Consider the following 72089-nt stretch of genomic DNA (forward strand, 5'->3'; position numbering starts at 1 on the left):
GAAGGCCAGCTTCCAAGAACTATAACTTCCTCATTTTTTATGATATGAATATGATCCAAGTTTCATGATTAATTTCAAGATGTCTTCTTCAAATTTTATTCTTTTATAAATATCAACTTCTACTTTCAAAGTCATGTACCATGAGGAAACATTATAGGTCCATTTTGGTCCTCATCATTGAACAAACAAATTTCCTCAACTTCTAAAATCCATAACTCCATCATACAAACTCTAAATGGTACCAAGTTTGTGGTCAACTTTAATATAATTTAAAGGGATACAACATTGTATAAGAATACAAGTTCATTTGAAGCTCACATCAAAAGTTATTCAAGGTGGAAAGAGGGTTCATTTGGCTTATAACTTCGAAAAATTTCTAAGTATGTTTGATACCTCCATATTCAATGCAAAATTTCTCCATTTTCCAAGCTTCAAATTGAAAAAGTCACAACATCAAAGTTGTTCCTTATGATGATATCTTCCCGTAAAGTCCAAGATTACATCATTTGGATGAGAAATGAGGGACTTTCACATGAGTTTTATCCATGGCTTGTTTTGGCAAGTTTTGAACTCCAAACATTGAACAACTTTGCATGGCCTTATGTGATGACTTCAACAACATTCTTGCAAGATTTGGAGTGTATTTCAATCATAAATTGGGCTTGTACATGCACCCATGCACCAAGGATTACTCATTTTGATTCAAATTTGAAATGTGCACTTATCATTTCCTTGGCCTATAAATCAATGCACATTTGCTCAAAATTGAAAGAGAACACTGCCCAAGCTTTTCTAGCCTTTACCATAGCCTCACTCTATAGAATTCTTTGAAGATTTCTTTTGAAATTAAGTTTTTGTTCAACTCTAGATTGTGAAAAGAAACTCCAAAGGTCCATTCCCTTTTCCATTCCATTAAGGTTCTGCAAGCAAGAGGAAGAGAAAGCATGAAGCATTGCATCAAGAACCAAGCTCAGAAGCTGCTCACAAAAGGTGAATTTCTCAAAACTTACTCTCTTTGATTCTCCCTCTACACTCTAGATCTGAACTGAATTTTGTGTTGGCTGAAGTCCTACCAATGTAGGCAACATGACTGAGTTGTTTTGAGCTCGATTCGAAGTAACTCAGGTTGGACACATCGATTTTCATCTTCACTTTTCTGGTTATAAAGTGAGAGATGGAACAAATGGAGGGCAGATTCGTGATCCTTACAATTTTTCTTTTAAAATGATGTATAATCCATGAATTTTTAGTCAAGTTTGATCTTGACGGTTCAGTGACCCTCACCAGAGAAGATGACCTCTGGTGGTGGCGTGACATTGCTCCCACCTTTGGATCTATCTTTCATCTTCTAATCCTGACCTTTGGTTGTGATTACCACGCGTGTGTTTGTGTTGACTGAGGCTTATGTGGAACGCATGTTTGTGACCATCAGATATGCCACCTCAATTAATGAGGGAGATCTCATGGCTCTTGTTTATTTGTTTTATTTTATTTTTCTAAAATGATTTTTAAATAGCCTTTTCTACCAAAATTCACTATAAATTCATTTTTGATCCAAAAATTATGGGACCAACGCCAAAAATTCACAAATATTTTCTTCTTCCCATTTATGATTTAAAATTAATTTTTGAATTAAGTTTGATATTTTTGGTAAATTTTGTGATTTTTAACTTATTTTAATTAGTTTTTAATTAGTTTTTAATTACTTATGACTTTTGAAAAATGCCAAAAAAATAGTCAGTGGTCCTTTGACCTTACTTGACCAATGATAAATCCCTTGGCCATTTATTTGGTGTTTTGAAGGGGTTTTAGGTTTTTAACCTTTGAAAATTATTTTTTCTTCATTTAAAAAATGTTTTAAAATTGTTTAATTGATTTAATGCTTTGTTGAGCTTTTGTATTGACTTTATGTTGACCTTGCTTCTGTTTGGCCTTGGTCTTGGTTGAATTGGACCTTGACTTGGTCAATACCATTGGATTTAAGAGGTTGATGAAGTTTAAAACTTCATCCCTCAAGATGAATGAATGATATTTATCAAGTGAGGTTCATCCCTTGACGAATTTGGGATCCTCTTCATTTCATCTCTCCATTTTCATCTCATTTCTTCCCCAATCATTTCGTGGCCAATGACTTCTCATGGATCATTAGATAGTTAATTCATCAATGACCTTGTGTCATATGAATCAACATGAGCTTGATTGAGATAGGCCCATCCTCTCTTATTTTTGTGTGTGGTATGGTCTAGGAGTTTGGTCTTGGATACCTTGTCTCTAGCATGAACTAACACCAACATTATTATTGACCGGCCTCAGATAGGTATGGCTTCTACATAAGCCTACTTATGATTGCTTAACATAGCGCTAAATTTGCCTCAAGGCACAAACTAACATACTAACTTAACAACTAACATTTAATTTTCTTGTCATTTACTTTAATTCAATTTAAATTCTTACACTTTATCATTCCTTGTCATTTACATTCATGCAAATTGTTTATGCTTCAGTCATTTTCTATTTGCCCACTTGGGCCTATGTTTATGCTTCAGTTATTTTCATTTTGCTCACTTGAGTCGTTATATTTTGTGCTTGTGATATATTTGTGCTTGTATTTTGTTTGTGGTCTTAGGACCTTAAAGCACTTAATAAAAACAAAAACAAAAAAAAATACATTAGTGGACTGTTTGATCTTTGTCTATGACTTGATTTGGACCTATGGACTTAGAGTAGGCAATATCCCTGAGCTATGGAAGAAAACTTGGCCAATGCCATTAACTTGAGACCAAAATATAGCCAGTGTCATTCATCTGATACAAGCTTGAGAGACTCCCTTAGGTTTATCTGATACACTTTTCTCTTTGTTTGAATTGTTATTTTGATCTTATTGTTATTATTTGATGTTTTCTCTTTGAGTATGTTTCAAGGAATTTCTCATCTGATACACATAAGAGACATTGAAGATTGCTTGATTTGGAGTGCTAGCTTGGATGTTTGGTTATCTTTATTTGATACCACTGGATTTCTTATTAATTGCTTGGATGATTATGGCTTTGTTGTTTGCTTGACAATCCAAAGGAAATGGGTTTCTATCTGATACTATTGTCTTTTGGATGCTTCCCATGGGTTAGATCTTTTCAACTCAAAACTCTTAATCTTGTCTAGGATAGTCTCTTCATCTCCACCACTTTCTTCTTTAATTTCAAAATCTCCTTCTCATTTCCAAAACTTCTTTGCTTGTTTTTTTTTTCAACTTGGACTTATTTTAATAAGTAGAAACTTTGGCCTTATGCCATTGATTTTCAAACTGTTTTCTTAATCAAACTTGTAAAAAGACTTAATCATATTGACTTTATTTTCAAAAAGACCAAAAAGAACTAACAACTCCATCTAATCATTTTGGCCACTTAGTGCCTTTTTTCCTTTTAAACTTTTCAAAAAGAAAGCATTTAGATTTGAGGTATCCTTTATTGAGATATAATTCTCCCATTCCATGATATGTTGAGTATAAGACTTTCCATTTACTAGGGGTTAGTGGAATACTTGTTGATTTAATCCAAGTTGGAGCGCTCTCTCTTAAATATTGTAAAGCCCTCATTATCGGTGAATATTTGGTTGAGTATTCTCCCATTGATAATAAAAGATTTTTAAGCTTTTGTTAAAATTAATCCACCCATCTTTGAAATTTTTACCACGAACTACGAGGCTTTTATCCCTCATTTATATTAGTACGTAGGCATAAGACCAAAAGTCTTATCAAACAAAAAATGTAAATAATGAATTCTTTTCTCATCCCCTCATTCTATTTTTAAAACAAACATCTTTTTCAACCAAAACAAGTGCACACAAAAAGGGCTCCCTAGGAGTATCTAGGACACTTTGGGTGCTAATACCTTCCCTCTATGTAACCAACCCCCTTACCTGTAATCTCTGACATTTTATTAGTTTTGATTTAAAAACTTCTTATCTTGGTGTTTTTTCGTACTTTCTCCATTTTCCTTTGGAAATAATAAAAGCGCGATGGCAAATCTGGTTTTATTGACGTTGAGTTAACCAATAGCTCAATAGTCATGAATTTACCACTACAAAGGTATCACCAACGACAATCCTTCGAAACATATCAAATCATTTGAAACTACACAGCAGAAAAACATTTCATAGAAACTTCATAAATAAAGTAATAAACTTCAAAACGACGAAATCAACATCAACTCACAAAAACATAACAACTCATGTGCCCGGTGTTACACGATCAGAACACTAAAAACCACTAATTTATAATAAAGCGATAATAAATAAAATCAAGAGTATCTTCCATGCAAAACAATAATGCTCACTCCTAGTTATCTATAAGATGTCCATGATGGACAACATGAAGCAAATAGGTGAGGAACAATATTAAATATGAACAATGTTAAGAATGTGAAGGTAGATAATCATACAACATAACACATATTCAATACACAATCAACATCACTAATATCTCACACCCAATAACAAACGACATACACATATATATGATATGCGACTCACGACACAACATGACACTTATGCATGTGGTACCATTATGAACAACACAGGTCCATCTTGCTCCTGAATCCCCACCATAGGACCAAAAGACACCAAATTGCTACTATCACCATAAGTAAAATTTTAGCAATTCCCATCTAGAACTAGCTACTTGCTCCTGAATCCACAACATCGGATCAGAACACACCAAAACTGGACTGAAGCTTGAACACCATGATACATGACATACACTCATATAGTGAACATATGTCTACACATCAATCATCTCACCAAGCACTACCACAAGGTAGCTTTGCGCGTTATCTTTCCAACCCCTTCAAACGACACCTCATTTGGACTTACGGAACTAAAGTTATGACCAAAGTCGTCGGGCAATGCAACATAGTTCAAAATAGATTTTTTCAAAAATTGGCCTAAGTTAATCGTTTGACATGGGATGTAAGTCGATTGACATCAAAAACATTGACATTCTGACTTTTTCAAAAGTCATATTTAGAGGCCGCACAATTGATTAATTCATAATGACAATCGTTTGTCATAGTCATTTCTTTTTCAAAAATTTAATGTGTGCAATCGATTCGCATATAGTGTCAATAGATTGACACTGTCTTTTTTTCCAAAAAAATCTAGTTTTTTCACATGATCTTCATCCCTCTCCTTCACTAACCCTCATCCATCATTCCAACTTATATTTTCCAGATTTAATTAACCCAAAATATGAATTTAACAGTACACCATGTTATCACAACAACCAAACATCTCATAATACATTTATCAATCATGATTTATGGAAATTTGTCATTCAATTAAATCATGAATTTCACCAACATCCATACTCATGATCAAATCTTCATACATTCAACTTTGGAAGAAAATTACATATGCATAAACATGATGATTTATACATGAATTCAGTCACAACCAATCAAATAATCAACATAATTAATCGACAATTTCAGATTTGAACACAACAACAACACATCCAAAACAAAATTATACAAGCCTAATGAGTAAGAACGTCTCTTCTCTATCCTATAATGCAATAAATTCATAGTGAAAGTCTTTTCTCCCCTCTTACTTTAGGTTCCTTGCAAAAACTCATATTTTGGATCAATGTTTTTTCTCCTTCTTCAAGCCCTAGTCTTGTCTTCCCTATTTCTTCCAAAAAAATCTATTTTTATGTACTAATCCCAAAAACTCTCCACTACCTCCTCCTCTTTATTAGAAACTTAATTCTCCTTAATTAATGGAGTAGTTTGACAATTTGTCTCAAATATGAGTTATTTTGAAAAGAAAAAAAAAATTATTTTGGTAAAAAAATTGCCTTCTTCTCTATTACAATTTATATAAAATTTTGAATTTAAATTTGGGTCACTATATTTTTCTCCGCAAATGTTTAAATTATTATGTATTGGTCACATTCATCAATAATAAAAAATAAAAAATAAAAAACTTTTAATTTTGTTATTTTAATTAATTGATTTTTAAAAATATAAGTTAAATACCAACAGAGAAACTCCATTACAATAGGATAACGAAATAGTATATAATCTGAGCCTAAAAGATATCATAAAATAACTCACCACGATATCCTTAAAAACAAATCCTAGTTGAACGTATATACAAAGCAGGATAAGTTATAATCCCATAATAAATGAAAATAATATATATATATATATATATATATATATATATATATATATATATATATATATATATATATATATATATATATATATATATATTTTGAAAGGAGAAAAGAAGAGTGGGACTGTGGGAGGACCATGATTCACCGTCCAGCTGTTGGGAATTATTGACTTGACCCATTCATTGATGAGCACAAAAAGCTCAAACAAACAAAAGGACCAATGTCGTTTAGGGAAGGAATGTCATGTGACTGTGAGCCCCCAAAATATATATATTATTCCCTAATTTATAAAAAAGGTTTGTTTTTAAAATTTATTAAATAATTAATATATGTGATCTATAATCTTCACTATATATATATATATATATATATATATATATATATATATATATATATATATATATATATATATATATATATATATATAATTCGACGTAGGATTGGACAATTAATTATTTTGTATTAATTTTGTCTAAAATTTAAAATACGATGCGGTTTTATTCTAAAGATTTCATTTTGATTGATAAAATTTTAATTTTTTATGGATTCAATTAAGTCGGTTTGATTGATATATCGAATCGATTTAATATTTAGTGAGTTAAACTCATAAAAATGACTCATATTTTTTATACAGTTTACAAATACTCATTTTTTATTTATTTTTCAGTAATCAAAATTTAAAATAGCAGAAGAAACATTTTTTTGTCATTAAAAAAATATTATTAGTTAATAACATTGATAATATTATTTGACATTAATTTACTCATTATTATATTTTGAACCATAAATTAAATAAAATTCAAATTTTATATTGCATGTAGTATGCTTGTGAATATATACAATAACACTATTAAATTGTAAAAATAATAATAATTTAAGAATCTTATTTTTATAATGAGTTGGTTGATAATAATAAGTAAATCAAATAAATATTAATTGAATTTGATTTTTCTAAAATAATTCAATACTAAAATAAAAAAATTGTATCAACCTAGTGTCGAACTCAACACGACCTTTATCCGTATGTATTAAGTGGTGTGAAGATGGAAATAGACCCACACACACGTGCATAAGAAGGTGGAGTATTTGCTCCAAATACCCCAAATTTGAAAAAAAATTCCTGATATGCCCTGTTTTGAAAAAAAAATCCCAGATTGCCCCCTTTTTCTCTTGGGCCTCGTCACTTGAAGTGACGAGGGGGTGCTGAACGAAAATATGCCTCAAGGGCTCGGCATATGGATTGACGAGGGAGTGAACCAAAATTTATGGCCTCATGGGCTCGTCACTTGAAGTGACGAGCTGCTAAGGAAATTCTTTTTTTTTTGTTTTTAATTTTAAATAGTATATTAAATTGTAATTATAAGTAATATAATTGTTTTTTAAATATTAATTCTATATTTAATTAATATAATTGATTTAATTAAAAATAATAATAATTTATTTATAAAAAAATATTTAAAATAAATAATAAATAATTTATTTTTGAAATATTATTAATAAAAGTGAATAATTTTTAGAATATTAATAATAGAAATAGTTGGTGTTTTATATATTAATAATAAAATTGTTATTTTTCCCTCCATATTGTAAATCTTTTTTTGGGAATGATATTTTTCCCGCCAAAAAGTTTTTGTGTTTTTACTGTCTCGGCCAATGATTTGCCGAGTATTCACTTATTAATTTTTGTATAAGTAGCAGAACTGGTAGAAATGAAAGTCACACCACCAAATCCTTTCTTTAGTTCATAATGTCTGTTTGTGGTCTTGTATTTTATGGACACGGTGAAAAAATGAGTGTTTGCCTTGATCCGCAATGGAATTTCAGAACACTGATTTCTGCCATCCACACTGGCTTCCGACAGTTGGGCGGGCGTCGTATGAAGGTGAGGAAAGTAGAGTATCGTTGTCCATACATAACGTTGACTGATGCAAGCCCCGATGGTACGTACATGTATTACCTGGATCGTATAGAAAATGATGAAGATGTCCAATGTATGTTTTCGGCACATAGTGGTGAAGTTAATAGAGGAGTTGAAGGTCCACTTGTGTTGGTTGTTGTTGTTGATTAGTTTTTTAATTACCACTTGTGTTGATTGTTGTTGTTGTTTAGTTAATGTGGTCGTACTTTGTAACCAGAAGCCTTTGATTATCAAATGTATTTCATAAATGTTTGTTCCCAAAAGACATTAGAAATACAAAATGGTTTATATATATTATGTGCATAGTAGTTAATAAATAAATAAATAAACATAGTCATCTGAACGAATATTTAAAACAACAAGATAATCATCTGGAAGGTCGTTGGGATGATCCTGCAACATTAGGACATTTCCTACGCATATGTCCTATTTCGCGACAAATTCCACACCTTCTCTTCTCCTTCTCAACGTCGTCCATCTCGGTTCTAATCCTGGTGCTGTTTGGGCGCCCTTTCTTCCTCCTTCTCATAGAGTCGTTGTGGCAAAGAGTATATCCTTCATATTGTGGCCAATTCTCCTCATGGGGAAGTCCTAGGAAACTCTCCTGATAGACCTTGAAGACGTTACGAATTTTGAAGACGTCTGGAATGTGAATGGAATAGTCCTGGCGTATGCTCGAACATGCCGCGATTACATGAGAGCAAGGTAAGTGAAATGCCTGAAATTTCCCACAGTCACAGTGTTGTTTCCTTAGATCAACGCTGAACGTTCCGGTTGGTCGACCGTCGTTATGATTAATCTTCTCTTGGACCATGAAATAAAATCTCTCTCGGTCGAACTGCATGACGTTATGCGTGTTAGCTTTGATGACTTCCTCAGCCATCCCCTTGTTGCAGTTATCAGTGAAAACCTGCCCAGAGGCTAACATTTTTGTCCACTGATGGCCTCTTCTACCAAATAGTGATCCTAAACGATAGTACGTAGATTTGACCAACGCAGTGATTGGAAGGTTCCGGGTTTCTTTCAACACGGCGTTCATTGCTTCTGCTAGGTTAGTTGTCATGTGACCCCAGCGTTGCCCTCCGTCAAATGCCCTTGCCCACTTCTCGCGAGGGATGTTGTCTATCCATGATAAAGCGTTGTTGTTTGTTCTTCGGATTTCCCCCCGGTAGTAGTTAAATGTTGCCTCTGTTAATGCATAACCCATGTTAACAACCATTTTCCGCAGATCCTTGTCTTTAATCTCCCGCATGAAGTTTTGCGCGATATGTCTGATGCAATAGACGTGTGATGAAGGAGGAAACTGCCATCCATTTTCCGGGTTGTTGTACGCACTCTTTATGGATTCATGCCTGTCTGATATTAGGCATAGGTTTGCTTGGGGGGTAACATGCATTCTCAAATTCTTAAGAAAGAAACTCCAGGCTTCCTTTGTTTCACTTTCAACCAATGCGAACGCTATCGGAAATATGTTTCCGTTCCCATCCTGTGCCACAGCCATCAGCAGAGTCCCTCTGTACTTGTCATACAACCAAGTTCCATCTACCTGCACAATTGGTTTACAATACGCGAAGCCACGTATACATGGTCTAAACGCCCAAAACAGACGATGAAATATCCTTTGGTCACCCAAGTATGAACCATCATTTGAAATCACAGGTAGGGTTTGTAATTCTATAATGGTACCTGGAAGATATGTTTTCATTACCAGTATCCACTGCGGAAGATCGTTGTAAGATGTCTCCCAATTTCCATAGAGCGACTCAATCGCCTTACACTTTGCAATCCATGCCTTTTTGTATGATATGATATACCGGTATTTCTCAACAACATGAGCAATGATAACCTTCACCTTAAGAGAAGCGTCCCGATTTACAAGCTCCATTATGCTCTTGCTAATCATCTCTGAACTGAGTTTTGTATGGTCTTGTGACATGGAAGTTGTTGTGCACGTATGAGGCCCATTAGACTTACCAACTCTCCACCTTGAGTTGCCCTTGCGCAAAGAGACCCTGCATTTGAAATTGCATGTTGCATTTCTACATTTGATGACAAAACGTACACTGTCAGATTTAACCATAGAGAAATCTAGACTACGTTTTATATGCCATTGTCGCAACGCCAGAAGACACTCTTCCTTATCTTCATACTCTATGCCCTCCTCAATTTCGTCAGAGTTGTGAGTTGGTACGGAACTGCCGAAAACGGAGCTTGGTTCGGCATCATCCAAACTTATATTTTGCATGTGCGCAGGTGGATTGTACAAACTAATTGGTTGCACTCTTAGTGCAACAGCCGGTGTGTCTAATATTTCCTCATTGCCATCGTCATCGCTAACACCGAAAAGATCTTCAAATCGAACCTCCTCAAGATCATCCTCACTATTCTCGCCCACCTCTTCATTTGGTATGAAAGGTTCATTATTTTGAGTCGGCTCTTCGTCAATGGCTTGACTCATTCCATAGTCGTGTGACTGTACAGATTGCGTTGGATAGAAGTGAGACGGTTGTTCCTCAACATTGCCAATCGGTTGTTCTTCGGGAATATCAACTAGACGAACATATATGTCAATGCTGGGTAATTGAGATAATGTTACCTGACATTGAAACATCGACCTGACATCTTCGTCGGTCTTAATCGGTGTCATTATGTGAAAGACGGTATTACCATCTCCATTAAATAATGGTTGACGATAAATGATGTCTTCCACATGACGTTGCAACTTCTTTTCAATACGGTCTTTTAAATGGAAATAGTCGGAGTTGATGTGGATCTTGAACCTAGTTACATTCGTATTGCAAAATGAGAATCCCTCATTTGAACATGTGAAAAGTGATCCTTCGGAATGGATAGAAACAACTAAGTTTCTTTGAGCCATGGATGTGTAAATTTCTTTGATTTTGTGTAATTGTAAGTTGAGGATTTGAGTTGATGAATGTAAATGAGGTAGTAGTAGTATTTATAGGAAACCTCAATTTGATTTGGTATACATAATAAAACAAAAACCAACTCACATGCTGAGAGAGTGTATAGGCGTGGCTTTGAATTGCATGTGATACCTCGCCATTCCATGTGACGAGTCAATGAAGACCACTGCATGCACTCGCCATTCCATTTGGCGAGTTGATGAAGAAGTAGTCAGAACTCGTCAATCAAAGTGACGAGGACTAGGTACACAAATTTTTCAAAATTTTTTCCTTCTGCATGGGAATCTCATAGGGGAATCCGATTCCATTTTTTGCATGCATGCCATATATTTACATGCAAGGGTCTAATCCCTACTTTTACTACATTTTCTCCATTCAATAGTCTAATCATACATTTACTATATTTATTACTACATTTTTTTATTATTATTTAACCCATATAAATATCCAATACTTCTACATTTCTTACTCACCAATATCCAATACTACATTTTCTATTACACACATTTTCACCAATTTCTATTACTCTCTTCAATTACTACACTTCCTTTCAAGATGTCTTTCCTATGGATGGGCGAATCACACCGTGGAACGGCGGCAAACATTGCCGAATACGTAAGTCTCATTGAAATATTCATTTTTATTATCGTTTTTTACTATCGTTTTTTATTTTCGTTCTTTAATAGACCAAATATTCATTACTGTTATTTATTTTAATTTCAGCAAGATGGAAATTTTCGGGTTCATTCGCATTCACATATTCAACCAAGTGCGGTTATTATACCGTACTTGGAGCTAGCTGGTTTTGCGAATGTGGCAAAAATTACAAGTCTAAAAGTAGACTCTAAACTCATTGTGGCGTTGTTAGAGAGATGGAGACCGGAGACACATACATTTCATTTACCAACCGGTGAATGTACCATCACATTAGAGGATGTGAGCATGTTATTCGGTCTCCGAATCCATGGAAAAGCTGTCAATGGGCCAACAAACGTAACAAATGACGTTTACATGGAATATTTGGGAATCCAACCAACCGCCTCGGATAAAAATGGGGCTTCTATCAAAATTGTTTGGCTAGAAGCAGTATTAACGCAACTAAAAAATAACCCTAACCCGTCCGAGGCAGAAAATATTTTACATGCAAAAATTTATATTTTACTTTTAATTGCTACTTTTTTAATGCCAGATAAAAGTCACAATTTGTTGCATTCTTCTTGGATACCTTTAGTAGGAGACCTTGAAAAATGTAATTCATACAGTTGGGGTTCTGCTTGTTTGGCTACATTATATAGACATATGTGCAAGGCGGCCCATAGAGGAGTAAAGAGCATAGGAGGATGTGTGGTATTACTATCTGTATGGGCATTCACACGCATACCCTTGATAGCCCCAGTTAGTAACGTGGTTCCATCATTTCCTTATGCATTAAGGTAACGATTTACTTTTAAATCCAATTTAAATTTATTCAAATTATTTATACATCACTTTAACGTATTTTTGTATTTTTTTTTAATATGCAAGATGGTGCAAACGAGGTATGAATTATCGAACTAATCCTCGACATCATTTACAAGGGTACCGTGTTGCAATAGAACACATGGAAGAAAAAGATGTAAGAATGATTATTTATAATATTTAACTTATTTAAATTTATTATATACATTCTAATATTTATTATAATATTAAACTTATTTAAATTTATTGTATACATTCTATTATTAATTACAATATTAAAGTTATTTATTTTTTACATTCTAATAGTTATATTTCTTTTAACAGTTTATTTGGAGGCCGTACATACAATATCCAGTGCCTGATTATAATGACAGCCGAGTCTGGAGTGCAACAACATACATCGTATGTTTCTATACCGTTGAGATGCATCAGACGGATCGAGTCAAACTCCAATTTGGATTTGAACAACAAATACCGTCTCCGCCAAGATGTCTAAGTGAACACCATAACATGACTATGGTCAAAGCTTGGGACACGCATTGGCAAGAATTAAATAAAGAAGAGCTGAAAGAATGGAAAAGAAGAAGGCATTTGGTGTTACAAGGAAACTCGGTCAATGGTGAGTCTAAGCCGGATAGACAATACATGAATTGGTTTTTATCAATTCCTTTTATGCACGTTGCTCCGACACAATTTTTGGATGATCCCCGTCAACGTGTAGCTTCCGCAACCCAACACACAACCCAACACACAACATCACCCCCACAACAACATAACCAACCATCCTCCTCAGCTCAACCAACATACCAACAACATAACCAACCATCCTCCTCAGCTCAACCAACATACCAACACATCCAGACCACCCAACAACACACCTTTTATTCCACCTCAACCCAACACCATAATCCCCAAACTCCATTACCTCCAACACACTACTTTTACAACCAACAATATCAACAACAACCCAACCTACGCCCACCCATACAATACACTCCAATTCCTCAACCCAACTTCGAATACTCAAACCCTCATTCTCAACCCCAACCTTCTAACACCACATACGCACGTCCCACTCCCACATACAACCCTGATGATGTGTATTATCCTTCTATCCAACACACCCCACCCCAAACCTACACACAAACCACACATTCACTACCCAACTTTGAGCTCACCGATGACCATTTAATGAGTATGCCTTCTTTTGGCGTTCAAGAACTCGACGTTATGGATATGCCTCCTAACACATCACAACAACGTCAAAGTCAACAACAACAACAAAACGCCCTTGATGAATTGTCTTCCGACTCATCTCCGTCTCCTGCAAGACAAAGACAAGAAGACTTGGGCAAAGGAAAACGAAAAAAAGTTGGCACTAGATGTGGAACAGGCGGTCATTATAGATAAAATGTATTGCTTCCATTGTATCAATAAAATGTATTTCTTCCATTATATCAATAAAATGTATTTGCTTTCATTATATCAATTAATCATTTTTATTATTAATATTTCAAAATTAATAATATCACAATTTTTTAATTATCAATAAAAAACATAATTATTTTCAATTTATTTAAATCAATTAAAAATTATCACAATTAAATCAATATTAAAGAATTAAATAATAAACTATTTAATAAACTATTCAATATTAAAGAATTAAAGAATTAAAAAAATTATATTAATTATTATTATTCAATTAAAGAATTAAAGAATTAAAAAAAACTATTCAATTAAAAACCATTCAATATTAAACAATTAAAGAATTAAAAAAACTTATATTAATTATTATTAGTATTTAATAAACTATTTAAAATATTAAAGAATTAAAGAATTAAAAAAAATATTAATTATTATTTTTCAATTAAAGAATTAAAGAATTAAAGAATTAAAATAAACTATTAAATTAAAGAAATAAACTAAATAATTACAGAATTAAAAAAATTTGCTTTCTGCACATGCTCGTCACTTGAAGTGACGAGCCCATGAAACCAAACAAGTTTCGTTTACCCCCTCGTCATTCCATTTGGCGAGAGCATACTGCAGAAAAGCTTTTAGCACCCCCTCGTCACTTGGAGTGACGAGGCCAAACTTAAAAAGGGGGTACTCTGGGAATATTTTTTCAAAATGGGGTATAGTGGGAAAAAAAATGAAAATGGGAATATTTAAGAATCTTATTTTTATAATGAGTTGGTTGATAATAATAAGTAAATCAAATAAATATTAATTGAATTTGATTTTTCTAAAATAATTCAATACTAAAATAAAAAAATTGTATCAACCTAGTGTCGAACTCAACACGACCTTTATCCGTATGTATTAAGTGGTGTGAAGATGGAAATAAACCCACACACACGTGCATAAGAAGGTGGTCCATTCTAAAGGAATTTTGTATATGCATGGTAAAGGTCAACATCTTAATCATGGAGCCATTATTAATATTTGGTTGGAATGAATCATCCTCAACACCTTCACTGCTTAAATATATAATATTAACAATAATTATATAAAGTTTTCATCTTTTGCTTTTCGTGACACAAGAGAGAACGTGGCATAAAACAAATGTTTCACGATCCTACAACATAGAGATCCTTTTCTTTGACAAAATGCTTTTCTACCTTTTATATTAGCCATTCAATATTCTCGATCAATCCTTTCCCCTAAAACATGGATAGTCATACGACAAACATTTAGAAAAGGTGTTCACATTTAAACCGAACCGAAGTGAAATGTAAATTCATATAAACCATTTAAAATCACACTAAATTTAATATTACAAAATCAATTTCAATGTGATATTCAGAAACTATATATATATATATATATATATATATATATTAAAAGCAAATTTTGCAATCAATAGACCAAATTTATCTTTCTTTTAAGCTCTTTACCTAGAGGATTTTGGTCTAGTCTCATCTCACTTTTGTGTCCTTCTTTTCTTATTATATATGCATAATCTTATTTAAAATAAAATAAAAGTTATATATATATATATATATATATATATATATATATATATATATATATATATATATATATATATATATATATATATATATATATATATATATGAAATATGCCTTAAAATCTTATGTAATATAGAAAAAAATATTTTGAGATTGATAAAAAAATTTGAAATCAACTTGGAAGTCGATGAGGACGAAATAGCACAGAGTGAGGCTTGCAGTGGAGCTGGCGTTGTAGGAGGTTGGCGGTGGCACGATTGCGGATCTAGGTTTGTCGAGCGGTCTATTAGAGCTTGGGTCCATTTTTCTCGATTCACATGTATTGGACTTCGTTGTTTTATTTCGTGGATCAGTTCGCTAATGAGTTAAGTTTTTGGCTTGTTACGAATCTTTTGGGTTTCAGCCGTTATTAATATGTAACTCTTGCATGTTTACTATCACGGCCTACAGAACTTTAAAGTTGAAGATCGAGAGAATGGTTTGGAAATCTTCGTAGTAATCTTAGAGATACAAGCGTAAATTCCTAAGAGTGTGTTCTTGGAATTTGGGAAACCCTTGGAGATATTTAATGGGGATTAGGAAACACTTCTAAACACCTTGGACTTGTATTATTCATATATAGAAAGTTGGAGAGATTAGGAAGCACTTTGGTAGAAAATATTTTTTGTTCTTAGGAACTTGGGTGACTATTTTTTTTTGTAACTCATTTGTAATCTTTTGTAACAACTATTCTAAGTATAATTCATTGAAGAACAATTCTCTCTCTCTCTCTCTCTCTCTCTCTCTCTCTCTCTCTCTCTCTCTATCTATCTATCTCTCTATCTCTATCTCTATCTCTATCTCTATCTATCTATCTATCTATCTATCTCTATCTCTCTCTCTCTGAGTAGATCGTTTGATCGAACTGGGTAAATAAACTATTATGATTATTGTCTTTGCAACTCAAATGCAATCTTGCTAAAAACATATTTTTTTCCAATCTGAAACTCATGCTAACCCGCTTATATATCTGATATAATAAAAAAGGAAACAAAACTTGAAAGGACAAGATATACTTCAATATGTCTTGCTCTCCAAGCAACCAGTTCGAGACCAAATGTCTCACGGACTGTGGAACATTTGGCTTGACATCTGACCATGCAAAATAATTATGAATCTTACACAAATCATATAAAATCTTTTACTTGATAAAATCATAATTCCAACTTCTTAAGGAAAGGGTTCAGAATAAATCTCTTGATTCAATCAAATTCAATCTCGTTTCCTTTAAATCAAAGAGAACTTAATCAATCCAATCTTTAATTGGAAATAAAAGGAAACAAATCTCCTTTAAATAAAACATCTCCAAATCTTTTAATAGATGTAAATTTAAATCTCTTTTTTAAACCATATTCAATTAAGATATTCTTCAAATAAATATATGATTTCATCAAAACTTTTTTCAAACTGATTTGGATTAAAAAGCTTCTTTCTAAACATAATTTTAGAGACTTTTTGATGAATTAAAACTAACCAAATCTTGAATAAAATATGAAGTGAATCAAAACTAATATTTGTAGTACACGCGTCAAGATATCAGACAACATGTTCCAGACATTTTGCTCAACAAGTTACTTACAACCAAATATTTTTTTCAAGCAACTTCAACAAAAACTTGGACTGAATAACCCTGAACAAACTCTTGTAATGACCTTTGGAAACAAACACATAACCAAATGAGCCAATATGTGCTCAACAAATTTCGCGACATCTTGCTTTCCATTTTTCCTATAAAAATAAGTCAATCAAAATGTAATAACCCTTGGTCTTTTCTTGATTTTGATCTTTGTTTTGATCTTGGTATTCTTAGAGAGTTTTATCCAGAATACCCGCATAACCAAAAAAAATATGCATTGATAGATTTGGGGTTAGTTTCATCAAAGATAACATGGACTGACTCATCTAATGTGATAATTCGTTATTTAAAAATTCTAAATGTTTTATTAAAAATGGAATATCTTAAGAATAAATCTTCTTCCACTCTAGAATCGAATTTTAAAGTTTATCCTTCCCATTATTAAGGACAAAAAACTTACATCTAAAAACATGGAGGTGAGAAATATTTGACTTCTTTCCTTTATATATTTCATAGGGCTTTAATTTTAGAATTGACCTTATCAATATATGATTCCTTACATGGAAAGAAATGCTTACTGCATCAACCTAACAAGTATTTAGAAAGGTTGGTTTTGTTGAGTATCATCATTGCTAGCTCTTCAGAGACCTATTTTTCTGTTCCACTATCTCCATTTTGTTTGGAGTTCATGGAGTAGATAAAATATGTTCTATGTCATTCACAATACAAAAGTTCTCAAATTCTGCATTTTGAAATTCACTTTTGTGATCACTTCAGACAGATTTAATGCTTAAGCCTTTTTTTCATTTTGGATCATTTTGGATAATTTAATAAAAGGAAACAAATGTTTTTTTATGTGATAAGAAAAACGCCCAATTATAGCGAGAAAAATCATTGACTATAACAAGGGCATATTAATTCTTGCTAAAACTCATGGTTATGGATTAGACAAAAAGATCCATATGCAAGAGTTGTAAAGAATTATTTGTAGAAATAATATTTTTAGATTTAAAGGTTCCTTTTACTTGTTTACCCTTTTGACACTCATCACACAACCGATTCTTTTCAAAATGTAAGTTTGACAAAGTGATTTCTAATTCTTTGCGGACCAATTTTTTTAAATGGTCCATGTGCATGTCTTATTCACTTATGATATGGTCATGATTCATTCTCTTTACTTAAAAGACAAACATCATTTTAAGTTAATTTATTAAAATTAATAGTGTAAGTATTTCTACTTCTTAAACTGATAAAAAAAGTTTGATTATTTTTCAATTTTTACAATCCTGCATACAGGCGAATCAAATGTTACTTTGTTACCTTTGTCATGTAACTGACTAATACTTAACAAGTTATATTTTAAACCTTTAACCAAAATGACATCCTCAATCTTTGGATTAGGATACTTACAAACTATGATAGAACCTATAATATTTTCTTTTAAGTAGTAAAGATAGAAAATAATGTTCTATCTCCAATCATATGCTTTCGATAGCCACCATCAAAATACCATTTAACATTTGAGACTATAAAGCATAAATGCATTATGAACTTAATATTTTATTTCATGTATCCAAATTATTTTGGATCCTCTAACGTTAGTGTAAAGTGGATAAGTTATTGGAGTCCAATTTGAGTTATGATTATAAAACTAAGGAGAAGAAGAAATATTTTTCATGTTATTTTCATGGTTTTTCTTATAGAGATGAGATAAGAACAAGTATGTTTGATGTTAATCTTATGGTTACTTCTAAAAAAAACCATTATGACCATTTTTTTCCATAATATTTACATTTCATCATATTATATTAAGAGGTCTTATTGCAGGACCAATACTACTAAAAGACTTAGAATTGTTTTTAGGTTAATAACTTAGACCAAATTTATTATAGGTTTTTATTTGATTAGCTAGAATGAGATTCATGTTGTTTCCCCTTTTGTAAATTTATCAAATGTTATACGCAAATCATTGACTTTTTTTAAAAATATTTTGTTTTTCCCACTCGATTGATTTACCAAAGTTTTTCATAAGATGATGAATAGAGTTATGAATTAGAAGAGTTTGTTTTTCTCTAAGATAATTTAACTAACAAGTTTTTTATTCTCCTTTTCAAGAGGGGGTATAGTTTACTTAGAGGATAAATAGTTTATTTTAATTTTCTTGTCTAATCATCTTTTTGTTTTACAGACGAGGAAGATTTCGTAATTAAAAAAATGAAAAGTTAAAATATTTACCTTGTTGTCTTTGTGTTCTTTTTGTCAGAAGGTGGGTTCTGGATTCTTCCTCTTTTTATGATTTATGGGAGGAGTCCATATCATTATCATTCCATTCTATGTAAGTCTTATTCGTTTCTTTTTTAGGCCTTTTATATTTTTCAACTTATTTCAGGTTTTGAAGGCAATTTTCCTTTATGTGACATTTCTTTCTGTACTAGAAGCATGTTGGCACAAATAAATATCTTTCTTCATTTTTATATTGAAAATCTTCTGGTTTCTCTTTGTTCCTTATGAACATTTTAAACATGTGGACTAATGTATTCATGTCTTCATCATTTTCCGAAATTATAGTGACTTTAGTATTCTAATTGTAATTTAGACATCTAAGGACTTTGTTAATTAAATCTTCATTTTAAAAGTTTTATCCAGAGCTCTTAAGTGATTTATAATGTGAATGTACTATTTTTACAAATCCTTAATATTTTCTTAAAGTTTCATTATAAATAGCTCGTATTCATCCTAGCATTTTTTATACCTTTTTTGAACCTTTATGGCTAATTTGAAGATTGTACCACATTTCCTTTGCAGTATTAAAGTGAGAAATATAAAAAATCAATACGAAAATCAATAGTTATAATAGTTTTATCTTTCCAAGTGTACTACACCTTTTCTTTTTTCTATTCGGTCTAATTATTCTAGGTTTGTTTCCCACTACACTATTAACTTAATTTTTGGGAACATATGGGTCATTCTTAATAAGAGCTTGTTTATCATAATTCATCCCCTATATAAAGCTTTTCATATTCTCTTTCTTATAAGCATATCCCTCTCCGATAAAGTATTGGATTTTGTTTAGTAAATCATTGAAGTTATCCTACATTCTCGTCTGATTAGTTTTATAACAAGAGTTAAATTCTAATGCCACTTGTTGATCAATACTTCAAACACAAGAGGGAGATTGAATTGCGTTAAATGAGTTTTCTAAACTTTATACAAAAAGATTGATTTTAACTAGCTCAATTTTAAGAAGATAGATGAAGCGGAGATTTAAGTGGAGAAGATAAATTACAAGAAAGTAGTAGGAAAGAGTAAGAGTCATGCATATCAAAATTTATACTAGTGTGGCCTTAAATGATGTGGCATCTGATGTGCTTTCTGTGTGGTAGCTTATCCACGGGTGTATGGACTTTATCAAAGTAATATAAAAGATATCAAACTCACGTAGACTTTATAGTCAACTTAACCGCTATCTACTATTGCTATGTAAATTTAAGTCTAATCGAATTTATTTGTTTTGAGAAGGAAATTTAAAACAAGAAAATAAAAGTTGGCTAATAAGAATAATGATAAAAGTGAGACCGAAATGTAATTTGAGTCGCACCTCTAGGACTCAATAAATTCTTTGGCATTTATTTTGGTTCTTAAAATATTTTTCGAAAGAAAATACCAACTTAAAAATACTGTTCACTTTCGTACAGCCCGTGTTATGTTTCAAAACCTAAAATACTTTGTTGTCACTCACTCAATTTACAATTTGGAAACAATTTTTGAAAATCAATAAATCCTAATTAATCACTAAAGCGTTGTGGCTGTTTTTAGAAAATTAAATCCATTTTTTACGTCCGAGCATGGGTCTCACACTATCGCGTTGTTGACCAGTATCTATGTGTTTTTGCTTTCACGCAAAACCTTTTTTATTTTAAAACGAAAAATTGAAACCAGAAAAACAAATTATTTGTTATTGTGGATGAAACAAGTGGTAGAAGATTTGAAGATAGTGTGTGAAAGTCGTATGAAATTGATTGGCATTTTATTAAAGAAAAGTTTAATAGATTAATATCCTATATTCTTTCAAGGTATGAGCTGACATGTGTTAACAAAAATTTACCAACTAAATAATTCAACCAACTTAGTTCCAAATTTAGAATAATTGATATTTATTGACCCATTTAGAAAGGAGTGTTGTAAATTTTATAATACAAATAATAATCATTTATATAATTTATAATATTAGTCTGAAACTCATTCAACAAAATCTAATGAATTTGTTTTTCTTCCTATTTAAATAAAATTATTTCAACTTTTAATATATCAACATCTTATATATAATATATAGTATAGCTTGAGTTTCAAAATCTTGTCATAAAATATCGCATGACTTGCGCTTGGCCAGGACCTATTTACTTTGAATGCATGTGCCAGCCATGTGTATGACGTGTATAACTCCAAGACAGCAGCACATACGGTAGAATCATGGAAAAACACACAAGATAACATAATGTTTCTATGATGAAAAGAATCATGACTTATAAAAAATAAGGCAAAAGAGTGGTTGCAGCACTAGTGGCACCTTTATAGAAACAACTCCACACTACTGTTCCTGAATATGCATCTAACAGATTCTAAAAGACAATGAAACTGGACTGTTAAGAATCACTTCACTATTTCTAGAGAAAGAGGGGAGGGGTTTTAATTCCTTACTATTATTTCTATTACAAAATGTTAATATTCTATTGGTAAAAGGAACTAACAACAATGAATACAATAACTCATTCAGAAGGCTCAACATACGTCTAATCTACTATTGTGTTTGTGGAATTGGTCTATGATATCTAGATAAACTTCCTATGGCGTAATACAACAAGGGTACTTCCTCATGATTCGAAAAGATCCATATACAACAATGAACAGATATACATCCAGAAACAACAAAAAAGATAAGAAAAATAATGAATAGCCTCCGACGTCCTATTGCGCATTCCATCTTTTAACAGAACTTTTCGCCACTCTTGTTGGGTGGTTCATATTCAACTCTTCGATTCACATAAATCCTCTAACAGGCTGCTATTGTTAGTCTCTCCTGTCTCTGATGCATTGAAAAACACATGAAAATCCGTATGAACAATCTGAGAAGATTTCAAAATGAATCCATATTCTGAGAAACCCCCGAGGTAATAAAGGGAGTCACAGTTGTTTCGAAATTTGACCTTGGCGTTATATGAACAATCTTTGTCACTCTCAAAATGCATATGTACATGATAATTCATTAGTCACTTCCACTTCTATGTCTATCTGAAAGCAATAGATTAAGGGAGGGAATTAAATTATGGACTCGAATAACTCAAGGCATCAATGGATATAAATGAGGAAGAGTTTATCAAAAACCTGATGTACGTTTCCCTTCCATGGCTTCTTTCTTTTCTTGGCAACTTGAGCATAGGAAAGGTCCATCCCAGGGGCGCGGTTTGCCTTGGTTAGGCGCACCCTCATGTACTGAAATACCCTCCCCAGGTTTAATCTCTACTTGACATACTGCACACATGAATAACTTGAACATGTTGCAGAGTGGATATTTTGTTTCAAACCTGCAGTGACAAAGATGTTTCCATGTCAAGAGAGACAACTAGAGAGCCGGCTGCAAACATTAATGACACAAAAAACAAATCCAAACCTTTCTGAAAGCATGGCAGATCCTTCCTCGTATAGTTCCCGTACCATATCTGGCTCAATGTATTCTTTTTCAATATATGAAGATGGCTCAGAGGACTTTTTGCGAAAAATGGCCTTCAACATTCCTTTTACCGGTCTTTTTTGTGTTGGTGCCGAAGTATGTGGCTTCTCCTGGGGTAATATATCAACCACGATGCAGGTTGTGTCATCCCTAAGTCCCTTTGCTTGCAAAGATTCCTGCAGAAAGAAAAGGACATGAATAAACCGTAGAAATAAACTAACCCACAAAGTGACAAGGTGAAATTAGAACATTCAAAAACTATTCAAAAGATGTCTGTTGAGCATACTTTTACAATATGTGGTGCTGCAGCCTCCGCTGACATGCCACGACAACAATCAAGGACCGTTTCTGCAGATAGAGCATCCCAGACTCCATCACTGCAGATAATAAGTCTTCCCCCAGAAGTGGAAATCTGTATAAACCAAAACAAGAGGGGTACACAAGTGATTAGAACAATCAAGACAAAAAAAATGTCTTGCGAATCCCTTACGGGAAAATGGTTTAAAAGTATTTAGTACAGCTACTTTGTTTTCCATTAAAATACTTCCATTTTTATTTCATCAAATTACTGTTCAAGGGTATTCATTAAATTTTTGGAAAACAAAAGGACTTTCAGCAATAAAGCAAGAAAAATTATTTTGACTTCTAAAAGGAAGTAGTTAAATCTTATGAAAAACCAGTTGCTCTTCTTAAAAGGTTAGAAAAAACATGCTGTAAAGAAACTATATGTGCCTGTGATAGAGATTAAAACAATATAAAAATAAACTAGATAGAGTTATTATATACAATAAAGTAAAAATCAGAAACAACACATGCCCAACATTGCTGCATGTGCAAGGGATAGCATTGACCAACCTTTACTTGCTTTACATATGGTACAGGGACAATAAATTCACCAACATCCATATCACCAATGGATCGAGAAAGACACAGGCCACCAGGCCAACATCTCAACGGGCCAACCTATGCAAACCATTAACCTAGTCAGGCAAATAAATTTGACACAAATACAAACCACTGCTAAAAAATACTAATGAATCACAAAGGAGATAATCTAAATATTATCAAATACAGACAGTAGAATACAACAACATCAAAAGCATAAAACGTTTTCTTAACGTATAGTAAAATTTAATGACCAAGACCTATGTGATAGTACTTTTAAGTGAAAAGACACGATTCTATGACTAGCAGCATAGTAGCATCAATTATCTTGCCTAACCTAATTTCCTTCTGAATCACTTTTTTACGTAGTTTATATCTTTTAAAGCATCTTATGCAACAGAATAAGAAATACTATTTACAAAAGGCATCAAATCCAGATAATAATAGATCAAGTTTAATGGAAATGTACCTCTGCACCTCCACCTGTATTTAGCCGACCAACTTCACCCCCACTAGAAGTGATGCGTGCTCTCCTGATTAAAGAAAGGGAAAGGATGAGACTTCACTACAATGTAATGGAGCAATTCCAGACAGTTGTTCATAAAAACATTCCTGTAAAAACTTACTCCTCTTCATTGGTGTCTAGTCGATGATCTGCTGACAAGTAATGAATCCCACCTTCAGAAGGTTCAAGTATGCAACGGGAATCACCAACTGATGCAACTGTTATAACCCATCCTTCTATAATCACAAAGGTTACGGTTGTTCCTGATGTTTTTGCTGTACAATTGAAGATAATATATGCATGTCAACAAACACCTCAAGAAGAAAATAAGGATGAAAATTTTATAATTCAGAGGTACAAGAATTATCAATCATGGCTCAGTTGGTATGTTAAGCTCAAGCTGCAGAAAATGCAAATCTCTACTTTTTTTTACATGCGCAATTAGATTGATAAAAAAGAACACTTCGAATAGTAGTGTACCAACAGAGATTAGAAAATTATAATCAAGGTTAAAATACTTCCGTTCAGTATGCATCAGCTGTTTTTTGTCCCTTTATTCTTTTAACTTTTTGACTCTGAGAATTAGGAATAAATTACTTTGATAATATTATGTTATTCATATGAAGCCATTCTATTCAGTATTCAGTAGGCAAGAACAAACAACATGTAATTACTCATACCTTTATGTTGAAAATCTTTATCAGTTTTTACAAAGCCAGCAACCAAAGCCCTCGGCAATGCTGCTACCCACTCATCTCTGTTGAGATCTGGAGGAATGGCACTTAAGACGTTGTTCAGAAGATTCTCCTTGGCATAAATAGCAGCAGCAGATCCATTGTGTCCATCAAATAGCTGTAAATTTTCTGCATCAGAATATGCAAATGCAAAAAGGAAAACAAAAATCGAAACCAAGTAAAGAAAAATATGGTATCGCTGGGCTACCACTATTCTTGATATCCAACTAATAAAAATGAATTAGGATGAAAACAAAGTTCATTTGCTTTTCAAATACACCCAAACAGAAAGCATTCATAAAACAAAACTATAACATGAAAACCATTGCTTGAAGAGGGTTGTTAGGCACTGAGCAAATAAGTCAGCAATATGGTCCTCCATGTAGATAGAGGAATAATATTCAATTTGCTAAACTATTTCCTGCTTAAACATGCCATGAACTATAAGGCAAAGTTTGTTATGAATTGGCCCAACACAGGAATTGTTGGCACCCAGCAGGTTTCGAACCTGAGACCTTAAGAGAAGCACACTCTCAGGAACCCGAGCATTCACCAACAGGCCAACCCTTTGTTACTCAACAACAAGTTTGACCGATTCACACAGATTTTGACAAAAGAAAACTATGCTTTGGAGCGTCATCAAAATCATAGTGCCCGTGTGCCACCGTGATTTTACCAAACTCAGCCAATCCCAACATTCACAACATAGTTCAGCTGCTTTTTTTCACCCAAATCATTTACTTTTCTCAATCATCATGTCATGCAAAGATCATATGCAAAATAATACCAAAAAACACATTGACATTTGAAGCCTCTCAATAACATAAATATTCAATACAATACAATCCATCAAATTATAATTGAAAAAGCAAAAACATACCCCAAAAACAGAATAGGTAGAAACCCCATCTGCAACGACTCTTTGTCGTTCGGTCTTTATCAACGTGAAATCCTCTCCTTTCTTGTTCTCGCTAGCTTGGCTATACACAACAACCAAATCCGATTTCTCGATTTTCTCGTTCACCAATTCCCGCTTCAAGAGCACTGCAAGAGGAACGGTATGGTGCCCGTGTTGGTGATGGTGTTCTTTCCGACCAGACATTGTTCCCTCTAATCAACCTCAATTTCTTCAAATACACACAACCAATATCAAACACAACAACAATCTCTGCTTCAATTTTATAATCCTCCACTCTTGGTAGGTTACAACAAAAATCCTAAATTAGAAAAACAAATCAACCATCACAAACATTAATTAACTAGCATTATGTAAAAATAGATCGCAATGTAGAATGCAATCGAGAAAGATGATTAAGTAAATTAAAACACGGTTATGGCAATTAATTAATCGGTTAGTTAGTTAAATGAAATGAAAGAGAATTACTCGAAAATGGAAGAAAAAGTGAGTCCCAATCAGGCGCGAAAGTATTGGGATACGTTGAAATGCAGTTGTCGAAAAACGTGGATCCCGGCGTTCTGCAAAACTCGCATCGTAGAGAGAGAGAGAGAGAGAGGGAGAGAGAGAGATGAATGAATCAATGAACGAAAGAGAAAACCGTTCTTTTCTTCCTGCCCCAAAAAACGTAAATAAAGTAAGAGAATGAGTTGGCCAAAACGCAGCGTTTCGTAGCTCGGCGCAAGCTATTTTTTGAAGGCAGCAAGTTACCGTAGGGCCCGGTCAATATCAATGTTTTTATTATTATTTATACTAATTTTTTTTTAAACGTTAATTCATTTTGTGATGATCAAGTGTATGGAGAAATACTGAAACGAACATTAAACACTTTTTTAATAGACTATGTAAAAACTACAGTGGTGGTAACATCGGATATCTAAATTGGCCAACAATGAGAGAATCAATTGGTCCTACATTTTCCTTTTTGGTTTTTCCTTATCCATACAACGAGGTGATTGGCTCATCATCTAAGATACTAGTAAATTGTTAGAAAAAAGTGACTATGCACTTTTTTTTTTCAACTTTAAAAAAATAACTTTTCTTTTGTATTTTTGAAATAAAATTTATAAAATTGTTTTTTAAAATATTACAATTCTTTTAGTCAAAAAAAATTAAAATTCTTTTGTATTTGATTTTTTTAATTAAAAGACTAATTTTAAAATCGTATGAATTATTGATCTTAAAAGATAGTTGAAATCGTAATTTTCTTAAAAAATTATATTTTTAAAATATTTTTTATGAAAAATTATTTAAAATATTTTAAATTAAATAAATTTTTAAAAATTTTAATATCTAATAAATTTTAGTAAAAGAATAAAATATTTAAAATAATTATTCAAATTAAATTTTCGTTCAAAATTTTTTATATATTTTAATTTTCTTACACAAAATTATATTACATCATAAATAAACATTTAAAAAAAATCAAAGGGCCTATGTTAATGACAGTTTGGGTTGGATTAACTTTATTGGCAGTTTATTAGTAGTAATTTATTATTATTATTCCGACCAAAACCTAGTTGATTTGGAGTACCCGCCGCAATCATCGGTTATTGCCTAAGACAAACGAGTGCCGTGCCGCTTTCATATGGGCGCGTCCACACACAGCGGGGATAATCAGTCCCAGCGTGTAGAGATGTTTGTATGGCAAAATTATTATAAATGTTTTTGAACATTTAATGTTCTTTCCTTTATTCATTCCATTTATATTCATGAATACTTATCCACATAATAAATAGTATTTAATTTTAATTTGATATAAAATGTTAAGTGTTATCAAAAACAATTATACAAGTATAATATACTATATAGAATACATAAGAATTTTTGTCAAAATGCAAAGTTGGGACTAAATTTTTCTTGGATCGAGATGAACAAGCTTTGGCATTTGGTTCAAGATGAGTTTAAATCTTTTGTCATTTTTATAATAAACTGGACCCCTCATTGTCACTACAATTGAGAGAGATGTTGGACCAACTAATGACAATTAAGTGAATCCATAGTTTTAATTTTCAGACAAATTATCCTCCTTTGAGTGTATTTTTTTAATTCTAGGATATTGAGTGTATTTTAAGGTGTTTCAATCCTACAATTTGAAGGTGTTATGAACACATGAAACAAATAAATATTTGATTCAAGTCAAATTCAATAATATAATATATCAACAACAATTTATCAATATAAATTAAAAAAGGGTTAAATACACTTTACCCCCCTGTAATGTTAGCGAGTTTAGGGTTACCCCCCTGGTAAAGTTATTTTTTCAATACCTCCCTTATGTTATGTAGATTCCTTCATAGAACCCCCTTAATATCCAGGTGGCATGGAATCTTGGTTTTTTATTTCAGACGTGGCTTTTTAATTTTTTTATTTTCACATGTGAATATCCAGCCTGGCATAAATTAGAAATTAGGGTTCTATGAAGGAAATCCATCCCTATCCCAAATCCATCCCTCTCTTCATCTTCGTGAAATCCATCCCTCTCTTCATCTTCGTGACGAGAAAGAGAGGATACTGGAAAAATATAATCATCTTTTCATAGAGGAAGGACCAAGACCAACCAGGAAAGGTGGAAGGAAATCGAGTGCAAAAAAGAATAAAGAGCAGTCTAATGAATCTAAAAAGGACTCTGAGGAAAAGTAGTGGTAAGGTAGTATCATATACTTGATTAAACTGTTAAAGTTGTTTGGTCGGTTGGTTCTCAATCCTACCGGTTTCGTTACAAAATATTACATGACAAATTTCAGGGCTGAGCTGCAAGACAGAACTATGTTTCGTTATAGAAGAAAAATTCATTTCTGTTTCTGGATAGAGAATTGATTCCAATTTTTTGTTTTCACCTGCTGAATTTTATAAGATAGAGCCTGAGGCTGTTTATTTTTTTGACTGCAGGACGTGAATCCTTAAATCAAGCTTCCATGATTTTCAGCAGGATGTAGATTTAATTGTTATATTGGTTTTAACAGCATGAGCCAATTTTGGGCAGAGGATAATACAAACATTTGTTTCGTTTTTTCCCGAGCTTGTAATAGAAGCAAAACACCATGCACCCGATCCATATGTACGTATCAAGGACAGTATACTTGAAATTTGACTATTCATCAAGTGTTCAATGTGCAGAATGTTACTTGTCTTATGGGCAGAACAAGAACTTCATTAACTGATATTACAGATTAAGTGTATTCTTTGATACCTTAGGTTGTACTCTATGGTGATGTTATAGACCAAAGTTTCTTTGCTCAATTATTATGCAGGTTATGCATGTAGATTTACAATTCAATGTTCCAAACCAAATCTCAACAGCAAAGCTGTTCCAAGTTTGTTAGACAGTTTATAGCTCTTGAAAACAAGTATGTTAGCTATTGTGTGTGAACATTTACTCACTTAATATTCATTGCAAATAAACAGTTTCACATCCTAGGTATGTTTATCTTTAAAAAAAATCTTCTTGGGAAGGCACTAATCCATATTCCAATTATTATTGTAGAGAGAAACATTAAAAAGTAAAATAAAAATTGAACATATCATTATCACTTGTTCTTTAGTGGATAAATAATAATGGAAGGTATTTCAAACATATATAACTGCTTCCTTATTTTTAACTGTAAAATATTCTTCTTTGAAACCGGACTGTAAAACTGTTATTTGACCATTTAAGAATAATATTGAACTAGGAGCAGAGGACATGAATAGCTTGTGACTTGGTAAATCTCAAAACAATACAACATTAGATCACATAATTAGCAAATTAATGTTCAGCTTGTTGAACCAGGTCATCATCGTCCCACTCGTCACGATAAGTCTCAGGTCGCGTGAGCCTATTCTTAGATGTAGCGACATACATTTGCTTTCTCCATTCTTCCATAGCAGGAACACCACACTGATCTGCAATCCAGTTGTTGTAGTCCCACTGCAATATTACACATTCCCAAAGATATCAATTTTCCATTGAAGGATAACTAATTACATCTTCTTGCAATGTTTCATGCTTAGATGCATTTTAGAAACAAAGTCAAGGTTTAAAAAAACAGTGCATAAGAATTAGATACACTTATACCATACAAGAAGAAACAAACTAACAAAAAGTTTATAAAACAGCAAAGTAGTAAGGCACCTGAGCGAGTTAAGCTGAATGTATTCAATTTCCATTTGGTTGCAAAGTCAACCTAGTGTCTGTTCAATATTGTCAGTTAAAACTACATATCTCATATCCAAAGTCAACCTAGTTTCTCTTTATTTTTCTTTCTGTTCATTCTTTCCTTTCCATTTTCTGTAAAGCAACAAACCACTAGGGTGATGTTTAACCAAAGGCACTGATGTTCACTGCAAAATATCTTTGTCCATTACATCAATTAGTGTCATTCATTTATACTGCTTTGGTCTATCAGTATTGAAGTAAATATCATACTAATAGGATTTAGACAGACATTTCTAGCTCATAAATCATGTCATGAAGACATCCTGTAACGAAAAAAATTTCTCTCCTGTCATGAACATTTTGTTTATGTGAACTTAAACGATCGAACCGCCTGCAAATTTCAAGTGGAAGCTGAATGAATTTCATGAAAAAACAAATAGAATCCACTTCAATCAACTATGGTGCATAATTGCATAAACTAAATGCCAGAATGAATGTCTTTGACCATCAAAAACTTTGTTCTGTCAAATATGAAAAGAAGTTAACCTTCTGAATCTTGGAAGCATACTTGTCTGTTTCCTCATCTCCATACTGCATGTAGTCAACAAGATAAGAATCATTACTAATCAACATTTAGCTCTAGACTCAAACATCAAACACGAACATAGACACTGTAGTATATCCAACAGTACCTGTCCTGTTACTGTATACAGTTAGTCTTATTACATGCAATGTAATGCAGCAGTTTTAGATGAAATTTTAGCAGCCACACCAGGTGGTTTTTTCCAGCTTCTGTCTAAACCACTAACCTGTTATTATATATTCAACGAAATCGGTGGGAAAATTAAGAATCAGCTGAAATCGAAACAGAGAAAACCAGTAAACAATAGTTTTGAATACGATCAAGAAATGAAAACCAGAGTGTCAGCAAATTCTTCAACTTTGCCAAACGATTCCATCTTAGTGAAATCCGGTCCTACTCCCGTGATCACAACGCTCACTGAAGCAGCATATCGATAGTTAGTAACTAGTTTTATAACGCATACATTGCACGAAGAGAGAGAGGGATGGATAGGGATGGATTTCACGAAGATGAAGAGAGGGATGTATTTGGGATAGGGATGGATTTCATTCATAGAACCCTAATTTCTAATTTATGCCATGCTGGATATTCACATGTGAAAATAAAAAAATTAAAAAGCCACGTCTGAAATAAAAAACCAAGATTCCATGCCACCTGGATATTAAGGGGGTTCTATGAAGGAATCTACATAACATAAGGGAGGTATTGAAAAAATAACTTTACCAGGGGGGTAACCCTAAACTCGCTAACATTACAGGGGGGTAAAGTGTATTTAACCCATTAAAAAATATTGATTACATACAAATAAGATTATGAAAGCCACCTTATTTATTTCATTACATTTAATCATGCATGTTTTCATCAAATATTTTAGACTAATCAAGTTTAAACAAAGTTGATCGAGGCAACGTCTAATTAGATCGGTTCCAAGGACCGATATTGAGAATATGATTCTCACATCATCATCAATTTTTAGAAGTTAGATATTGGTGAACCAAACACATTCGTCTAAGTTGATTGAAGAACGACGACACTCAATACTTACCACTTTTCTTGTGTTGTGGTTGTTGAGACGGCGATTTAGTTGGTCGTTCAAATCAAACAGTGTAACATTGAAATTTATCCTAAACAAATATGATGAGTCCCTTTGACGTAGTAAATTGCGACCAGTTTAGAGTTTATTTTGATTGGGTATGGGTAAGAGTTTAATGTTTTGCGTTGTGACTTACAATGAACAAAACACGTCAAATTATAAACGATTTTATGCATTATAGTCGACAAAAACTATTAATGTGATTTAAACCATACATTAGAAAATTATATATTCTTAAGGTTCATTCTATAATTCGAACTAATATCTGACTTCTTTTACTGAGGTTCAGATTCTATAACCTACACGTGTAAAATACCCCATCGGTGTATGTTTTGGGCAGGATAAAAGCCCCAAAGAAGCAATACCCAAATTAATGCCAATTCACTCTACATGACCCAAGATATAAAAGATGTCTCACTTAAATGCAAGGTACACTTTCTGATCTCCGATTTTCACTATACTCGTCGTGAATCTTGAATTGACTTGGCGTTAGAGTGTTAACCTTGCAGGTCCACCTTGTAACACCCCGATAAAATAAGGCTAATTATTTTATTTGAATTAATATAATATTTATTAATTTAATTAATTAATTGGAAATATTATTGGATTAGTATTATTATTATTATTATTTTGGAAAATATATAAGTTGGAAGTAAGAGAAAGAGTCTGATTGTGGGGGGAACAGAAAAGTGTTACGTGAAAGAGCAGAAGCATCGTGAAAGTGGAAAAGAGGCAAAAGGGAAGAGCAAGAGCAGAGGTTGAAGAACGGAAAGGATTGAAGCTCAAAGATTTGCCGGATTATCTCAGGTAAGGGGTCTGAATCTTATTAAACGATAATATGCGAGCAATTTCATGTATATGTTGGATTGTTGATGGATTTTGAGGATGTTAGGGGAATTGGGAAAGTTGGGGTTTTGATGGAAAATCACGTTGGATGAAACTGTGTTTAGACTGTAATTGAATATATGTTTAGGTTAGTTATGAATTTCCGAACGTATAGCTTTTTACGGAAGTTGAATCGGAGGTCCGGAAGTCCTCCAACGGCGGAAAATGCGGGGAACTCTGCATTCTGCCTTGTGTTAGCGCAGGGACTGCTGTTTTGTCTGCGTTAACCGGTTAACCCAGGGCGTTAACCGGTTAACACTGTTATATTTTGTGAAATGTGCTGTTTTGCCTGCGTTAACCGGTTAACCCAGGGCGTTAACCGGTTAACACTGTTGCGTTTTGCCAGAAAATGTATTTTTCCTGCGTTAACCGGTTAACCCAGGGCGTTAACCGGTTAACACTGTTGCAGTGTGTAAAAATTGTTAGATTTTATGTTGTGAACCCAATTGTGAGTGGCCTATTGTAGTTAATTATGATGAGTAATTTTGTTGAGTTGTATGCCGTGCTATTAATGATGATAATACCATGACTATATGATGTTGTTGTTGCTATGTTGATTATGATGCATGTTTGGTGTGCATGCATTCATGAAAGGCCGATGCCTAGTGATGAACGGACTGAGTTCCAATGATGTTGTTGACTCCGGGCTTGTTGAGAGGCTTGGTTCCTTGCGGGGAACTCGGATTCTATGGTGATGAATCTGGGAGTGGTGATCCTGTAGTTGGTCACAAAATGGGTATACCGAGTCGTGTTGAGTCATGCATGGGTGTGTGCATTGCATTTGATGTGTTGTTTTGTTGATGTTCATGAGTTTGTTGATTATGATGATGATTATGAGCTGTGTTGGCATATGTGAAATATGTAATTATGTTTATATTCTGTCGTTATATTATTATCTAATAATGTAATTCTCACCCCTTCTGCATGTGTTTATGTTCATCTATGATGAGCAATGTGCAGATAAAGCGGAGTAGCTATTGTTGAGGTTTGAAGAATAAGTGTAGAGTTATTCTACAGAGTCGAGTCAAATGCTCTGGTCATGTGACACCGGGGATTATGGGATTCGATAGATAAATTATATTATTATTTACGTTGTTTATGATGACTATTATGTTGAGATGTTTTGTTGAGATGATGTTGAACATTATTATGAACGGTTATATGACGAACGTTAATATTTTGTTGTTGTCCGCTGCGAAGTTTTAATAAATTACATAATATGTTTTATGTTGTGATGCAATAATTGTTATGTTGTAAGAAATGTAAACTCTTCTACATGTTGTACTCTGATAATTTATTTAAATATGTCGTTTGGGTAGAAGGGTGTTACATTAGTGGTATCAGAGCATTGTCAGTCCAGTCGAGTCATAATGTGAGGTTTTCCCTGTTGGTCGATTAGTGTAAATGACACTGTCAATATTTAACGGTTGTGGTTGTGTTGTGCAGAGTATGGCTGGAGAAAATGACCGTGCGATTGCTGAGGCTTTGGCTGCTATGGCGCAGGCTATGCAGGCACAGCAGAATCCGCCGGTCGACGAGTTTAAGAATTTGGGAAGGTTTCTGAAGAATAACCCTCCTACATTCAAAGGGCGCTATGATCCAGATGGTGCTCAGATTTGGCTGAAGGAAATTGAGAAGATTTTCCGAGTGATGACGTGTACTGAAGCACAGAAGGTGCAGTTTGGTACGCATATGTTATCTGAAGAGGCTGAAAACTGGTGGGATAACACTCGCCAGAGAATTGAAGTACCAGGTGCTGAGATGACTTGGGAAAGGTTCAAGACGGCCTTTCTGGAGAAATATTTTCCTGCTGATGTGCGATGTAAGAAGGAGATGGAATTTCTAGAACTGAAGCAGGGTAACATGTCTGTTGCTGATTACGCTTCGAAGTTTGAGGAGCTGGTGCAGTATTGTCCTCATTATAATAATGCTGATGCTGAGGGATCCAAGTGTGTCAAGTTTGAGAACGGGTTGCGTCCCGAGATCAAACAAGGCATTGGTTACCAGGAGATTCGTAGGTTTCCTACACTGGTTAATAAGTGCAGGATATTCGATGAAGATAGCAAGGCTAGGACTGCTCACTACAAGAGTCTTAGTGAGAAGAAGAATAAGGATCGTGGTAGTCCTTATGTATCTCCGAATGGTAAAGGTAAGCAGAAAATGGTAGATGAGAAGAAGCCAAGTGGGGGAGGATCTTCCATAGCTGGTAAATGTTTCAAGTGTGGCGAGCCAGGCCACCGTGCTGATAGCTGTACCAAGAAAGTGCTGAGATGTTTCCGATGCGGTCAGGCTGGTCATAGAGTTACTGAATGTAAGGATGCTGGCCCGACATGTTTTAATTGTGGCGAGAAAGGCCATATCAGTTCGCAGTGCTCGAAACCGAAGAAGGCGGCTACTGCAGCTCATACTACTGGTAGGGTGTTTGCTCTGAGTGGGGCTGAAGCTCCTAAAGAAGATAATCTGATTAAAGGTACTTGCTTGATTAATAATGTTGAATTGCTTGCTATTGTTGACACTGGTGCTACTCATTCGTTTATTTCATATGAGTGTGCAACTAGGATTGGTGTGATTATGTCGTCCCTAGGCGGAAGTATGGTGATAGATACTCCTGCTAATGGTTCTGTGAAAACTTCTGTTGTCTGTCGAGGTTGTCAATTGACGATCTTCGAGAGAGAGTTCGTGGTGGATTTGGTGTGCTTACCCTTGCACCAAATTGATATTATTCTGGGAATGAATTGGCTAGAATTCTATGGCGTGTTTATCAACTGCTATAGGAAGACGGTGCGGTTTTCTGAAGTTGGTGAGAATGATGAGGCAAGATTTCTATCTGCTAGGCAGGTGGGGGATTTTGTGAAAGATGAAGCTCAGATATTCGCTTTATTTGCGTCTCTGCAAGCGGATAAGAAAGTGGTGAGTGTAGAGTTGCCTGTTGTTTGTGAATTTCAGGATATGTTTCCGGAGGATGTAAGTGATTTACCTCCAGAACGTGAAGTCGAATTTGCCATTGACTTAGTACCAGGTACGAGTCCAGTGTCGATGTCTCCTTATAGAATGTCGGCAACTGAATTAGTTGAATTGAAGAAGCAACTTGAAGAATTGCTTGAGAAGAAGTTTGTACGTCCAAGTGTTTCTCCTTGGGGTGCGCCAGTATTGTTGGTGAAGAAGAAGGAAGGTACGATGAGGTTGTGTGTCGATTATCGGCAGTTGAATAAGGTGACTATCAAGAATCGGTATCCATTGCCGAGGATTGATGATTTGATGGACCAGTTGATTGGAGCTCATGTTTTCAGTAAGATTGATTTGCGGTCGGGTTATCATCAGATCCGAGTGAAGTCAGATGATATTGCGAAGACTGCTTTCCGTACGAGGTATGGTCATTATGAATACACTGTGATGCCGTTCGGTGTGTCTAATGCTCCAGGTGTGTTTATGGAATATATGAATCGTATATTTCATCCGTACCTTGATAATTTTGTTGTGGTGTTCATAGATGATATATTGATATATTCTCAGACGGAAGAAGAGCATGCAGGACATCTGAGAATTGTTTTACAGGTGTTAAGAGAAAGGAAATTGTATGCAAAGTTATCTAAATGTGAGTTCTGGTTGAAGGAAGTGAGTTTCCTTGGCCATGTGATTTCGAGTGGTGGGATTTCTGTTGATCCTGCTAAAGTGGATGCTGTATTACAGTGGGAGACTCCGAAGTCTGCTACTGAGATACGCAGTTTTCTGGGGTTAGCTGGTTATTACCGCAGATTTATTGAGGGCTTCTCTAAGTTGGCATTGCCGTTGACGCAGTTGACTAAGAAGGGTCAAGTGTATGTGTGGGACGCAGCTTGTGAAGCGAGTTTTGTTGAGTTGAAGAGGCGGTTGACCAGTGCTCCAGTGTTGATCTTGCCTAATCCTGGTGAGTCCTTCGTTGTTTATTGTGATGCTTCTTTGATGGGTCTGGGTGGTGTTTTGATGCAGAATGGTAAGGTTGTAGCTTATGCTTCTAGACAGTTGAGAGTTCATGAGAGGAATTATCCTACGCATGATCTAGAACTTGCAGCCGTTGTATTTGTGTTGAAAATGTGGAGGCATTATCTGTATGGTTCCAGATTCGAAGTGTTCAGTGATCACAAGAGTCTGAAGTATCTGTTTGATCAGAAAGAGTTAAATATGAGGCAGAGAAGGTGGTTAGAATTACTGAAGGATTTTGACTTTGAATTGAGTTATCATCCCGGTAAAGCTAATGTAGTTGCAGATGCGCTGAGTAGAAAGTCTCTACATATGTCTATGATGATGGTTCGGGAGCTTGAGTTAATTGAACAGTTCCGTGATATGAGTTTGGGTTGTGAAGTTTCCGCTGATAGTGTAAAGTTGGGTATGCTGAAGTTGACTAGTGGAATTCTGGAAGATATTCGGAATGGTCAGCAAGTTGATGTCGCTCTAGTTGATCATATTACTATGGTTAACCAGGGTAATGGTGGTAATTTTGAGATTGATGAGAATGGCATCCTGCGATTTAAAGGTAGAGTTTGTGTTCCTGAGGTGTCTGAATTGAAAAAGAGTATTCTTGAAGAGGGCCATAGGAGTGGGTTGAGTATCCATCCAGGTGCAACTAAAATGTATCAAGATTTGAAGAAGTTGTTTTGGTGGGTTGGTATGAAAAGAGATGTTGCTAAGTTTGTGTATGCCTGTTTGACTTGTCAGAAGTCAAAGATTGAACATCAGAAACCGGCAGGTATGATGCAACCTTTGAGGATTCCTGAATGGAAGTGGGATAGCATTTCCATGGATTTTGTGACGGGATTGCCGAGGACGGTGAAAGGTAATGATTCTATTTGGGTGATTGTGGATCGATTGACTAAGTCGGCGCATTTCTTGCCGATGAAGATTAATCACTCTTTGGAGAAGTTGGCAGAGTTGTATATTGAGGAGATAGTGAGGCTGCATGGTATTCCATCCAGTATTGTGTCTGACAGAGATCCCAGATTTACTTCTAGATTTTGGGAAAGTTTGCAGAAAGCGTTGGGGACTAAGTTGAGGTTGAGTTCAGCTTATCATCCTCAGACTGATGGTCAGACTGAAAGAACTATCCAATCCTTGGAGGATTTGTTGAGAGCTTGTGTGTTGGAGCAGAGTGGTTCTTGGGATAGTTATTTGCCGTTGGTGGAATTTACTTATAATAATAGTTTTCATGCTAGTATCGGTATGGCTCCATATGAAGCATTGTATGGTAGGAGGTGTAGAACTCCATTGTGTTGGTATGAATCAGGTGAGAGTGTTGTACTCGGACCTGAGATTGTGCAGCAGACGACTGAAAAGGTTAAGATGATTCAGGAGAAAATGAAGATTTCTCAGAGTCGTCAGAAGAGTTATCATGATAATAGGAGAAAGGCACTTGAGTTCCAAGAGGGAGATCATGTGTTCTTGAGAGTTACTCCGACGACAGGTGTGGGTAGAGCTTTAAAGTCTAAAAAGCTTACTCCGAGGTTTGTGGGTCCGTATCAGATTTTGAAGAGAGTTGGGGAAGTGGCGTATCGGATAGCTTTACCGCCGTCGCTTTCTAACCTGCATGATGTGTTTCATGTATCTCAGTTGAGAAAATATATTGCGGATCCTTCGCATGTTGTTCAGTTGGATGATATCCAGGTGAGGGATAATTTGACCGTTGAGGTGTTGCCAATTCGGATAGATGACCGAGAAGAGAAGACCCTGAGAGGTAAGAAGATTGCTCTAGTGAAAGTTGTTTGGGGAGGTCCAGCTGGTGAGAGCTTGACTTGGGAGCGTGAAGATCAGATGAAGGAGTCGTATCCGACTCTATTTGCTTGAGGTATGTTTTCGAGGACGAAAACTTCTAAAGTGGGGGAGAGTTGTAACACCCCGATAAAATAAGGCTAATTATTTTATTTGAATTAATATAATATTTATTAATTTAATTAATTAATTGGAAATATTATTGGATTAGTATTATTATTATTATTATTTTGGAAAATATATAAGTTGGAAGTAAGAGAAAGAGTCTGATTGTGGGGGGAACAGAAAAGTGTTACGTGAAAGAGCAGAAGCATCGTGAAAGTGGAAAAGAGGCAAAAGGGAAGAGCAAGAGCAGAGGTTGAAGAACGGAAAGGATTGAAGCTCAAAGATTTGCCGGATTATCTCAGGTAAGGGGTCTGAATCTTATTAAACGATAATATGCGAGCAATTTCATGTATATGTTGGATTGTTGATGGATTTTGAGGATGTTAGGGGAATTGGGAAAGTTGGGGTTTTGATGGAAAATCACGTTGGATGAAACTGTGTTTAGACTGTAATTGAATATATGTTTAGGTTAGTTATGAATTTCCGAACGTATAGCTTTTTACGGAAGTTGAATCGGAGGTCCGGAAGTCCTCCAACGGCGGAAAATGCGGGGAACTCTGCATTCTGCCTTGTGTTAGCGCAGGGACTGCTGTTTTGTCTGCGTTAACCGGTTAACCCAGGGCGTTAACCGGTTAACACTGTTATATTTTGTGAAATGTGCTGTTTTGCCTGCGTTAACCGGTTAACCCAGGGCGTTAACCGGTTAACACTATTGCGTTTTGCCAGAAAATGTATTTTTCCTGCGTTAACCGGTTAACCCAGGGCGTTAACCGGTTAACACTGTTGCAGTGTGTAAAAATTGTTAGATTTTATGTTGTGAACCCAATTGTGAGTGGCCTATTGTAGTTAATTATGATGAGTAATTTTGTTGAGTTGTATGCCGTGCTATTAATGATGATAATACCATGACTATATGATGTTGTTGTTGCTATGTTGATTATGATGCATGTTTGGTGTGCATGCATTCATGAAAGGCCGATGCCTAGTGATGAACGGACTGAGTTCCAATGATGTTGTTGACTCCGGGCTTGTTGAGAGGCTTGGTTCCTTGCGGGGAACTCGGATTCTATGGTGATGAATCTGGGAGTGGTGATCCTGTAGTTGGTCACAAAATGGGTATACCGAGTCGTGTTGAGTCATGCATGGGTGTGTGCATTGCATTTGATGTGTTGTTTTGTTGATGTTCATGAGTTTGTTGATTATGATGATGATTATGAGCTGTGTTGGCATATGTGAAATATGTAATTATGTTTATATTCTATCGTTATATTATTATCTAATAATGTAATTCTCACCCCTTCTGCATGTGTTTATGTTCATCTATGATGAGCAATGTGCAGATAAAGCGGAGTAGCTATTGTTGAGGTTTGAAGAATAAGTGTAGAGTTATTCTACAGAGTCGAGTCAAATGCTCTGGTCATGTGACACCGGGGATTATGGGATTCGATAGATAAATTATATTATTATTTACGTTGTTTATGATGACTATTATGTTGAGATGTTTTGTTGAGATGATGTTGAACATTATTATGAACGGTTATATGACGAACGTTAATATTTTGTTGTTGTCCGCTGCGAAGTTTTAATAAATTACATAATATGTTTTATGTTGTGATGCGATAATTGTTATGTTGTAAGAAATGTAAACTCTTCTACATGTTGTACTCTGATAATTTATTTAAATATGTCGTTTGGGTAGAAGGGTGTTACACACCTCGCATCGTCGGTATTGGAGATCATCGCAACCGGTTCAGGATTCTTGTTCTTCAATCTACACCTAAATTATGGCTGCAGTATAGAACATTGGTGTTGTCTGTGGGAATTGACTTCTGATTCCCGCGAAAATTCCACAAATTGATCATTCTAGATCCAAACTCATATTTGCATTCTATATCTAAACTCAGATTTGCATTCTAGATCGAAACTCATATTTGCACCAGGATCTCGGAGAGATGAAGGCAGTGTTGGTGTAAGCCCTAGAGGCCAATACTTTTGGTACTTGTATCGAATTATTTATTAATAATAAAAGGTTTTTTCTTTATTATGTTTGTTTAATAAAGTCCCTAGAATAGCTAGTCTGTTTAATGTATCAAGTATGACTTAATCATGAGATCACATTAAACATAAGGACATTATTCTTAAAGTATCTGTAGTCGAGCTTTATTGTGAAGTGGGATGACATTAAAGCATTAAGACTATTATGTATATAGACTGATGATCACATCTCATGGATCATGGATAAGGAGTTATCAAGTCTTAAACATAGGTATGAATATTAAGAGTAATATTTATACCGGATTGACCCGCTATGAGAATACTATATAGAAAGTTATGCAAAGTGTCATAAGTTATTCTCATGGTGATAATGGTGTATACCACTCTTCGACCTGAAACCACTATGGACCCTAGATGTAGAGTCGAGTGCTTTATTGCTGATCAAACGTTGTCCATAACTGGATAACCATAAAGACAGTTGATGGGTACTCCACGAAGCATGCTGAGGGACATGAGTGACCTAGATGGAATTTGCCCATCCTACATAACAGGATAAATGTCTATGGGCCCAATATTGAACTGGACAAGGATGACACGGTCTATGCCTTGTGTTCAATATAGACATAAGGGCAAAAGGATAATTATACACATAAGTATTATCACAGAAGGAATTGTCATATCACATGACATTTTCGTGTCTTGGGTAGCAGTGATATGTTGCTAGATACCGCTCACTATTTATTATGTTAAATACATGATTTAATATAATTACCAATGCCGCAAAAACCTACAGGGTCACACACAAAGGACGGATTGATGAGAGATAGAGTAACTAAGGAACACCGTAAGGTACGGTGCCCTTAAGTGAATTGTAGAACATCGTAAAGGTACGGTGTACTTAAGTAGAATACGAAATATGGTAAGGTACCATGGGCTTAAGTGATTTTGGGCATATTATAAGATATGGGCCAAAATACACTTAAGTGGGCTTTTTAGCTTGAAGCCCACACAAGTGGTTCTATAAATAGAACCCTTGTGCAGAAGTATTCATTGCGGTTGCATTATTTTCGTTTTCCTCTCTCTCTTTCTCTCACTCAAAACCTTCATTCGTACTAGCTAGCACTGAGATTGAAGGAATCCGTTTGTGTGGAATGAGTAGAGACGTTGTCATCGTTCAACGTTCGTGATCGCTCCGTGGATCTGCATCAAAGGTTTTGATCGTCACAAGAGATCTGCACCAAAGGTTTCAATCGTCACAAGAGGTAAATATTCTATCATTGATCATGATCATTCGTAAGGATCTCTAAAGGAGAAAATTTTAATTTCCGCTGCGTTTTGGATCGCAATTCTCCTTCAGGCAGTTACCTCTAAGATCTCGTTGAAGGTCCCCGATTAACATTCTAATCTCCCATCACCTCAATTATACTTCGTCAACATGATCCTTACAACAACAATTTCGAAGGAACGATAAATCTGTAGCAACTTCAGGCATAAGTCAGTTACCAGAGTATCTTCTCCACGTGGCAAATAACATCTTAATAATAAACGAAGATCATATTGCAATAGAATTACTAGATCACGACGAAGTAAACTAAGCTCGGAATGATGAATTATCAATGGTTGAAGTAGTTACTGTAACACCCCAAAATATGCCCTCCTCATTCATGCATTCATTTTTAGGTCATTTAACATTTCACATTGTATTTCATCATTATCAATCAGAATTAGATACATTGCATTTCATCATGTCAATCGGGATTAGCTCCAAGAAGCTTGAACATCATCCAGGACATTTTGTGGGTTCTATTTAGATGATCAGTCAACACAAGGGAAGGACTTGAGTTACTTCCAACAGGGGTCTATTCGTCAGTCAAAACGTTAATCTTGAAGGAGCAAAAGTTTGTTCATGAGTTGTCATGCTCGCTAGGCGAGCAGAATGGGTCGCCTAGCGAGTCCCAAGAAAAGCCACCAGAATCACCTACGCTCAGAGGAATTTCTTGAATTGTCATGCTCACTAGGCGAAGCCCACGTGTTTTTAAAAAAATGAAAAAATATAAAAAACGAAAAAAAATAAAAAAAAAATAAAAAGAAAATAATAATAAATAAATAAATAAAATATAACAGAAAATTTTTGGACTTGGGCCTCTCATTTGAGCCCACAGGTCCACAAAAATCAGGTTATAAATTCAGAGTTTCAATGAAACAAAATTTCATTCTATTCCTATTACCCTGGCTGGGAAAAAGATAGTGAGAGAAGAGCTAACAGAGTTCAGAGCAACCTCCAGAGACTGAAGAGAACTCATCTGCAAAGAACCAATTCCATCTCATATAAACCCTCAGATTGCTTTGCAAACCCAACCGGGCAATTCAATTTCATTCGATCTCTCAAGTCAGGTTTGCCTTATTCCCATTACTTTATGCTTTTAATTTGAATGCTCTGAATGTATGAGGTATTATGGGTGAATTTGTGTCATACCCCAAAATTTGCCCATTAATATTTCAAGACATTTTTCAGGGCACTCCGACACATTTTCAAGACACTGACCTCAAAGGAACAAAAGTCCAGCTCACAACAGGCCCAATCCAAGAAAAGGCCCAAACTAGCTTGCTCGCTAGGCGAGCAATTCCTTCGCCTAGCGAACCCCTCGTCATGACACTCGCCCCAGCGAAGCACCAGATCCAGTAAAAGCCCAAAATAGCTTGCTCGCTAGGCGAGCAACTCCTTCGCCTAGCGAAGCTTGCGAATGTCAGAATTTCTGGGCTTCATTCTGAGCCCATTAGGTCACAACAAGAGCATTATAAATAGCCAAGCTTCAGTAACGAAAGGAGGAGGATCAGGACGGAAAAAACAAGACGAGGACGGACGGAAACCCTGGCATAGAAACCCTGGAGGCTACTTTAGAGAGTTCCGAGTGAAGAAACCCTGAAGGCCGCTCCTCCGCTCCGAAGCTACCGCCGCCCAACTCCATCTGATACCAAAAGCGATCAGTCTCTTCAACATAGCAGCTTAGTTGCAAGCAGGTTTGCGCATCACTATTGTTTTATGCTTTTAATCGGTAATCTCTATATACATAAAGCATCATGATTGAAGTTTCGAATATGTAATTTGATTTCACATGCGAATTTAAATATGCTTGAATATCATAAATGTTTGTCCATGCTATTCCTGTAATCAAATGCCATAAAAGTTCAGGTTTTCGGAGGTCATGCTGCTGTCAAACTCCAAACCCGTGGCCGCTCGCTAGCACATCGCTAAGCGAGCCTGTAGCAAGCATTCGCTGAGCCTTCGCTAGGCGAAGCAGAGGCGAACGGGACAGTGGCTGCTTTGTCTCTTTGCTGTTCTATCTTATGTTTATCTAATCATGATTTATTATAGTTCTGCATCATTTGGCCTGAGTTCATGACTGTTATGTTTATTTTATGGTGCAATTGTCAAATCATACTTTATCTCAATGCTCTAACCCGTGTGTTGAATGGTGTAAAGGCTTACATATTCCCGAGGAAACGGCCGGCCAAGTATTCCACTTCATGTGTAGGATACCCTTATGGAGATTCACTCTGAATTACTCAATTTGATTCTAATGTATTAATTTTATGGCGAAGATCCACCCTAATGGCTTAATTGTTCTTAATGTATTGATTTTAATATGGACCTAATTACCTACTCGATCACGGCTACCTAATTAATTGTAAGACTTTGCCTTTAAATAAGTGATCTCGGACCTCTCTTTGTTACCCTACGATTACGGTATTACGGTCATGTCCCGCGAATGTGGGGATGCACTTAGCAAAGACCCCTCGGTTAAATCATCATAGTCCCTCGAATGTTGCCTTTGTCCCTCGATGACCCTTCGGTGTAGCCTACGGTTAAATGATGATAGTCCCTTCGAACGCTAAGGTATCCTCACAACTGTTGCCTTCAATGACCAATCGATGACCCTACGATGACCCTCTCACATCCAAAGGATAAAACTACTTACTTCTCAATAGTAAGGACAGTCTTACCCTCATAAGGATAGGAAATGCCCGGAAAGACCTCGGATAGGTATAACTCTTAATTGCTTATTCACAATTTAAAACTACTTTTCACACCTTACACCTTTCAAAACCTCCATTAGAAAATCACCACTTGGCATACATTCGCACTAGAATCATTGCCGAGTTATATTTTTCTAAACTAGTTTCAAAACTAAACGAGATAACCACTTTGTATACATTCATACGAGAATCATTACAAAGTTAAATCCTCCATTTTCAAATCATTTCCTATACATTTCTCAAACACTTTTTCAAACTAGAAAAACATAAATGATTAAGCAATTAAGAGCCCATGGATAACCATGGATACAAAGGGTGCTAACACCTTCCCTTTATATAATGTACCTCCCGAACCTAAGAATCTAAATTAAGGTCTTTCCTGTTCTTTTCCACCTTTCCTTATTGGATAAAAGAAAAGTCGGTGGCGACTCTTGCTATCCGTGACATTGCGATAAAAAGCAAAATACCCCAAGTCAGTTCACCGTATGACAGAACTGGCGACTCTGCTGGGGAATTACAAAGAGAGGTCACCTTAAAAATCATTTATGTTTTAAACTGTTCCTTCTTTTGAGGGTATTTTATGCTTGAGTGAAAGATCCTACACCCGGATCTAGTGTACCTTAGGTAAGTAGCAATAGATCATCGCGACTATCCGGCGTATACTGGAATGGTTAAAATGATGGCTACGGTTAATGTGACACTTTGGATGTCCTGATGTTCCTCATGTTTACTTGAGGAAAAATTTGGCATTCGCGTGGTGTCATCAAAGCATTAACCAGACCTTTAGAATCCTAATTGACTCATCCTAGCCATTAGAAAGTAGTGAGATAACTGACTTCGGTTCCGACTGGGGTTGGTTGAGACTCGATACTACACTCTTTGAGATTGGACTTTAGGGAAGCTTTGGTCAACCACTTGGCGTTGCACTGAAGTGGACTTAAAGAAAGGTCGATGATCTGAGATCCTTCTAGAACCCGGTTACTATTCTAGGATAGGTTGAACCAACCAAACTTCAGTGGGGAGGGTACTTACCTATGGAACTCATGCAAGCCTTAAAACTTAGGAATGATGGTTGTGTGACTTGCTTGTGCTTGTTATTTACTTAACATCATAACATCATCATAACATCATGGCATTGAACTAACCATTTCGAGGACTTAGGGATTTAACTTTGCTCTATTTTGTAAAAAAAATAAAAAAAGAAAAAAAAAAGAAAAAAAAAGGGTTTCCTTTTTTGGTAGTTTATGCAAAGTTAAATTCCAAAAGTCCTTGAAAACATTTCATACATTGCATAGCATAACATTGCATAACAGGTGTTCTAAAGGGATCAATGTTCTCACGGTTTTCATGCAAACAGAAAAATGGACCTCGGACAGACTGTCAAAGATCTCCATGCTCAGAATGCTCAACTCCAGGAGATGATCTTGAACTTATCCAAGGGGCAGGAAGAACTGAAGGCTCTCTTGCTCGAGAAGAAAAAAGACAAGAAATTTGTGAGGCACATTAACCCGAGAAGAAGGCAGTTTACGAAGATCAATATGACTTTAGCACAAGCACTGCAGGGTATGCTAAAAGCAAATTTAATTACCCTCAGAGATCCTCCTGCAAGACCCAACACTACTTCTCCTAGTTATAATCCCAACGCCAGGTGTGCGTATCACTCCGATAGCCCCGGGCATAATGCAAACGATTGTTGGTCGTTGAAGAATAAAATTCAGGATATGATCGACGCCGGAGAATTTGAATTGGATCCGCCTGAGACTCCTAAGGTCATCGCTGCCCCCCTGCCTAATCATGACAAGACTGTCAATGCTGTAGAAGATGCTGATAGCGATTGCGACCTGGATAGCTGGATTTTCCCAACAATTGGTGACAGACTCAATAATTGGAAAGCTGAAGACACTATCCCGATTTCCTTTAGTCAGGAGTATTTGTTATTGCTATTTTAGCATTTTAAAGCATTGTGTCTATGCCCGGGGCACAATAGCTAATTTTTCAAGGGTTTTGTCATTTTCATAAGCATATTCATATTCAATAAATCAATGGACTTTTTGCATTCAAATATTGCGCTCTGTATCTTTCCTGTCATTTTTCAAACAAGCTATGTTTTCTTGCACACACTCACGTAACAATTTGCCGATCCATATCCACTCTAGATCCTGTTGGTAATGACTCTGCTACTGTTCATTATGACTTTGAAAATCCGATCTACCAAGCCGAGGATGGAAGTGAGGAAGATTGTGAAGTCCCTGGAGAACTTGCCAGACTGGTACTACAAGAAGAAAAGACCATACAGCCGCATGAGGAATCAATTGAAATTGTAAATCTGGGTACTGAAATAGACAAGAAAGAAGTCAGAGGTTTCTTGGGACACTTGAATTACATTGCCCGATTCATTCCACACTTGACTGCTACCTGCAAATCCATCTTCAAATTACTAAAAAGGAAAAATCAAGAGATGGCATGGAATGATGAATAACAAAATCAGGAAATATCTCCAAGAACCTCCAATTCTGATGCTACCTGTCATACCCCAAAATTTGCCCGTTGATATTACAAAGCATTTTCCAAGACCCTCTGACTTGATCTGCAAGGCACTGATATCAAATGGACAAAAGCCCAGCTCACAACAGGCCTAATCCAAAGTGGCCCAAAATAGCTTGCTCGCTAGGCAAGCAATTCCTTCGCCTAGCGAATATCTCAGCATGCCACTCGCCCAGCGAAGCACCAGGTCCAGAAAAAGCCCAGACCTAGCTTGCTCGCTAGGCGAGCAATTCCTTCGCCTAGCGAAGCTTGCGAAAATTTGAAGTTTTGGACCTCATTTTAAGCCCATTAGGTCACCACCACTACCACTATAAATACCAGCTCCTCTGCCACGAAAAAGAAAAACAGACGGACGGACGAACACACACACAGACCCAGAGGGAGAAACACTGAAACCCTGCTGATCCAGAGAATTCGGAAGACGGAAACCCTGAAGGCCGCTCACCCGCTCCGAAGCTACCGCCGCCCAACTCAATCCGGCTCGCCAATTCAAGGTTGCAATTCGATTGCAAACAGGTTTGCATCACTATTATCGCTTTATTTTCTTAATTTGCATGTGATATCGCTTTATGTTCTTATTTTGCATGTGGTACCGCTTTAGGTTCTTAATCTGCATGTGATTATCACTTTATGTTCTTATTTTGCATGTGGTACCTCTTTAGGTTCTTAATCTGCATGTGATATCGCTTTGTGTTCTCATTTGGCATGTGGTACCGCTTCATGTTCTTAACTTGTGAATGATATTATAATTGAATTCATAAACATATTTGAAGTTTTGCATGTGAATTTAAGTGTGCCTGAATATTGTGAATGCTGAACCATGTAATTATGTGTTGGATGCCATAAGCCATGCCGCAGGTTGAGGTCATACTGTTCTCAAATTCCAAACCCGTGGTCGCTCGCTAGCTCATCGCTAGGCGAGCCTGCAGCGAGCCTTCGCTGAGCCTTCGCTAGGCGAAGCAGAGGCGAACGGGACAGTGGCTGTTTTGTCTCTTTGTTGTCCATTTTATGTTCATCTAATCATGATTCTGCATTATTTGGCTTAAATTTCTGACTGTTCTATTTATTTTATGGGGCAATTTCCAATTGTATTTTGCCTCAATGCTCTAATCCGTGTGTTGCATGATGTAAAGGCTAGCATACTTCCAAAGAAATAACCGGCTAGGCATGCCGCTTTAGGTGTGGACATTCTTGAGGAGATGGCTTTTGGATGACCTAAGTTTAATATGGAGATTCATCTTGAATCACCAAGCTTGATTTTTAATGTATTGATTTCATTGATTTCCTGTGGACCTAATTACCTAACTGATTACGGCTATTTAATTAATTGTTAAAATCCGGACTTTAAATAAATGATATCGGACCTCTCTTTATTACCCCACGATTACGTAATACGGTCATGTCCCGCGAATATGGGGATATCCTTAGCAAAGACCCTTCGGTTAAATCATCATAGTCCCTCGGATGTTGCCTTCGAAAATACGATTTTGTCCCTCGATGACCCTTCGGTGTAGCCTACGGTTAAATGATGATCGTCCCTTCGAATGCTAAGGTATCCTCACTACTGTTGCCTTCAATGACCTATCAATGACCCTACGATGACCCTTCTACATCCCAAGGATAAAACTACTTACTTCTCAATAGTCAGGACAGTTTTACCCTCATAAGGATAGGAAATGCCCGGAAAGACCTCGGACAGGTATAACCTTAATTGCTCATTCATAACAAAAAAATACTTTTCACACCTCACACCTTTCAAACATCTTTTGGAAAATCATCACTTAGCATACATCCGTACTAGGATCATTGCCGAGTTATATTTTTCTAAACTACTTTCAAAAACTATACGAGATAACCACTTTGTATACATTCATGCAAGAATCATTACAAAGTTAAATTCTCATTTTCAAAACATTTTTCACACATTTCTCAACCACCTTTTTCAAACTAGAAAACATAAATGATTGAGCAATTAAGAGCCCATGGATAACCATGGATACAAAGGGTGCTAATACCTTCCCTTTGTATAAAGTACCTCCCGAACCTAAGAATTTAAAATTAAGGTCTTTCCTGTTCTTTTCCACCTTTCCTTATGGGATAAAAGAAAAGTCGGTGGCGACTCTTGCTAACCGCGACATTGCGATTAAAAATCCAATAAAGTCCAGTTCACCGTATGACAGAACTGGCGACTCTGCTGGGGACGATTAAAGAGAGGTCCATCTTAAAAAAATAAAAAAAATCATTTATGTTTTAAATTGTTCCTTCGTTTAAGGGATTGTTTGAGTGAAAGATCCTACACCCGGATCTAGTGTACCTTAGGTAAGTAGCAATAGATCATCGCGACTATCCGGCGTATACTGGAATGGTTAAAATGATGGCTACGGTTAATGTGACACTTTGGTTGTCCTGATGTTCCTCATGTTACTTGAGGAAAAATTTGGCTTCCGCGTGGTGTCATCAAAGCATTAACCAGACCTTTAGAACCCTAATTGACTCATCCTAGCCATTAGAAAGTAGTGAGATAACTGGCTTCGGTTCCGACTGAGGTTGGTTGATACTCGATACTACACTCTTTGAGATTGGACTTTAGGGAAGCTTCGGTCAACCACTTGGCGTTGCACTGAAGTGGACTTAAAGAAAGGTCGATGATCTGAGATCCTTCTAGAACCCGGTTACTATTCTAGGACAGGTTGAACCAACCAAACTTCAGTGGGGAGGGTACTTACCTATGGAACTCATGCAAGCCTTAAAACCTAGGAATAATTGTTGTGTGACATGCTTGTGCTTGCATAACATCATGACATCATAACATTGTACTAACCATTTCAAGGACTTAGGGATTTAACTTTGCTCTGTTTTGTATAAAAATAAAAAAATAAAAAAATAAAAATAAAAAAAAACAAAAAAAAAAAGTTTCCTTTTTTGGTAGTTTATGCAAAGTTAAAGTCCAAAAGTCCTCGAAAACATTTCATGCATTGCATAGCATAACATAGCATAACAGGTACTCTAAAGGGATCAGTGTTCTCACGGTTTTCCTCCACACAGAAAAATGGACCTCGAACAAATTGTCAAAGACCTCCAGGCTCAGAATGCTCAACTCCAGAAGATAATCTTGAACTTATCCAGGGGGCAGAAGGAACTGAAGGCTCTTTTGCTCGAGAAGAAAAAAGACAAGAAATCTGTGAGGCACACTAACCCGGGAAGAAGGCAGTTTACGAAGATCAATATGACTTTAGCACAGGCACTGCAGGGTATGCTAAAAGCAAATTTAATTACCCTCAGAGATCCTCCTGCAAAACCCAACACTACTTCTCCTCGTTATAATCCCAATGCCAGGTGTGCATATCACTCCGATAGCCCCGGGCATGATACAAACAATTGTTGGTCGTTGAAGAACAAAATTCAGGATATGATCGACGCCGGAGAATCTGAATTTGATCCGCCTGAGACTCCTAATGTCATCACTGCCCCTCTGCCTAATCAAGATGAGACTGTCAATGCTGTGGAAGATACTGATAACGATTGTGACTTGGATAGCTGGATTTCCCCAACAATTGGTGACAGACTCGATAGTTGGAAGGCTGAAGACACTATCCCGATTTCCTTTAGTCAGGAGTAATTGTTATTGTTGTTTTAGCATTTTAAGGCATTGTGTCTATGCCCGGGGCACAATAGCTAATTTTTCAAGGGTTTTGTCATTTTCATAAGCATATTCATATTCAATAGATCAATGGACTTTTAGCATTCAAATATTGCGCTCTTTGTCTTTCCTGTCATGTTTTCAAAACAAGCTATGTTTTCTTGCACACACGCACGTAACAATTTTCCGATCCACATCCACTCTGGATCCTGTTGATAATAGTTCTGCTACTGTTCATTATGACTTTGAAAATCCGATCTACCAAGCCGAGGATGGAAGTGAGGAGGATTGTGAAGTCCCTGGAGAACTCGCCAGACTGGTACTACAAGAGGAAAAGACCATACAGCCGCAGGAGGAGTCAATGGAAATTGCAATGGGTACTGAAACAGACCAGAAAGAAGTCAGAGGTTTCTTGGGGGCACTCGAATTACATTGTCCGATTCATCCCGCACTTGACTGCAACTTGCAAACCCATTTTCAAGTTACAAGAAAAAAGAAAAATCAAGAGATGGTATGGAATGATGAATGACCAAATCAAGAAATATCTCCAAGAACCTCCAATTCTAATGCTGCCAGTTGAAGGAAGACCTCTAATCACGTATTTGGCCGTATTAGAAACTTCAATAAGGTGTGCTGGGGCAACATGACGGGTCTGGTCGAAAAGAGCATGTCATATACTGCCTTAGCAAAAGGTACCGACTGTGAAACAAGATACTCACAGCCTGAGAAAGCTTGCTACGCTTTGGCCTAGGCTGCTCGCCGACTAAGACAGTATATGTTGAATCATACCACTTTATTGATTTCTAAGAGGGATTCTATCAAATATGCATCTGAGAAACCTGCTGTCCCCTGAGAGAGTTATCACTGATAATTGTACTAAACTGAACTCTACACGCAGTTCAAAATAAAGCACCATGACTCTTCTCCGTACCGGCCAAAGACGAACGGCGCCGTGGAGACTACTAATAAGAATATCAAGAAGATCATACAAAAAATAACGGTAACGTACAAAGACTGGCATGAGATGTTACCATTTGCTCTTCATGGTTACCGCACCTCGACAGGGGCAACCCCTTTCTCTTTAGTCTACGGAATGGAAGTCGTCTTACCGGTGGAAGTTCAGATTCCCTCTCTAAGAATCATGAAAGAGACAAGCTTAGATGAGGATGAATGGATTCAAACTCGACTCGATCAGATAAATCTGATTGATGAAAAGAGACTTGCGGCTGTTTGTCATAGGCAGATATATCAGAAGCGCATGATCCAGGCATTTAACAAAAAGGTCAAGAGACAGGTATATCAAATTGGCGACTTGGTGATCAAGCGTATCATTCTACCGCAAGGTGATCCCAGAGGTAAATGGACTCCCACATACGAAGGGCCATTTGTAGTTAAGAAGGTATTCTCTGGTGGAGCCATGATACTTGCTACAATGGACGGCGAAGATTTCCCGCATCCTGTGAACGCGGACATAGTTAAAAAAATACTACGCATAAAAGAGACCCGCTAGGTCGACGTATCTAGGCAAAAGTAAGGGCATCCCGGCGAACCAAAAGGGTTCGGGCAAAAATTAGGGATAAACATATAAAAATGTACACCCGGCAAGTCGAAAACCTGAAAAGGCGGCTTGGGCAAAAAAGGGTATCCCGGTGGACTGAAAACCTGAAAAGGCGGTCCAGGCAAAAATTAGGGATTAAAGCGTAGGACTATGTCCCGTTCTCTGTCAGCTTCAACCAAGTTCAAGGGACTGAACAAGCCAATCACTTCTATCCGCCAGCAGGAGATGAGATGCTCGAAGACATGATGACAGTAGTGGAATTAAAATCAATAGGACTTTCTCTGCATAGCTTTCTCTTTGTGTTCTTGACAATTTCCTCTTACTAGGATTTCTGTCTCCTTGTACACCAATTGCCTGTTTATAGGCCCTCTTTCAAAATCAATACAATTTTATCTCCAAAAAAGATGCTTTTGTTTTTACTTTTTCCGTTTTGATTGCATAAACGTCCATTGATTTAATTTGAATTGATATATGCATTTGAATATGATTAATGTTTATCAAAAATACATGCCTAAAATAGAAATATCGATTACTACAAGACTTCAGGACCAAGGAGAAGGTCTAACCACGCTTTTCAATGAATCCGTTGCTAATTCGATTCCCCGGCAACGCCAATTATTCCCCAGAAGAGGTCGGCACCACCAGACAGACATGTCATCTCTTCCATCCCCAGTCAGGCTCTGTTGAGTGTTTCCATCGTCAGCCAAAAATCAAGTATCCCCCAGCTGAGACAGGGTCATCAATACAAATATCTCCGACCAGGAGACTGAGATTTATTTCCCCAATAGAGTCCCCTGGAAGAACATTTCAGACGCATAGTGCATTCATTACATCATCTCACATCACATACCTACATACAATTTTCATTCCGCATCATATACATTACATCATTTCATAACATATACATGTATACAAAGCTCGCGTTTATCCCAGACGCATGATTCACTCATTACATCACTTCACAGCACACGCATGCATACAACATTTGCATCTCATGCATCATGACATGGCATGAAGCTAACTTTATTTTTCAGGTTAATTATCCTCTCGATACAATCAACACAAAGGTCCATTCAGACGGACATCCTCATCAATTACATTCAAGATTCAACTATAACCCTCAGACACTGCCTAGCATACGGTATATTCCGAGGTGTAGTCTAGCGTACGACTACTTTCTTCTTCAGATACATCTTTCAGGTATGCTCCATGTCAACATCCATTCTGACATCCTCCTAACGATGGCATCTATAAGCCCATCCCAAATATTCATTGCAAATACAGCATACACAAATACTATCAGATATGGCCTACCGCACGGTTCTTTCTAATTCAGCCCAACATATGACTCCTTCCACTCAGATACGATCTAACGGACGATCCATTCTGATCTTCAACTATCCCAACACGGTCTAATGTACGACCCAGTTGGACCTTCACTTCTCAGGTACTGCCTAGCATATGGTCCATCCTGATTCATCTCAACACATGACTCCTTCAACTCAGATACGATCTAGCGTACGATCCATTCTGACCTTCAATAACTCAAAGACAGTCTAATGTACGACCAAGTTAGACCTTCAAATCTTCAAATACCACTCAAATACAGTCTAATGTACGACCAAGTTAGACCTTCAAGTCAGATTCTGCAAATACAGTCTAATGTACGACCAAGTTAGACCCTCATCCCTTGCTCAGGTGCTACCTTCGGACAGGTACATTCCTGAATGGTAGTCTGGTATACGGCTACTCCCCTTGCTCAGGTGCTACCTTCGGACAGGTACATTCCTGAATGGTAGTCTGGTATACGGCTACTCCCCTTGCTCAGGTGCTACCTTCGGACAGGTACATTCCTGAATGGTAGTCTGGTATACGGCTACTCCCCTTGCTCAGGTGCTACCTTCGGACAGGTACATTCCTGAATGGTAGTCTGGTATACGGCTACTCCCCTTGCTCAGGTGCTACCTTCGGACAGGTACATTCCTGAATGGTAGTCTGGTATACGGCTACTCCCCTTGCTCAGGTGCTACCTTCGGACAGGTACATTCCTGAATGGTAGTCTGGTATACGGCTACTCCCCTTGCTCAGGTGCTACCTTCAGACAGGTACATTCCTGAATGGTAGTCTGGTATACGGCTACTCCCCTTGCTCAGGTGCTACCTTCGGACAGGTACATTCCTGAATGGTAGTCTGGTATACGGCTACTCCCCTTGCTCAGGTGCTACCTTCAGACAGGTACATTCCTGAATGGTAGTCTGGTATACGGCTACTCCCCTTGCTCAGGTGCTACCTTCGGACAGGTACATTCCTGAATGGTAGTCTGGTATACGGCTACTCCCCTTGCTCAGGTGCTACCCAAGTCAAAGGGACGGAACAAGCCAATCACTTCTATCCGACAGCAGGAGATGAGATGCTTGAAGACATAATGACAGTAGTGGAATTAAAATCAATAGGACCTTTTCTGCATAGCTTTCTCTTTGTTTTCTTGACGATTTCCTCTTACTAGGATTTTTGTCTCCTTGTACACAAATTGCCTATTTACAGGCCCTCTTTCAAAATCAATACAATTTCATTTCCAAAAAGATGCTTTTGTTTTACCTTTTCTGTTTTGTTTGCGTAAACGTCCATTGATTTACGTTGAATTGATTTATGCATTTGAATATGATCAATGTTTACCAAAAATGCATGCCTAGAATAGTAATAGCAATTACTATACGACTTCAGGATCGAGGAGAAGGTCTAACCATGCTCTCCAATGAATCCGTCGCTAATTCTATTCCCCAACAAGAACCAACTATTTCCCAGAAGAGGTTGGCATCGCCAGACAGGCTGGTCATTTCTTCCATCCCCAGCCGGGCCCCGTTGAATATCTCTGCCATCAGATAAAAGTCAAATACCCCTAGCTAAGGAAGGGTCATCAATACAAATATCTCCGACCAGAAGACTGCGATTTATTTCCCCAGTAGAGTCCCCCGGAAGAACGTTTCAGACACATAGTGCATTCTTTCACATCACATACCTACATACAATTTTCATTCCGCATCATATACATTACATCATTTCATAACATATACATGTATACAATGCTCTCATTTATTCCAGACGCATAATTCACTCATTACATCATTTCACAGCACACGCATGCATACAACATTTGCATCTCATGCATCATGACATGGCATGAAGCTAACTTTATTTTTCAGGTCAATTATCCTCCTGACACAGTCAAAACAAAGGTCCATTCAGACGGGCATCTTTATCTATTACATTCAAGATTTAACTATATCCCTCAGATACTGCCTAGCGTACGGTATATTCCGAGGTGCAGTCTAGCGTACGACTACTTTCTTCTTCAGATACATCTTTCAGATATACTCCGTGTCAACATTCATTCTGACATCTTCCTAACGTTGGCATCTATAAGTACATCCCAGACATTCATTGCAAATACAACATATACAAATACTAGCAGATATAGCCTAGCGTACGGTTCATTCTGATTCAGCTCAACATATGACTCCTTCAACTCAGATACGATCTAGCATACGATCCATTCTGACCTTCAACAACTCAGATACGATCTAGCGTACGATCCATTCTGACCTTCAACAACTCAGATACGATCTAGCTACGATCCATTCTGACCTTCAACCACTCAAATACAGTCTAATGTACGACCAAGTTAGACCTTCAAGTCCTCAGATGCCACTCAAATACAGTCTAATGTACGACCAAGTTAGACCTTCAAGTCCTCAGATGCCACTCAAATACAGTCTAATGTACGACCAAGTTAGACCTTCAAGTCCTCAGATGCTGCTCAAATACAGTCTAATGTACGACCAAGTTAGACCTTCATCTCCTCAGATGCTACCTAGTGACAGGTACATTTCTGAATTGTAGTCTAGTGTACGACTACCCCTTTTATAAGCAGATTCAGCCTAATGGACGGCTCATTCTGCTCAGATACAGTTTAATGTACGACCCAGTTAGACCTTCTGCTACTCAGATGCTACCTAGTGACAGGTACATTTCTGAATTGTAGTCTAGTGTACGACTACCCCTTTTATAAGCAGATTCAGCCTAATGGACGGCTCATTCTGCTCAGATACGGTTTAATGTACGACCCAGTTAGACCTTCATCTGCTCAGATGCTACCTAGTGTACGGTATATTTCTGAATTACAGTCTAATGTACGACCAAGTTAGACCTTCAAGTCCTCAGATAGTGACAGATACGGTTTAATGTACGACCCAGTTAGACCTTCTGCTACTCAGATGCTACCTAGTGACAGGTACATTTCTGAATTGTAGTCTAGTGTACGACTACCCCTTTTATAAGCAGATTCAGCCTAATGGACGGCTCATTCTGCTCAGATACGGTTTAATGTACGACCCAGTTAGACCTTCATCTGCTCAGATGCTACCTAGTGTACGGTATATTTCTGAATTACAGTCTAATGTACGACCAAGTTAGACCTTTAAGTCCTCAGATAGTGACAGATACGGTTTAATGTACGACCCAGTTAGACCTTCTGCTACTCAGATGCTACCTAGTGACAGGTACATTTCTGAATTGTAGTCTAGTGTACGACTACCCCTTTTATAAGCAGATTCAGCCTAATGGACGGCTCATTCTGCTCAGATACGGTTTAATGTACGACCCAGTTAGACCTTCATCTGCTCAGATGCTACCTAGTGTACGGTATATTTCTGAAGTGTAGTCTAGCATATGACTACCCCCTTTTTATAATCAGATTCAGCCTAATGGACAGCTCATTCTGCTCAGATACGGTTTAATGTACGATCCAGTTAGACCTTCATCTCCTCAGATGCTACCTAGTGTACGGTACATTTCTGAAGTGTAGTCTAGCATACGACTACCCCTCTCATCGTCAGATTCAGCCTAATGGACGGCTCATTCTGCTCAGATACGGTTTAATGTACGACCCAGTTAGACCCTCATCTGCTCAGATGCTACCTAGTGTACGGTATATTTCTGAAGTGTAGTCTAGCATATGACTACCCCCTTTCATCATCAAACACAGCCTAACGGACGACTCATCCTGCAACTCCAATACGGTCTAGCATAAGACCCATTTGGATCTTCAACTCAGATACGATCTAGCATACGATCCGGTCAGATCTTCTATCCCCAGTGAAATCACCCGCTCAATGGAGGTTTCGTTTTGCAGCTCAGAGACGATCTAGCGTACGATCCATTCTGATTTTTCATCCTCGGCAAAGTCATCCGCCCAATGAACAAATCACCCTGGTATTCAGATGCGGTCTAGCGTATGATCCATTCTGATCCCTTATCCCCAACAGCGTATAACACACTCTGACTCCCCAACGAAGTCGACAGCATAATGGATAACTCACTATACGGGCTAGCGTATGACCCGGTACGACATCCATGTCTTCAGATATCGTCTAATGTACGACGCACTCTGAAGTTCTCATCATCAAATTCCCTGGATGGCATCTTTAAGCCCATCTCCATCAAGACTAGCTCCTGGTTGACAAGCGCAAATTTTTGGGGCATTTTAGTGTTCAATAATCTTCCACCTCCAGACCACGAATGGTGCACATACCATTCTACTCTCTCGGTTCAAGAATATTGAACAGGGGCAGCTGTCATACCCCAAAATTTGCCCATTAATATTTCAAGACATTTTTCAGGGCACTCCGACACATTTTCAAGACACTGACCTCAAAGGAACAAAAGCCCAGCTCACAACAGGCCCAATCCAAGAAAAGGCCCAAACTAGCTTGCTCGCTAGGCGAGCAATTCCTTCGCCTAGCGAACCCCTCGTCATGACACTCGCCCCAGCGAAGCACCAGATCCAGTAAAAGCCCAAAATAGCTTGCTCGCTAGGCGAGCAACTCCTTCGCCTAGCGAAGCTTGCGAATGTCAGAATTTCTGGGCTTCATTCTGAGCCCATTAGGTCACAACAAGAGCATTATAAATAGCCAAGCTTCAGTAACGAAAGGAGGAGGATCAGGATGGAAAAAACAAGACGAGGACGGACGGAAACCCTGGCATAGAAACCCTGGAGGCTACTTTAGAGAGTTCCGAGTGAAGAAACCCTGAAGGCCGCTCCTCCGCTCCGAAGCTACCGCCGCCCAACTCCATCTGATACCAAAAGCGATTAGTCTCTTCAACATAGCAGCTTAGTTGCAAGCAGGTTTGCGCATCACTATTGTTTTATGCTTTTAATCGGTAATCTCTATATACATAAAGCATCATGATTGAAGTTTCAAATCTGTAATTTGATTTCACATGCGAATTTAAATATGCTTGAATATCATAAATGTTTGTCCATGCTATTCCTGTAATCAAATGCCATAAAAGTTCAGGTTTTCGGAGGTCATGCTGCTGTCAAACTCCAAACCCGTGGCCGCTCGCTAGCACATCGCTAAGCGAGCCTGTAGCGAGCATTCGCTGAGCCTTCGCTAGGCGAAGCAGAGGCGAACGGGACAGTGGCTGCTTTGTCTCTTTGATGTTCTATCTTATGTTTATCTAATCATGATTTATTATAGTTCTGCATCATTTGGCTTGAGTTCATGACTGTTATGTTTATTTTATGGTGCAATTGTCAAATCATACTTTATCTCAATGCTCTAACCCGTGTGTTGAATGGTGTAAAGGCTTACATATTCCCGAGGAAACGGTCGGCCAAGTATTCCACTTCATGTGTGGGATACCCTTATGGAGATTCACTCTGAATTACTCAATTTGATTCTAATGTATTAATTTTATGGCGAAGATCCACCCTAATGGCTTAATTGTTCTTAATGTATTGATTTTAATATGGACCTAATTACCTACTCGATCACGGCTACCTAATTAATTGTAAGACTTTGCCTTTAAATAAGTGATCTCGGACCTCTCTTTGTTACCCTACGATTACGGTATTACGGTCATGTCCCGCGAATGTGGGGATGCACTTAGCAAAGACCCCTCGGTTAAATCATCATAGTCCCTCGAATGTTGCCTTTGTCCCTCGATGACCCTTCGGTGTAACCTACGGTTAAATGATGATAGTCCCTTCGAACGCTAAGGTATCCTCACAACTGTTGCCTTCAATGACCAATCGATGACCCTACGATGACCCTCTCACATCCAAAGGATAAAACTACTTACTTCTCAATAGTAAGGACAGTCTTACCCTCATAAGGATAGGAAATGCCCGGAAAGACCTCGGATAGGTATAACTCTTAATTGCTTATTCACAATTTAAAACTACTTTTCACACCTTACACCTTTCAAAACCTCCATTAGAAAATCACCACTTGGCATACATTCGCACTAGAATCATTGCCGAGTTATATTTTTCTAAACTAGTTTCAAAACTAAACGAGATAACCACTTTGTATACATTCATACGAGAATCATTACAAAGTTAAATCCTCCATTTTCAAATCATTTCCTATACATTTCTCAAACACTTTTTCAAACTAGAAAAACATAAATGATTAAGCAATTAAGAGCCCATGGAAAACCATGGATACAAAGGGTGCTAACACCTTCCCTTTGTATAATGTACCTCCCGAACTCAAAATCTAAATTAAGGTCTTTCCTGTTCTTTTCCACCTTTCCTTATTGGATAAAAGAAAAGTCGGTGGCGACTCTTGCTAACCGCGACATTGCGATTAAAAAACACAAAAAGTCAGTTCACCGTATGACAATTTGATACTCTTTTGATGCATGTGTTTGACAAGAGGTTTAGGCCTCCTACCCTTGGTTGCTTTTTGTGAGCTTTTTGTGAATTTTAATGGCATGATTCATGCGGTTACATTTTGATTTGGGGGAAACTCGTGATTACTCTATCTTGTTTCTCTAACCTGTTTGTTGAGTTTTGTTTTGTGATGGCTCATATGACTCTTGCAGAGATGGCTTGCCTGGTGTTCCACTTTATTTGTGGGATACCACCTAGAGGTTTATCCCGATTACCTGTACTGACTCGCTTTCTTTGATGGTGCTAGCTAAAGAGATCTCTGGGTTTCTTATCTCTTTATTTGTTGTTGCTTCGGATTTCTATCTGTGTGGTAGATCTCTTAACCCCCTTTATCTTTCCCGTATTTTACTACTTTTTGCCTAAAGACCTCCATGAAGAGGCAATTGACGGATAAAAGGGATCAATAGTCAATCCCCCGTTATTCAGTGCGTCGTTCTTTAAGATCACACTACGTGTCGATGCTTCAGAACAAAAACCCCAGATCTTTTGTCCGGTCAGCCAGTGGAGAGGGTTCCACCTTTCTGAACCCCCACTTTTTGTCATGAGCTCACCTTGTCCAGGGTTAAGAGCTATGAGGTATTATCCTCATTACCCCTTTTGCATGAGCGTTCCTAAACACCAACAACTCATTGATTTTTCTTCTCCTAAGAACACGTTATCTCCTTCTACTACAGGCGAGTAAGTCTCCAAAGGTCGAGCATCTGGTAGATTGCATAGTAACGGCGTTCACCCCAAAACACAACCCTTAACCCGTAGTTAGCCGAACTACGGCTTGCTCTGATTCTCATTCTAGATGAGGTACGTAGGCATAAGACGCGACGTCTTACCGAGCACACTCCCCCCTGACCCATAGGTAGCCGAGCTACGAAGACTCTGATTCTCATATCCAGATGAGATACGTATGCAGTGGATGCGATATTCGTGCGAGTCATTTTCTTTTGACCCCTCTTTTAGTAAATAGTACATTAGATAAACCCACACCCTTTAGACAAGAACAACAAAAATGGATCCCATAGAGTACTACGGATGCGTAGGGGTGCTAATACCTTCCCTTCGCATAATCGACTCCCGAACCCAAGATTTGGTTGCGAGACCTTGTCTTTTCCTTTCCTTTTTCCAGGTTTACTTCGAGCGTTTCCTTTCCCTCCTTTGGGATAAATAACACACGGTGGCGACTCTTCTGTCTTTTCTTTTTCGCCGGTTGTTTTTTTTCGGAGGTAGGTTGCAACAGCTGGCGACTCTGATGGGGATCCTGTTTCCCTAAGCGAGTCCCTCCTAGCTTTTGTAGGTTTCTTGTTTGTTGGGTGTTTATTCTTTCGTACACTTATTTATTTTTCAGCATTTACCTGCTTTATTGCATTGTGTACATATGATTGCCGTATCTGCTGGTTCTGTTTGTTAGGATGGGATGTTCTATGAGAGGTAAAAGGCCTAATACACAAGCTATGAGTGAACTTTAGGACACCTAGGAATAGAGTGATTCATGGGAAGCGGGTGGTATGGCGCCACTTAGCGGAACATGGTATCACGAGCAGTTCAGATTCTGATGGGGTATTATTGTTGCATACACCTGATATGCATATGATGATATTCTTGAAAGGATTGTTTATCCTGCATTTCTCTTGACCTTACCCTGGCCTAGATTACACCCGTGAGTGGGGCGGGAATGAATCATTTACAGGTACTGATGGTGACTTGTTCTGTTGGTGACTATTGTTCGGTTCTTATTGGTGACCGTTGGTTCTGAAATATGGGTTCTGAGTTGATGACTGTGTTCTATGGTTCCCGGTTCCGAATTCATGCCGAAGTGTTGATCCGGTATTATATTACTCAGTGGGTTTCTCTCCAGACAGTGCAACCTAACAGATGTTTAAGTGGATCCAGCAATCCTGATTGACATGCCTTTGCATTGCATAACATCATCTGCATATTTGCATCCAACATCTCATGCTTATTCATTTGCAGGGTATTCCCTTTTTAAGGGGGTGCCTTGAAATTGAATAAGCAGTGCATCTCATACCATGCATATTAACCCTTGTCTATTTTGCAGGTGTCACCGTAGTGTCTAAAGTTTGTTCCCTGTCTCAGGCATTATTGGTCCCAAGCAAGTCCACAGGTATCCGACCAAGGAAAATCGTCCGCAACTAGCCATGGACCAGGTACAGAAAGAGCTGGTTGATATGCGTGAAAGGATGGATCGGTTCATGACATTGATGACTGGTATGGCAGAAGGCCAGGAAAAGCTGAGGGAGTTGGTTGAGCAACCGAGGCCCGATCCAGAGGTGGAGTTACCAAATGTTGAGGGGAACCCTGGTAACCCTGGGAACGCTGATAACCTTGTGAACACTGGTAACGCGGGTAACGCAAATGCTGATGGAAACCCGGGTGATGTTGGCAACACGGGGAATGTTGGAAATGGTATTGGCGGAAGGTACAATGTGAATCAAGGAATTCGGATTAACGGTCGCCCCGTTACTGAAGATTATCAGTATGATCAATTCTCTGTGCACGACGAAGCTCACGAGACCACTCGCCGTATGGATGAGCTTGCTGAGAAGCTCAAATCTTTGGAGTCTCAAAATTCCTTAGGTTTTGATGTCACAAATCTTGGTCTGGTTCAGGGAGTAAGGATCCCTCACAAGTTCAAACCCCCTACTTTTGAGAAATACAACGGGGCTTCTTGCCCACGCACTCATCTCCAATCTTATTTTGGAAGGTTAGGAGCTCACACGGAAGATGAAAAGCTGTGGATGTACTATTTTGAAGACAGTCTAACTGGAGCTTCTCGTGAATGGTATTCTCATTTGTCTCGTACTACCATCAAGAGCTGGAAAGACTTGGCAGAGGCTTTTGTCAAGCAATATCAATACAACTTGGACTTAGCTCCAAATCGGACCTTGTTGCAAGGAATGTCTTAGAATGCCAAGGAGACCTTTAGAGAATATGCTCAGCGTTGGAGACAAATTGCTGCGTCCGTCCAACCCCCTATGTCTGAAAGGGAGATGGCGGACATGTTCATGAACACTCTTCAAGGCAATTATATTGAGAGATTGGCTGCTTGCCCGTCAATCAGCTTTGCAGAGATAGTAATTACTGGAGAAAGAATCGAGAGTCTGTTGAAGATGGACCGAATTCAAGACAACAGTGCTTCCAGCTTATCAGGTTCCAAGAAACCGTGTCATACGGTGAACTGACTTTGATGTGTTTTTGCTTTGGAAAGCAAATGTCGCGGATAGCAAGAGTCGCCACCGACTTTTCTTTCATCCAATAAGGAAAGGTGGAAAAGAACAGGAAAGACCTTAGTTAGATTTTGGGTTCGGGAGGTACATTATACAAAGGGAAGGTGTTAGCACCCTTTGTATCCATGGTCATCCATGGGCTCTTAATTGCTTGATCACTTATGTTTGTCTGAAAAAAGGTGTTTGTGAATTGCTTAAAAATGTTTTGACAAGAGAGTTTAACTTTGTAATGATTCTTGTACGAATGTACACAAAGTGGTTATCTCGTTTAGTTTTGAAAGTTGTTTAGAAAAATATAACTCGGTAATGATTCTAGTACGAATGTATACCAAGTGGTTACTTTCTAAAAGATGTTTTGAAAAGGTGTGAGGTGTGAAAAGTATTTCGATTTGTGAGTAAGCAATTAAGGGTTATACCTACCCGAGGTCTTTATAAGTATTTCCTATCCTTATGGGGGGTAAAATTGTCCTTACTATTGAGAAGTAAGTAGTTTTATCCTTTGGATGCAAAAGGGTCATCGTAGGGTCATCGATTGGTCATTAAAGGCAACATTTGTAAGGATACCTTAGCATTCGAAGGGACGATCATCATTTAACCGTAGGCTACAACAAAGGGTCATCGAGGGGCAAAATCATATATTCGCAGGCAACATCCGAGGGACTATGATTTATTTTATAGGGACATGATGATTTAATCGAAGGGTCTTTGCTAGGTGTATCCCCACATTCGCGGGACATGACCGTAATACCGTAATATCGTAAGGCAACAAAGAGAGGTCCAAGATCACATATTCAAAGGCAATATTTTATAATCAATTAGGTAGTTGTAATCAATTAGGTAATTAGGTCCACATTATAATTAATTAAATAATTAGGATGAATCTCCACATTAAAATCAACTAAGTAATTTGGATGAATCTCCACATTAAAATCAATTAAATAATTAGGATGAATCTCCACAAGGGTATCCCACAAATAAAGTGGGATACCTAGCAAGCTACCCTCTTCGGGAGTATGTGAGTCCTTACAATATTCAGCAAACAGGTCAGAATACCAAATGGGGGGGTGCAATCGAGGATTACACCGCAAAAGAAACACAGCAGTAGGAATGTCAGGCAAAATAACGCATGATTAAAATAGAACAGATCAGATAAGCATAGAACAGAACAGCCAAAATATTAGCGACTGTCACGTTTGCCTCTGCCTCGCCTAGCGAAGGCTTAGCGAATACTCGCTACATGCTCGCTTAGCGATGTGCTAGCGAGGGGCTGCGGGTTTTGAATTTCAGAACAGTACGATCTCAGCATGCTGCACGCCCTATGGCATTCAATTACAGAAATAACATGGTCAAACATTCAGGATATTCAGACACATTTAAACTCACATGCAAAGTCTAATTACATATCCAGAGATTCAATCATGATGCATTATGTATTCAGAGATTACAGATTGGAAGCATAAAACAGTAGTGATGCGCAAACCTGTTTGCAATTGAATTGCAACGTTGAATTGGCAGATCACCTTTGGTATCGGATTGAGTTGGGCGGAGAATTTTCTGGGCTCAGAATGAAGCCCAGAATTTTCTGGTATTCGCAAGCTTCGCTAGGCGAGTATTGTAGCGAAGGGTTCGCTAGGCGAAGGAGTTGCTCGCCTAGTGAGCATGCCAGTTTGGGCCATTTTCTGGATTTGGCCATCTGTGAGCTGGGTCTTGGTTCCTTTAAGGTCAATGCCTTGGAAAATAAGTTGGGGTGCCTTAAAAAATGCCTTGTAATATTAACGGGCAAATTTTGGGGTATGACAAACCGTTTGCTGGTAACGGCCAGCGAAGAAGAGAAGGCGAGACAAGCGTTGTGTATGCCGGCAGAGGCAGGGGCAGAGGATGCCCTAATTATTATCAAGATCAAGTGGCCGCAGTCACTATTCCAACACCTGCTCCTCAACAGCAACAACAACCGCAGTATCAACCGCAACCCAGGTACAACAATCAACATCAAGGAGGTAACCCGGGTCAGCAGAGACACTATCAACAACGTCCAAGGCAAACGGACCGGGTCATTGAGCCAATTCTGTGTTACTTCCCAGGCTGATTGACATGAATCTGGTTATGTTGAGAACTCTGGCTCCACCAATCGATCCCAATAATTTGCCCAGAGGTTATGATATCAACGCCAGATGTGCTTTTCACTCTAACGCACCTGGTCATACTACAGATAATTGCAAGGCTCTCCAGCTAAAAGTACAAGATTTGAGAGACGCCAAGGCTATCAATTTTTCTCCGGTGCCTAATGTTATCCAAAACCCGATGCCAACCCACGGCGGGCAAAGGATTAATGTTGTTGATAGCGGGGAAATTTTGAATTTGGTTTCTGATGTGACTAAAGTGAAGACTTCGCTATCGATGGTCAAAGACCGACTTTTGAAAGGACAGATTTTCCCGGGCTGTGGGGGAGAGTGCAGAAATTGTCAAGCTGCCGAGAACGGATGTGACAGTTTGAGAAGGGGTATTCAGCAACTGATAGATAAAGGTTGTCTTCAGTTCGATCAGACCCGTCCAGTGAAGAATGATGTGTCGATAGTGACGTTTTATTTCACTCCTGAAGAAATATATGTTCCTGAGAGACCCGCTCCGACAACAGTTTATTTCCCAGAAAGTACAGAACCAACAACGGTAAATATCGAAAGTCCAGCACCAGTTACAATTTACTCTGACAGCCCTCAACCGACTTTGGTTAGTCCGGTCACCATCATGGTACCAGGACCTGTTCCGTATGAGAAAGACAGTGCTATGCCGTGGCACTATGGGGCTGATATCTACTGCCAGGGGAAGAAAGTTAACAAGGAAGACATTGACATTGGTAGCTCCGCTGTAGACAATGTTGGAGGAGTTGGTGGCTTCACTCGCAGTGGACGCCTGTTTGCACCATCAATATTGCGCATGAATACTGAAGCTGAGGCAGCTGCCAAGGCTAAAGGAAAACAGATAGCCACCGAAGAGGTTACTACTGAGGAAGCTCCTCCTAAGACCGCATTCGAGAAGGAAGTGGATGAGTTTATGAGGATTATCAAGAAAAGTGACTACAAGGTAGTCGACCAGCTAAATCAGACACCCTCAAAGATCTCCATTCTCTCATTATTGATGTGCTCTGAGGCTCACAGAGCAGCCTTGTTGAAAGTACTGAATATGGCCTATGTTCCACCAGAGATAACTGTTAACCAGCTGGAGTCGGTAGTTTCAAATGTAAACGCTGGCCATGGGCTAGGTTTCACCAACTATGACCTGACATCTGAGGGCATGAATCACAACAAAGCCTTGCATATCACAATGGAATGCAAAGGGGTGGTGCTTTCCCATGTTTTGGTTGATACAAGCTCTTCTCTGAATGTTCTTCCAAAGAAAGCCTTAATGAAGTTGGATTGCGATGGCATCATCCTGAGGCCAAGTAACTTAGTTGTGCGGGCTTTTGATGGCTCTAAGAGAGCTGTTTTTGGCGAAGTTGAGTTGCCAGTTAAGATTGGACCGCAGGTGTTCAAGAGCACCTTTTATGTGATGGATATCCAGCCTGCCTATAGCTGTCTACTAGGTCGGCCCTGGATTCATGTTGTCGGTGCTGTTACTTCTACTCTCCACCAGAAGCTCAAATACGAACTAGAAGGTCAGGTCGTCACTGTCTATGGTGAAGAGGATATTTTTGTTAGCCACATGTCTACATTTAAGTATGTGGAGATGGATGGCGAGATGCATGAGATGCTGTGTCAGGGCTTCGAAGCCATAAACATCAGTGAGGTCGCGCCCGAAGCTGTCTTTTCACCTAAGTCCGAGGAGGTCGGGACTTCTATCTCTTCATACAAGCAGGCTGTCGAAGTGGTTAAAGCTGGTAATGCCCAAGGCTGGGGCAAATTTGTGGAGCCAATCATCAAAGAAGACAAGTTTGGATTGGGGTATACTCCGGGGTCTTAGAAGAACGAAGCCGGTACTTTCTCCAGCGGGGGTTTGGTTTCTCCCCACATCATCATTGCTACAGATGAAGACAAGGCTGACAGCGACTGTGACTTAGATAGCTGGATTCGACCGTGTGTCCCGGGAGAAAAGCTCAACAATTGGTCGTCTGAAAAAGTCGTCCGGGTTACTCTACTGAAAGAGTAATTTTTATTGTTTTCCTTTTTACATGCATAATAAAGTCTTACACTTTGCCCAAGGTGTAATGACTCATCTGTAGGGCCATCCATTTAGTCGCATTTCGCAATTATTTTCATCATCAATAAAGGACAGATTTTGCAAACAATTTTGTGTTCTCTTTCTTTCAGTTATTTTCTACTTTTGCAGAAAAACAATAAAAAATGGCATGGTTCCTTTTTTCATTTTCTTTCCTTTCCAAAAAAAAATCTCGCATGATCCTCCATCGTGCAGAGATGACCACCCGGATCTCACTGCTAACGACACTGCTATGGCCAAGTATGACTTCGACAATCCTATCTATCAAGCCGGAGAAGGGGTTGAGGAAGATTGTGAATTGCCTGAAGAGTTAGCCAGGTTGTTGAAACAGGAGGACCGAGTTATTACACCTTATCATGAGGTGATTGAGACCGTCAACATTGGCACTGAAGACGACAAGAAAGAGATCAAGAACGGGGCCAGTCTACAGGTCGAGGTGAAAGAACAGTTGATCAGTATGCTTCGTGAGCACGTCGACATCTTTGCTTGGTCCTATCAAGATATGCCAGGTTTGGATACAGACATCGTTGTGCACAGGTTACCGTTGAATGAAGATATGTCGCCGGTGAAGCAGAAGTTACGCCGAGCTCATCCTGACATGGCGATGAAAATCAAAGAAAGCAGTAAAATGCGGGAAAGATAAAGGATCATGTACTTGACTGTGTTAGAAAGGTCAATGGGTTATGTGCTCGGTCAGCATGACGAGTCAGGTCGAAAAGAGCATGCAATATACTATCTTAGCAAAAAGTTTACCGACTGTGAACAAAGATACTCACTGCTCGAGAAAACTTGTTGCACTTTGGCATGGGCTGCTCGCCGACTAAGACAGTATATGTTGACTCACACGACTCTATTGATATCAAAGATGGGTCCAGTCAAGTATATTTTTGAAAAGCCGGCGCTTACCGGAAAGGTTGCTAGGTGGCAAATGATACTGACAGAGTATGACATCCAATACACTTCACAAAAAGCCATCAAAGGAAGTGTCTTGTCAGACTATCTTGCAGAGCAACCGATTGATGATTACCAACCTATGAGGTTCGAATTTCCTGATGAGGACATCATGTTTCTCAAATCGAAATATTGCGAGGAACCACTCCCGGAGGAGGGGCCTGACCCTGAATCCAAATGGATTATGATGTTTGATGGGGCGGTCAACGTCAATGGTCGCGGAGTTGGTGCAGTGTTGATCACGCCAGAGGGGGTTCATATGCCATTTTATGCCAGAATAACTTTTCCCTGCACCAACAATGAAGCCGATACAATCAGCTGAGCCTAGTTGAGGAAAAGAGACTAGCAGCTATATGCCATGGCCAACTATATCAGAGACGAATGAAGAGAGCGTTTGATCAGAAAGTACGCCCTCAGGAGTATCAAGTCGGCGAATTGGTACTCAAAAGAATTCTTCCTCCCAACAATGATCACAGGGGCAAATGGACACCGAACTATGAGGGTCCATATGTGGTTAAAAGGGTTTTCTCTGGCGGAGCTTTGATGCTAACAACCATGGATGGCGAAGACTTCTCATCCCCTGTCAACTCAGACGCAGTTAAAAAAATACTTCGCATAATTAACCCGCTGGACAAAAGAAAGAGAGTCCAGGCAAAAAAGGGCATCCCGACGAACCAAAAAAAAAGAATAAAGAGGTTCAGGCAAAACTTAGGGATATAAAAATAAAAAATGTACACCCGGTGAGTCGAAACCCCGAAAGGGTGGCTCAGGCAAAAATGGGTATCCCGGTGGATTGAAAACCCAAAAGGGCAATCCAGGCAAAAGTTAGGGAATAAGCGAATGACTGCAATCTGAGTTCATCTGTGTTATATCACCGTTTCATTCAATCCGGCAATCTTAGAAGGTTAAAAGATCGACTAATCATCCACTTCAGAAGGCAAGGTGAGCAGAGCGTCTTGAGGTCATACGAGCCATAGCAGAGTCGAAACTCAGTGGGACCCCGTATCCACATTGCCATTAGGATAGTTTTCTTTTGTTCAATTTATAGCGATCGCCTCTTTTCAGGGATCAGCTTCCTGATGTACTCGCCTATTCCTGGCACAAATTTTTCAACCAATAAAAGTCGAATAATTTAGCTAAAGAGCCTCTTTATTTTTCATTTATCAGTTTGTTTGCAAAATATGTCTGAATTCTTGATGAAACATATTGCATCTAAACATAATGGCGGCTTTTGCAGATGATTTACACAGGAAAACACTTAAAATTGCTTTGAATATGCTTAATCCCGGACGGTGAATTCAAACCGAGCAATTCCCCCGGGACATACGTGTGTGTTTGCAGGTCATAGGAACCGGATGCCAAGTCATGAATCCTCATCCCCAAGTGGTTGATAAAGTCTCTCCTCAGTAGAGCATGTCCCCCCAGTAGAGTTGCACCTTGTATCCCCAGCAACAGCGGAGTAGTTGCATACCCATCAAACAAGAGGGTGGTGTCCCCAGTGTTCATCTCATTCCTCAGCAGATTTATTTTTAACAGATTTGTTTTGATCCTCAGCCTGAGGACGATTAGCAAGTTCATATCCCCAGCAAAGGTCGATTCCTACGATATTTCCCCAGGAAGTGTTTTCCCCACAGACTCTCCTCACAGAGCCTCGCCAAACAAAGTTTCCATAGTTGATACTTCCCCAGCAAGGTCAACTTTCTAGAGAGAAGTCGATTTATTTTTGGTAGCTCCCCGGTCCCGGCAGACGGATCATTCTCCACAGAGCATTCAAGGATTGATATAGCGATTCGTTCCCTACCGGAGTTTGCTTCCCCAAGCAGATTTCTTTTTTTGCACCATGCATAACATTTGCATTTACATTTGCATGCATATCAAGCATACACATAAGCTGATAAACGGTTTCTTCAAAGCATACTGAAGAATTACTTTACAACCAAAGTCATGAGATTCAGCCAGAGGATCAAGTGTGTGTGATCCAGCATGAGGGTCAATTCGAAGATTCATCCTGAGAATCGTTTTCCAATGAGTCAGCCTGAGGTTCAATTTGAAGATTCATCCAGAGAATCGCCTACAAGCGCTATTTCCCCAGCAAACCAGCTAGAGGAATAGATTGACAGTTCAACAGAAAATCAATTTACAAGAGGATCCAGCCCGCGGATCGCAATTTAAAAACAAAAGTCTAATTGAAGGGTCGTTACAGCATGTTCTAGCCTGAAGAATATTCTCGAAGTTGCATATCTAACATGAAGATTGAGTGTAGATTTCGAAAGGGGGTCAACCAGCGCATGCCTCAGATGCGAGATCCTGATGATGGGAATTTATCATCAAAACAATCCAGATCTAGCCAGAAGATCGAAGTAGATCTAGCCAGAAGATCGAAGTCAGGTCTAGCCCGAAGACCGGAAATAGATTCAGCCAGAGAATCAAAGAAGATAGATTCAGCCAGAGAATCGAAACAAAGTAGATCTAGCCAGAAGATCGAAGAAGATCTAGCCAGAAGATCAAAGTGGATCTAGCCAGAAGATCGAAGTCAGGTCTAGCCCAAAGACCGGAAATAGATTCAGCCAGAGAATTGAAACAATTCAGATCTAGCCAGAAGATCTAGCTAGAAGATTGAAATCATATCCAGCCCGAGGATCAAAATCGTATCCAGCCCGAGGATCAAAATTAACATCCAACCAGAGGACTAAGTTGAGTATAGATTCAGCCAGAGGATCGAAACTCCAGATTAAGTCAGAAGACTGATTCAGATTCAGCCAGAGGATCGGAAGAGAAATAAACAGCGCGGTGTATTTCAGCATTTTTGTGGTGTTCTCAGAGCGTAAATTTTCAGTCTGTCTTTGGTATTCAATCACAGCTCACCCTGTTTGTCTGATAAGCTATTCGCTTTCATCCTGCTCAGGTTAGCTGATGACTGAATAGGGGTAGCTGTAACACCCCAAAATTTGTCCTCCTCATTCATGCATTCATTTTTAGGTCATTTAACATTTCACATTGCATTTCATCATTATCAATTAGAATTAGATACATTGCATTTCATCATGTCAATCGGGATAAGCTCCAAGAAGCTTGAACATCATCCAGGACACTTTGTGGGTTCTATTTAGATGATCAGTCAACACAAGGGAAGGACTTGAGTTACTTCCAACAGGGGTCTATTCGTCAGTCAAAACGTTAATCTTGAAGGAGCAAAAGTTTGTTCATGAGCTGTAATGCTCGCTAGGCGAGCAGAATGGGTCGCCTAGCGAGTCCCAAGAAAAGCCACCAGAATCACCTACGCTCAGAGGAATTTCTTGAATTGTCATGCTCGCTAGGCGAAGCCCACGTGTTTTAAAAAAAACGAAAAAAAAATGAAAAATAAATAAATAGTAATAATAAATAAATAAATAAATAAAATATAACAGAAAATTTTTGGACTTGGGCCTCTCTCATTTGAGCCCACAGGTCCACAAAAATCAGGTTATAAATTCAGAGTTTCAGTGAAACAAAATTTCATTCTATTCCTATTACCCTGGCTGGGAAAAAGATAGTGAGAGAAGAGCTAACAGAGTTCAGAGCAACCTCCAGAGACTGAAGGGAACTCATCTGCAAAGAACCAATTCCATCTCATATAAACCCTCAGATTGCTTTGCAAACCCAACCGGGCAATTCAATTTCATTCGATCTCTCAAGTCAGGTTTGCCTTATTCCCATTACTTTATGCTTTTAATTTGAATGCTCTGAATGTATGAGGTATTATGGGTGAATTTGATACCC

The 72089-nt window shown here is 37.7% G+C and overlaps 1 protein-coding gene and 2 long non-coding RNA genes across 3 annotated transcripts; 1 reads left to right on the plus strand and 2 right to left on the minus strand.

Annotated features, from left to right (window-relative positions):
• Window positions 1–21698: 21698 nt before the first annotated feature.
• On the minus strand, window positions 21699–26525 carry LOC127088154 (probable protein phosphatase 2C 12). The gene is made up of 10 exons (XM_051029076.1): window positions 26299–26525; window positions 25795–26131; window positions 24861–25032; window positions 24302–24455; window positions 24145–24208; window positions 23646–23753; window positions 23077–23202; window positions 22731–22966; window positions 22445–22644; window positions 21699–22351 (listed from the first exon to the last, which is right to left on the minus strand). Exons 2-10 carry the CDS (start codon window positions 26014–26016, stop codon window positions 22326–22328), a joined length of 1308 nt encoding a protein of 435 aa, XP_050885033.1. The 5' UTR covers window positions 26017–26131; window positions 26299–26525; the 3' UTR covers window positions 21699–22325.
• Window positions 26526–28228: 1703 nt separating this feature from the next.
• On the plus strand, window positions 28229–29289 carry LOC127085158 (uncharacterized). Its single transcript, XR_007788965.1, has 2 exons — window positions 28229–28519; window positions 28762–29289. It is a non-coding gene; the product is annotated as an uncharacterized LOC127085158 (long non-coding RNA).
• Window positions 29290–30168: 879 nt separating this feature from the next.
• LOC127085159 (uncharacterized) lies at window positions 30169–30721 on the minus strand. Its single transcript, XR_007788966.1, has 3 exons — window positions 30700–30721; window positions 30554–30598; window positions 30169–30398 (listed from the first exon to the last, which is right to left on the minus strand). It is a non-coding gene; the product is annotated as an uncharacterized LOC127085159 (long non-coding RNA).
• Between the last annotated feature and the right edge of the window lie 41368 nt (window positions 30722–72089).

Source organism: Lathyrus oleraceus, chromosome 5 (assembly GCF_024323335.1).
Source record: "Lathyrus oleraceus cultivar Zhongwan6 chromosome 5, CAAS_Psat_ZW6_1.0, whole genome shotgun sequence".
NCBI classification, from domain to species: Eukaryota; Viridiplantae; Streptophyta; class Magnoliopsida; order Fabales; family Fabaceae; genus Lathyrus; species Lathyrus oleraceus.

What these genes read in the sequence shown, in the direction of transcription:
- LOC127088154 (XM_051029076.1), bottom strand. Translation starts at nt 26,016, where the DNA reads ATGTCTGGTCGGAAAGAACACCATCACCAACACGGGCACCATACCGTT. An exon ending in CTACCTATTCTGTTTTTGGG is followed by an intron (nt 25,033 to 25,794) that starts GTATGTTTTTGC and finishes GAAAATTTACAG; the next exon opens with CTATTTGATGGACACAATGG. An exon ending in GGAAGGGAAACGTACATCAG is followed by an intron (nt 22,352 to 22,444) that starts GTTTTTGATAAA and finishes TATTGCTTTCAG; the next exon opens with ATAGACATAGAAGTGGAAGT.